The 71,029-nt window shown below is 52.5% G+C and overlaps 5 protein-coding genes across 5 annotated transcripts; all 5 read right to left on the bottom strand.

The window, feature by feature from the left end:
* Positions 1–21,640: 21,640 nt before the first annotated feature.
* LOC138653673 (histone H1C-like) lies at positions 21,641–22,299 on the bottom strand. Its single transcript, XM_069743278.1, has one exon. The coding sequence runs from the start codon at positions 22,297–22,299 to the stop codon at positions 21,664–21,666; it is 636 nt and encodes a 211-aa protein (XP_069599379.1). The 3' UTR covers positions 21,641–21,663.
* A 6,980-nt stretch (positions 22,300–29,279) lies between these two features.
* LOC138653718 (histone H2A type 1) lies at positions 29,280–29,711 on the bottom strand. Its single transcript, XM_069743334.1, has one exon. The coding sequence runs from the start codon at positions 29,670–29,672 to the stop codon at positions 29,280–29,282; it is 393 nt and encodes a 130-aa protein (XP_069599435.1). The 5' UTR covers positions 29,673–29,711.
* Positions 29,712–33,907: 4,196 nt separating this feature from the next.
* Positions 33,908–34,288, bottom strand: LOC138653696 (histone H2B 1.1-like). Its single transcript, XM_069743303.1, has one exon. The coding sequence runs from the start codon at positions 34,286–34,288 to the stop codon at positions 33,908–33,910; it is 381 nt and encodes a 126-aa protein (XP_069599404.1).
* A 5,445-nt stretch (positions 34,289–39,733) lies between these two features.
* Positions 39,734–40,151, bottom strand: LOC138653671 (histone H3). The gene has a single exon (XM_069743276.1). It carries the CDS (start codon positions 40,149–40,151, stop codon positions 39,741–39,743), a length of 411 nt encoding a protein of 136 aa, XP_069599377.1. The 3' UTR covers positions 39,734–39,740.
* Positions 40,152–61,399: 21,248 nt separating this feature from the next.
* Positions 61,400–62,104, bottom strand: LOC138653674 (histone H1C-like). The gene has a single exon (XM_069743280.1). The coding sequence runs from the start codon at positions 62,059–62,061 to the stop codon at positions 61,423–61,425; it is 639 nt and encodes a 212-aa protein (XP_069599381.1). The 5' UTR covers positions 62,062–62,104; the 3' UTR covers positions 61,400–61,422.
* Between the last annotated feature and the right edge of the window lie 8,925 nt (positions 62,105–71,029).

Raw genomic sequence — 71,029 nt, forward strand, 5'->3', positions numbered from 1 at the left:
GCGGGGAGAGGGTGGTGGCACTGATCATACAGCTCTGCGGGGAGGAGGTGATGGCTCTGATCCTACAGCTCTGCGGGGAGAATGTGGTGGCTCTGATCATACAGCTCTGCGGGGAGAAGGTGGTGGCACTGATCATACGGCTCTCCGGGGAGGAGGTGATTTCTCTGATCATACAGCTCTGCAGGGAGGAGGTGGTGGCTCTGATCATACAGCTCTGCGGGGAGGAGGTGGTGGCACTGATCATACAGCTCTGCGGGGGAGAAGGTGGTGGCACTGATCATACAGCTCTGCGGGGTGGAGGTGATTTCTCTGATCATACAGCTCTGCAGGGAGGAGTAGGTGGTGGCACTGATGATACAGCTCTGCGGGGAGGAGGTGGTGGCACTGATCATACAGCTCTGCGGGGTGGAGGTGATTTCTCTGATCATACAGCTCTGCAGGGAGGAGTAGGTGGTGGCACTGATGATACAGCTCTGCGGGGAGGAGGAGGTGGCACTGATCATACAGCTCTGCGGGGAGGAGGTGGTGGCACTGATCATACAGCTCTGCGGGGAGGAGGTGGTGGCACTGATCATACAGCTCTGCGGGGAGGAGGTGGTGGCACTGATCATACAGCTCTGCGGGGAGGAGGAGGTGGCACTGATCATACAGCTCTGCGGGGAGGAGGTGGTGGCACTGATCATACAGCTCTGCAGGAAGGAGGTGGTGGCACTGATCATACAGCTCTGCGGGGAGAAGGTGTTGGCACTGATCATACAGCTCTCCGGGGAGGAGGTGATTTCTCTGATCATACAGCTCTGCAGGGAGGAGGAGGTTATGGCTCTGATCATACAGGTCTGAGGGGAGTAGGTGGTGGCTCTGATCATACAGCTCTGCGGGGAGAGGGTGGTGGCACTGATCATACAGCTCTGCGGGGAGGAGGTGATGGCTCTGATCCTACAGCTCTGCGGGGAGAATGTGGTGGCTCTGATCATACAGCTCTGCGGGGAGAAGGTGGTGGCACTGATCATACGGCTCTCCGGGGAGGAGGTGATTTCTCTGATCATACAGCTCTGCAGGGAGGAGGTGGTGGCTCTGATCATACAGCTCTGCGGGGAGGAGGTGGTGGCTCTGATCATGCAGCTCTGCGGGGAGGAGGTGGTGGCACTGATCATACAGCTCTGCGGGGAGGAGGTGGTGGCACTGATCATACAGCTGTGCGGGGAGGAGGTGATTTCTCTGATCATACAGCTCTGCAGGGAGGAGGTGGTGGCTCTGATCATACAGCTCTGCGGGGAGGAGGTGGTGGCACTGATCATACAGCTCTGCGGGGGAGAAGGTGGTGGCACTGATCATACAGCTCTGCGGGGTGGAGGTGATTTCTCTGATCATACAGCTCTGCAGGGAGGAGTAGGTGGTGGCACTGATCATACAGCTCTGCAGGGAGGAGGTGGTGGCACTGATCATACAGCTCTGCGGGGAGAAGGTGTTGGCACTGATCATACAGCTCTCCGGGGAGGAGGTGATTTCTCTGATCATACAGCTCTGCGGGGAGGAGGTAACATAGTAACATAGTAACATAGTTAGTAAGGCCGAAAAAAAGACATTTGTCCATCCAGTTCAGCCTATATTCCATCATAATAAATACCCAGATCTACGTCCTTCTACAGAACCTAATAATTGTATGATACAATATTGTTCTGCTCCAGGAAGACATCCAGGCCTCTCTTGAACCCCTCGACTGAGTTCGCCATCACCACCTCCTCAGGCAAGCAATTCCAGATTCTCACTGCCCTAACAGTAAAGAATCCTCTTCTATGTTGGTGGAAAAACCTTCTCTCCTCCAGACGCAAAGAATGCCCCCTTGTGCCCGTCACCTTCCTTGGTATAAACAGATCCTCAGCGAGATATTTGTATTGTCCCCTTATATACTTATACATGGTTATTAGATCGCCCCTCAGTCGTCATTTTTTTTAAACTAAATAATCCTAATTTCGCTAATCTATCTGGGTATTGTAGTTCTCCCATCCCCTTTATTAATTTTGTTGCCCTCCTTTGTACTCTCTCTAGTTCCATTATATCCTTCCTGAGCACCGGTGCCCAAAACTGGACACAGTACTCCACGTGCGGTCTAACTAGGTGGTGGTGGCACTGATTATACAGCTCTGCGGGGAGGAAGTGGTGGCTCTGATCATACAGCTCTGCGGGGAGGAGGTGGTGGCTCTGATCATACAGCTCTGCGGGGAGGAGGTGGTGGTACTGATCATACAGCTGTGCGGGGAGGAGGTGATTTCTCTGATCATACAGCTCTGATCATACTGATCATACAGCTCTGCGGGGAGGAGGTGGTGGCACTGATTATACAGCTCTGCGGGGAGAGGGTGGTGGCACTGATCATACAGCTCTGCGGGGAGGAGGTGGTGGCACTGATTATACAGCTCTGCGGGGAGAGGGTGGTGGCTCTGATCATACAGCTCTGCGGGGAGGAGGTGGTGGCTCTGATCATACAGCTCTGCGGGGTGGAGGTGATTTCTCTGATCATACAGCTCTGCGGGGTGGAGGTGGTGGCACTGATTATACAGCTCTGCGGGGAGGAAGTGGTGGCTCTGATCATACAGCTCTGCGGGGGAGAAGGTGGTGGCACTGATCATACAGCTCTGCGGGGTGGAGGTGATTTCTCTGATCATACAGCTCTGCAGGGAGGAGTAGGTGGTGGCATTGATGATACAGCTCTGCGGGGAGGAGGTGGTGGCACTGATCATACAGCTCTGCGGGGTGGAGGTGATTTCTCTGATCATACAGCTCTGCAGGGAGGAGTAGGTGGTGGCACTGATGATACAGCTCTGCGGGGAGGAGGTTGTGGCACTGATCATACAGCTCTGCGGGGAGGAGGTGGTGGCTCTGATCATACAGCTCTGCGGGGAGGAGGTGGTGGCTCTGATCATGCAGCTCTGCGGGGAGGAGTTGGTGGCACTGATCATACAGCTGTGCGGGGAGGAGGTGGTGGCACTGATCATACAGCTCTGCGGGGAGGAGGTGGTGGCTCTGATCATACAGCTCTGCGGGGAGGAGGTGGTGGTACTGATCATACAGCTGTGCGGGGAGGAGGTGATTTCTCTGATCATACAGCTCTGCAGGGAAGAGGTGGTGGCTCTGATCATACAGCTCTGCGGGGAGGAGGAGGTGGCACTGATCATCCAGCTCTGCGGGGAGGAGGTGGTGGCACTGATCATACAGCTCTGCGGGGAGGAGGTGGTGGCACTGATCATACAGCTCTGCGGGGAGGAGGTGGTGGCACTGATCATACAGCTCTGCGGGGAGGAGGAGGTGGCACTGATCATACAGCTCTGCGGGGAGGAGGTGGTGGCACTGATCATACAGCTCTGCGGGGAGGAGGTGATTTCTCTGATCATACAGCTCTGCAGGGAGGAGGTGGTGGTACTGATCATACAGCTGTGCGGGGAGGAGGTGATTTCTCTGATCATACAGCTCTGCAGGGAGAAGGTGGTGGCACTGATCATACAGCTCTGCGGGGAGGAGGTGGTGGCACTGATCATACAGCTCTGCGGGGAGGAGGTGGTGGCACTGATCATACAGCTCTGCGGGGAGGAGGTGGTGGCACTGATCATACAGCTCTGCGGGGAGGAGGGGATTTCTCTGATCATACAGCTCTGCAGGGAGGAGGTCGTGGCTCTGATCATACATCTCTGCGGGGAGGAGGTGGTGGCACTGATTATACAGCTCTGCGGGGAGAGGGTGGTGGCTCTGATCATACAGCTCTGCGGGGAGGAGGTGGTGGCTCTGATCATACAGCTCTGCGGGGTGGAGGTGATTTCTCTGATCATACAGCTCTGCAGGGAGGAGTAGGTGGTGGCACTGATGATACAGCTCTGCGGGGAGGAGGTGGTGGCACTGATCATACAGCTCTGCGGGGTGGAGGTGATTTCTCTGATCATACAGCTCTGCAGGGAGGAGTAGGTGGTGGCACTGATGATACAGCTCTGCGGGGAGGAGGTGGTGGCACTGATCATACAGCTCTGCGGGGAGGAGGTGGTGGCTCTGATCATACAGCTCTGCGGGGGAGAAGGTGGTGGCACTGATCATACAGCTCTGCGGGGTGGAGGTGATTTCTCTGATCATACAGCTCTGCAGAGAGGAGTAGGTGGTGGCACTGATGATACAGCTCTGCGGGGAGGAGGTGGTGGCACTGATCATACAGCTCTGCGGGGTGGAGGTGATTTCTCTGATCATACAGCTCTGCAGGGAGGAGTAGGTGGTGGCACTGATGATACAGCTCTGCGGGGAGGAGGTGGTGGCACTGATCATACAGCTCTGCGGGGAGGAGGTGGTGGCTCTGATCATACAGCTCTGCGGGGAGGAGGTGGTGGCTCTGATCATGCAGCTCTGCGGGGAGGAGGTGGTGGCACTGATCATACAGCTCTGCGGGGAGGAGGTGGTGGCTCTGATCATACAGCTCTGCGGGGAGGAGGTGGTGGTACTGATCATACAGCTGTGCGGGGAGGAGGTGATTTCTCTGATCATACAGCTCTGCAGGGAGGAGGTGGTGGCTCTGATCATACAGCTCTGCGGGGAGGAGGAGGTGGCACTGATCATACAGCTCTGCGGGGAGGAGGTGGTGGCACTGATCATACAGCTCTGCGGGGAGGAGGTGGTGGCACTGATCATACAGCTCTGCGGGGAGGAGGTGGTGGCACTGATCATACAGCTCTGCGGGGAGGAGGAGGTTGCACTGATCATACAGCTCTGCGGGGAGGAGGTGGTGGCACTGATCATACAGCTCTGCGGGGAGGAGGTGGTGGCACTGATCATACAGCTCTGCGGGGAGGAGGTGGTGGCACTGATCATACAGCTCTGCGGGGAGGAGGTGGTGGCACTGATCATACAGCTCTGCGGGGAGGAGGAGGTGGCACTGATCATACAGCTCTGCGGGGAGGAGGTGGTGGCACTGATCATACAGCTCTGCGGGGAGGAGGTGGTGGCACTGATCATACAGCTCTGCGGGGAGGAGGTGGTGGCACTGATCATACAGCTCTGCGGGGAGGAGGTGGTGGCACTGATCGTACAGCTCTGCGGGGAGGAGGTGGTGGCACTGATCATACAGCTCTGCAGGGAGGAGGTGGTGGCACTGATCATACAGCTCTGCGGGGAGAAGGTGTTGGCACTGATCATACAGCTCTCCGGGGAGGAGGTGATTTCTCTGATCATACAGCTCTGCAGGGAGGAGGAGGTTATGGCTCTGATCATACAGGTCTGAGGGGAGTAGGTGGTGGCTCTGATCATACAGCTCTGCGGGGAGAGGGTGGTGGCACTGATCATACAGCTCTGCGGGGAGGAGGTGATGGCTCTGATCCTACAGCTCTGCGGGGAGAATGTGGTGGCTCTGATCATACAGCTCTGCGGGGAGAAGGTGGTGGCACTGATAATACGGCTCTCCGGGGAGGAGGTGATTTCTCTGATCATACAGCTCTGCAGGGAGGAGGTGGTGGCTCTGATCATACAGCTCTGCGGGGAGGAGGTGGTGGCTCTGATCATGCAGCTCTGCGGGGAGGAGGTGGTGGCACTGATCATACAGCTGTGCGGGGAGGAGGTGGTGGCACTGATCATACAGCTCTGCGGGGAGGAGGTGGTGGCACTGATCATACAGCTGTGCGGGGAGGAGGTGATTTCTCTGATCATACAGCTCTGCAGGGAGGAGGTGGTGGCTCTGATCATACAGCTCTGCGGGGAGGAGGTGGTGGCACTGATCATACAGCTCTGCGGGGGAGAAGGTGGTGGCACTGATCATACAGCTCTGCAGGGAGGAGGTGGTGGCACTGATCATACAGCTCTGCGGGGAGAAGGTGTTGGCACTGATCATACAGCTCTCCGGGGAGGAGGTGATTTCTCTGATCATACAGCTCTGCAGGGAGGAGGAGGTTATGGCTCTGATCATACAGGTCTGAGGGGAGTAGGTGGTGGCTCTGATCATACAGCTCTGCGGGGAGAGGGTGGTGGCACTGATCATACAGCTCTGCGGGGAGGAGGTGATGGCTCTCATCCTACAGCTCTGCGAGGAGAATGTGGTGGCTCTGATCATACAGCTCTGCGGGGAGAAGGTGGTGGCACTGATCATACGGCTCTCCGGGGAGGAGGTGATTTCTCTGATCATACAGCTCTGCAGGGAGGAGGTGGTGGCTCTGATCATACAGCTCTGCGGAGAGGAGGTGGTGGCTCTGATCATGCAGCTCTGCGGGGAGGAGGTGGTGGCACTGATCATACAGCTCTGCGGGGAGGAGGTGGTGGCACTGATCATACAGCTCTGCGGGGAGGAGGTGGTGGCACTTATCGTACAGCTCTGCGGGGAGGAGGTGGTGGCACTGATCATACAGCTCTGCAGGGAGGAGGTGGTGGCACTGATCATACAGCTCTGCGGGGAGAAGGTGTTGGCACTGATCATACAGCTCTCCGGGGAGGAGGTGATTTCTCTGATCATACAGCTCTGCAGGGAGGAGGAGGTTATGGCTCTGATCATACAGGTCTGAGGGGAGTAGGTGGTGGCTCTGATCATACAGCTCTGCGGGGAGAGGGTGGTGGCACTGATCATACAGCTCTGCGGGGAGGAGGTGATGGCTCTGATCCTACAGCTCTGCGGGGAGAATGTGGTGGCTCTGATCATACAGCTCTGCGGGGAGAAGGTGGTGGCACTGATCATACGGCTCTCCGGGGAGGAGGTGATTTCTCTGATCATACAGCTCTGCAGGGAGGAGGTAACATAGTAACATAGTAACATAGTTAGTAAGGCCGAAAAAAGACATTTGTCCATCCAGTTCAGCCTATATTCCATCATAATAAATACCCAGATCTACGTCCTTCTACAGAACCTAATAATTGTATGATACAATATTGTTCTGCTCCAGGAAGACATCCAGGCCTCTCTTGAACCCCTCGACTGAGTTCGCCATCACCACCTCCTCAGGGAAGCAATTCCAGATTCTCACTGCCCTAACAGTAAAGAATCCTCTTCTATGTTGGTGGAAAAACCTTCTCTCCTCCAGACGCAAAGAATGCCCCCTTGTGCCCGTCACCTTCCTTGGTATAAACAGATCCTCAGCGAGATATTTGTATTGTCCCCTTATATACTTATACATGGTTATTAGATCGCCCCTCAGTCGTCTTTTTTCTAGACTAAATAATCCTAATTTCGCTAATCTATCTGGGTATTGTAGTTCTCCCATCCCCTTTATTAATTTTGTTGCCCTCCTTTGTACTCTCTCTAGTTCCATTATATCCTTCCTGAGCACCGGTGCCCAAAACTGGACACAGTACTCCATGTGCGGTCTAACTAGGGATTTGTAAAGAGGCAGTATAATGCTCTCATCATGTATATCCAGACCTCTTTTAATGCACCCCATGATCCTGTTTGCCTTGGCAGCTGCTGCCTGGCACTGGCTGCTCCAGGTAAGTTTATCATTAACTAGGATCCCCAAGTCCTTCTCCCTGTCAGATTTACCCAGTGGTTTCCCGTTCAGTGTGTAATGGTGATATTGATTCCCTCTTCCCATGTGTATAACCTTACATTTATCATTGTTAAACCTCATCTGCCACCTTTCAGCCCACGTTTCCAACTTATCCAGATCCATCTGTAGCAGAATACTATCTTCTCTTGTATTAACTGCTTTACATAGTTTTGTATCATCTGCAAATATCGATATTTTACTGTGTAAACCTTTTACCAGATCATTAATGAATATGTTGAAGAGAACAGGTCCCAATACTGACCCCTGCGGTACCCCACTGGTCACAGCGACCCAGTTAGAGACTATACCATTTATAACCACCCTCTGCTTTCTATCACTAAGCCACCAGAGGTGGTGGCTCTGATCATACAGCTCTGCGGGGAGGAGGTGGTGGCTCTGATCATGCAGCTCTGCGGGGAGGAGGTGGTGGCACTGATCATACAGCTGAGCGGGGAGGAGGTGGTGGCACTGATCATACAGCTCTGCGGGGAGGAGGTGGTGGCACTGATCATACAGCTGTGCGGGGAGGAGGTGATTTCTCTGATCATACAGCTCTGCAGGGAGGAGGTGGTGGCTCTGATCATACAGCTCTGCGGGGAGGAGGTGGTGGCACTGATCATACAGCTCTGCGGGGGAGAAGGTGGTGGCACTGATCATACAGCTCTGCGGGGTGAAGGTGATTTCTCTGATCAGACAGCTCTGCAGGGAGGAGTAGGTGGTGGCACTGATGATACAGCTCTGCGGGGAGGAGGTGGTGGCACTGATCATACAGCTCTGCGGGGAGGAGGAGGTGGCACTGATCATACAGCTCTGCGGGGAGGAGGAGGTGGCACTGATCATACAGCTCTGCGGGGAGGAGGTGGTGGCACTGATCATACAGCTCTGCAGGGAGGAGGTGGTGGCACTGATCATACAGCTCTGCGGGGAGAAGGTGTTGGCACTGATCATACAGCTCTCCGGGGAGGAGGTGATTTCTCTGATCATACAGCTCTGCAGGGAGGAGGAGGTTATGGCTCTGATCATACAGGTCTGAGGGGAGTAGGTGGTGGCTCTAATCCTACAGCTCTGCGAGGAGAATGTGGTGGCTCTGATCATACAGCTCTGCGGGGAGAAGGTGGTGGCACTGATCATACGGCTCTCCGGGGAGGAGGTGATTTCTCTGATCATACAGCTCTGCAGGGAGGAGGTGGTGGCTCTTATCATACAGCTCTGCGGAGAGGAGGTGGTGGCTCTGATCATGCAGCTCTGCGGGGAGGAGGTGGTGGCACTGATCATACAGCTGTGCGGGGAGGAGGTGGTGGCACTGATCATACAGCTCTGCGGGGAGGAGGTGGTGGTACTGATCATACAGCTGTGCGGGGAGGAGGTGATTTCTCTGATCATACAGCTCTGCAGGGAGGAGGTGGTGGCTCTGATCATACAGCTCTGCGGGGAGGTTGAGGTGGCACTGATCATACAGCTCTGCGGGGAGGAGGTGATGGCACTGATCATACAGCTCTGCGGGGAGGAGGTGGTGGCACTGATCATACAGCTCTGCGGGGAGGAGGTGGTGGCACTGATCATGCAGCTCTGCGGGGAGGAGGAGGTGGCACTGATCATACAGCTCTGCGGGGAGGAGGTGGTGGCACTGATCATACAGCTCTGCGGGGAGGAGGTGGTGGCACTGATCATACAGCTCTGCGGGGAGGAGGTGGTGGCACTGATCATACAGCTCTGCGGGGAGGAGGTGGTGGCACTGATCATACAGCTCTGCGGGGAGGAGGTGATTTCTCTGATCATACAGCTCTGCAGGGAGGAGGTGGTGGCTCTGATCATACAGCTCTGCGGGGAGGAGGTGGTGGCTCTGATCATAGAGCTCTGCGGGGAGGAGGTGGTGGTACTGATCATACAGCTGTGCGGGGAGGAGGTGATTTCTCTGATCATACAGCTCTGCAGGGAGGAGGTGGTGGCTCTGATCATACAGCTCTGCGGGGAGGAGGTGGTGGCTCTGATCATACAGCTCTGCGGGGAGGAGGAGGTGGCACTGATCATACAGCTCTGCGGGGAGGAGGTGGTGGCACTGATCATACAGCTCTGCGGGGAGGAGGTGGTGGCACTGATCATACAGCTCTGCGGGGAGGAGGTGGTGGCACTGATCATACAGCTCTGCGGGGAGGAGGAGGTGGCTCTGATCATACAGCTCTGCGGGGAGGAGGTGGTGGCTCTGATCATACAGCTCTGCGGGGAGGAGGTGGTGGCTCTGATCATACAGCTCTGCGGGGAGGAGGTGGTGGTACTGATCATACAGCTGTGCGGGGAGGATGTGATTTCTCTGATCATACAGCTCTGCAGGGAGGAGGTGGTGGCTCTGATCATACAGCTCTTCGGGGAGGAGGAGGTGGCACTGATCATACAGCTCTGCGGGGAGGAGGTGGTGGCACTGATCATACAGCTCTGCGGGGAGGAGGTGGTGGCACTGATCATACAGCTCTGCGGGGAGGAGGTGGTGGCACTGATCATACAGCTCTGCGGGGAGGAGGAGGTGGCACTGATCATACAGCTCTGCGGGGAGGAGGTAACATAGTAACATAGTAACATAGTTAGTAAGGCCGAAAAAAGACATTTGTCCATCCAGTTCAGCCTATATTCCATCATAATAAATACCCAGATCTACGTCCTTCTACAGAACCTAATAATTGTATGATACAATATTGTTCTGCTCCAGGAAGACATCCAGGCCTCTCTTGAACCCCTCGACTGAGTTCGCCATCACCACCTCCTCAGGCAAGCAATTCCAGATTCTCACTGCCCTAACAGTAAAGAATCCTCTTCTATGTTGGTGGAAAAACCTTCTCTCCTCCAGACGCAAAGAATGCCCCCTTGTGCCCGTCACCTTCCTTGGTATAAACAGATCCTCAGCGAGATATTTGTATTGTCCCCTTATATACTTATACATGGTTATTAGATCGCCCCTCAGTCGTCTTTTTTCTAGACTAAATAATCCTAATTTCGCTAATCTATCTGGGTATTGTAGTTCTCCCATCCCCTTTATTAATTTTGTTGCCCTCCTTTGTACTCTCTCTAGTTCCATTATATCCTTCCTGAGCACCGGTGCCCAAAACTGGACACAGTACTCCATGTGCGGTCTAACTAGGGATTTGTACAGAGGCAGTATAATGCTCTCATCATGTGTATCCAGACCTCTTTTAATGCACCCCATGATCCTGTTTGCCTTGGCAGCTGCTGCCTGGCACTGGCTGCTCCAGGTAAGTTTATCATTAACTAGGATCCCCAAGTCCTTCTCCCTGTCAGATTTACCCAGTGGTTTCCCGTTCAGTGTGTAATGGTGATATTGATTCCCTCTTCCCATGTGTATAACCTTACATTTATCATTGTTAAACCTCATCTGCCACCTTTCAGCCCAAGTTTCCAACTTATCCAGATCCATCTGTAGCAGAATACTATCTTCTCTTGTATTAACTGCTTTACATAGTTTTGTATCATCTGCAAATATCGATATTTTACTGTGTAAACCTTCTACCAGATCATTAATGAATATGTTGAAGAGAACAGGTCCCAATACTGACCCCTGCGGTACCCCACTGGTCACAGCGACCCAGTTAGAGACTATACCATTTATAACCACCCTCTGCTTTCTATCACTAAGCCAGTTACTAACCCATTTACACACATTTTCCCCCAGACCAAGCATTCTCATTTTGGTGGCACTGATCATACAGCTGATTCTGATTCTGATCATACTGATCATTCTCAGGTGGTGGCACTGATCATAAAGCTCTGCGGGGAGGAGGTGGTGGCACTGATCATACAGCTCTGCGGGGAGGAGGTGGTGGCACTGATCATACAGCTCTGCGGGGAGGAGGTGGTGGCACTGATCGTACAGCTCTGCGGGGAGGAGGTGGTGGCACTGATCCTACAGCTCTGCGGGGAGAATGTGGTGGCTCTGATCATACAGCTCTGCGGGGAGAAGGTGGTGGCACTGATCATACGGCTCTCCGGAGAGGAGGTGATTTCTCTGATCATACAGCTCTGCAGGGAGGAGGTGGTGGCTCTGATCATACAGCTCTGCGGGGAGGAGGTGGTGGCTCTGATCATGCAGCTCTGCGGGGAGGAGGTGGTGGCACTGATCATACAGCTGTGCGGGGAGGAGGTGGTGGCACTGATCATACAGCTGTGCGGGGAGGAGGTGGTGGCACTGATCATACAGCTGTGCGGGGAGGAGCTGGTGGCACTGATCATACAGCTCTGCGGGGAGGAGGTGGTGGTACTGATCATACAGCTGTGCGGGGAGGAGGTGATTTCTCTGATCATACAGCTCTGCAGGGAGGAGGTGGTGGTACTTATCATACAGCTGTGCGGGGAGGAGGTGATTTCTCTGATCATACAGCTCTGCAGGGAGGAGGTGGTGGCACTGATCATACAGCTCTGCGGGGAGGAGATGGTGGCACTGATCATACAGCTCTGCGGGGAGGAGGTGGTGGCACTGATCATACAGCTCTGCGGGGAGGAGGTGGTGGCACTGATCATACAGCTCTGCGGGGAGGAGGTGATTTCTCTGATCATACAGCTCTGCAGGGAGGAGGTGGTGGCTCTGATCATACAGCTCTGCGGGGAGGAGGTGGTGGCTCTGATCATACAGCTCTGCGGGGAGGAGGTGGTGGTACTGATCATACAGCTCTGCGGGGAGGAGGTGGTGGCACTGATCATACAGCTCTGCGGGGAGGAGGTGGTGGCACTGATCATACAGCTCTGCGGGGAGGAGGTGGTGGCACTGATCATACAGCTCTGCGGGGAGGAGGTGGTGGCACTGATCATACAGCTCTGCGGGGAGGAGGTGGTGGCACTGATCATACAGCTCTGCGGGGAGGAGGAGGTGGCTCTGATCATACAGCTCTGCGGGGAGGAGGAGGTGGCACTGATCATACAGCTCTGCGGGGAGGAGGTGGTGGCACTGATCATACAGCTCTGCGGGGAGGAGGTGGTGGCACTGATCATACAGCTCTGCGGGGAGGAGGTGGTGGCACTGATTATACAGCTCTGCGGGGAGAGGGTGGTGGCTCTGATCATACAGCTCTGCGGGGAGGAGGTGGTGGCTCTGATCATACAGCTCTGCGGGGTGGAGGTGATTTCTCTGATCATACAGCTCTGCGGGGTGGAGGTGGTGGCACTGATTATACAGCTCTGCGGGGAGGAAGTGGTGGCTCTGATCATACAGCTCTGCGGGGGAGAAGGTGGTGGCACTGATCATACAGCTCTGCGGGGTGGAGGTGATTTCTCTGATCATACAGCTCTGCAGGGAGGAGTAGGTGGTGGCACTGATGATACAGCTCTGCGGGGAGGAGGTGGTGGCACTGATCATACAGCTCTGCGGGGTGGAGGTGATTTCTCTGATCATACAGCTCTGCGGGGAGGAGGAGGTGGCACTGATCATACAGCTCTGCGGGGAGGAGGTGGTGGCACTGATCATACAGCTCTGCGGGGAAGAGGTGGTGGCTCTGATCATACAGCTCTGCGGGGAGGAGGTGGTGGTACTGATCATACAGCTGTGCGGGGAGGAGGTGATTTCTCTGATCATACAGCTCTGCAGGGAGGAGGTGGTGGCTCTGATCATACAGCTCTGCGGGGAGGAGGTGGTGGCTCTGATCATACAGCTCTGCGGGGAGGAGGAGGTGGCACTGATCATACAGCTCTGCGGGGAGGAGGTGGTGGCACTGATCATACAGCTCTGCGGGGAGGAGGTGGTGGCACTGATCATACAGCTCTGCGGGGAGGAGGTAACATAGTAACATAGTAACATAGTTAGTAAGGCCAAAAAAAGACATTTGTCCATCCAGTTCAGCCTATATTCCATCATAATAAATACCCAGATCTACGTCCTTCTACAGAACCTAATAATTGTATGATACAATATTGTTCTGCTCCAGGAAGACATCCAGGCCTCTCTTGAACCCCTCGACTGTGTTCGCCATCACCACCTCCTCAGGCAAGCAATTCCAGATTCTCACTGCCCTAACAGTAAAGAATCCTCTTCTATGTTGGTGGAAAAACCTTCTCTCCTCCAGACGCAAATAATGCCCCCTTGTGCCCGTCACCTTCCTTGGTATAAACAGATCCTCAGCGAGATATTTGTATTGTCCCCTTATATACTTATACATGGTTATTAGATCACCCCTCAGTCGTCTTTTTTCTAGACTAAATAATCCTAATTTCGCTAATCTATCTGGGTATTGTAGTTCTCCCATCCCCTTTATTAATTTTGTTGCCCTCCTTTGTACTCTCTCTAGTTCCATTATATCCTTCCTGAGCACCGGTGCCCAAAACTGGACACAGTACTCCATGTGCGGTCTAACTAGGGATTTGTACAGAGGCAGTATAATGCTCTCATCATGTGTATCCAGACCTCTTTTAATGCACCCCATGATCCTGTTTGCCTTGGCAGCTGCTGCCTGGCACTGGCTGCTCCAGGTAAGTTTATCATTAACTAGGATCCCCAAGTCCTTCTCCCTGTCAGATTTACCCAGTGGTTTCCCGTTCAGTGTGTAATGGTGATATTGATTCCCTCTTCCCATGTGTATAACCTTACATTTATCATTGTTAAACCTCATCTGCCACCTTTCAGCCCAAGTTTCCAACTTATCCAGATCCATCTGTAGCAGAATACTATCTTCTCTTGTATTAACTGCTTTACATAGTTTTGTATCATCTGCAAATATCGATATTTTACTGTGTAAACCTTCTACCAGATCATTAATGAATATGTTGAAGAGAACAGGTCCCAATACTGACCCCTGCGGTACCCCACTGGTCACAGCGACCCAGTTAGAGACTATACCATTTATAACCACCCTCTGCTTTCTATCACTAAGCCAGTTACTAACCCATTTACACACATTTTCCCCCAGACCAAGCATTCTCATTTTGTGTACCAACCTCTTGTGCGGCACGGTATCAAACGCTTTGGAAAAATCGAGATATACCACGTCCAATGACTCACCGTGGTCCAGTCTATAGCTTACCTCTTCATAAAAACTGATTAGATTGGTTTGACAGGAGCGAGTTCTCATAAACCCATGCTGATATGGAGTTAAACAGTTATTCTCATTGAGATAATCCAGAATAACATCCCTCAGAAACCCTTCAAATATTTTACCAACAATAGAGGTTAGACTTACTGGCCTATAATTTCCAGGTTCACTTTTAGAGCCCTTTTTGAATATTGGCACCACATTTGCTATGCGCCAGTCCTGCGGAACAGACCCTGTCGCTATAGAGTCACTAAAAATAAGAAATAATGGTTTATCTATTACATTACTTAGTTCTCTTAGTACTCGTGGGTGTATGCCATCCGGACCTGGAGATTTATCTATTTTAATCTTATTTAGCCGGTTTCGCACCTCTTCTTGGGTTAGATTGGTGACTCTTAATATAGGGTTTTCATTGTTTCTTGGGATTTCACCTAGCATTTCATTTTCCACCGTGAATACCGTGGAGAAGAAGGTGTTTAATATGTTAGCTTTTTCCTCGTCATCTACAACCATTCTTTCCTCACTATTTTTTAAGGGGCCTACATTTTCAGTTTTTATTCTTTTACTATTGATATAGTTGAAGAACAGTTTGGGATTAGTTTTACTCTCCTTAGCAATGTGCTTCTCTGTTTCCTTTTTGGCAGCTTTAATTAGTTTTTTAGATAAAGTATTTTTCTCCCTATAGTTTTGTAGAGCTTCAATGGTGCCATCCTGCTTTAGTAGTGCAAATGCTTTCTTTTTACTGTTAATTGCCTGTCTTACTTCTTTGTTTAGCCACATTGGGTTTTTCCTATTTCTAGTCCTTTTATTCCCACAAGGTATAAACCGCTTACACTGCCTATTTAGGATGTTCTTAAACATTTCCCATTTATTATCTGTATTCTCATTTCTGAGGATATTGTCCCAGTCTACCAGATTAAGGGCATCTCTAAGCTGTTCAAACTTTGCCTTCCTAAAGTTCAGTGTTTTTGTGACTCCCTGACAAGTCCCCCTAGTGAAAGACAGGTGAAACTGCACAATATTGTGGTCGCTATTTCCTAAATGCCCAACCACCTGCAGATTTGTTATTCTGTCAGGTCTATTAGATAGTATTAGGTCTAAAAGTGCTGCTCCTCTGGTTGGATTCTGCACCAATTTTGAAAGATAATTTTTCTTGGTTATTAGCAGAAACCTGTTGCCTTTATGGGTTTCACAGGTTTCTGTTTCCCAGTTAATATCTGGGTAGTTAAAGTCCCCCATAACCAGGACCTCATTATGGGTTGCAGCTTCATCTATTTGCTTTAGAAGTAGACTTTCCATGGTTTCTGTTATATTTGGGGGTTTGTAACAGACCCCAATGAGAATTTTGTTACCATTTTTCCCTCCATGAATTTCGACCCATATGGACTCGACATCCTCATTCCCTTCGCTAATATCCTCCCTTAAAGTGGACTTTAGACAAGACTTTACATAGAGACAAACCCCTCCTCCTCTCCGATTTTTACGATCCTTTCTAAACAGACTGTAACCCTGTAAGTTAACTGCCCAGTCATAGCTTTCATCTAACCATGTCTCGGTTATTCCCACTATGTCAAAGTTACCTGTAGATATTTCTGCTTCTAGTTCTTCCATCTTGTTTGTCAGGCTTCTGGCGTTTGCGAGCATGCAGTTTAGAGGATTTTGTTTTGTTCCAATCTCCTCACTGTGGATTGTTTTAGAAATGTTCTTACCTCCCTTCTGAGTATGTTTTCCTGGGTCGTCTTTGTTCGAGTCTAATGTTTTTCTTCCCGTCCCCTCTTCTGGTGGTGGCACTGATCATACAGCTCTGCGGGGAGGAGGAGGTGGCTCTGATCATACAGCTCTGCGGGGAGGAGGAGGTGGCACTGATCATACAGCTCTGCGGGGAGGAGGTGGTGGCACTGATCATACAGCTCTGCGGGGAGGAGGTGGTGGCACTGATCATACAGCTCTGCGGGGAGGAGGTGGTGGCACTGATTATACAGCTCTGCGGGGAGAGGGTGGTGGCTCTGATCATACAGCTCTGCGGGGAGGAGGTGGTGGCTCTGATCATACAGCTCTGCGGGGTGGAGGTGGTGGCACTGATTATACAGCTCTGCGGGGAGGAAGTGGTGGCTCTGATCATACAGCTCTGCGGGGGAGAAGGTGGTGGCACTGATCATACAGCTCTGCGGGGTGGAGGTGATTTCTCTGATCATACAGCTCTGCAGGGAGGAGTAGGTGGTGGCACTGATGATACAGCTCTGCGGGGAGGAGGTGGTGGCACTGATCATACAGCTCTGCGGGGTGGAGGTGATTTCTCTGATCATACAACTCTGCGGGGAGGAGGAGGTGGCACTGATCATACAGCTCTGCGGGGAGGAGGTGTTGGCACTGATCATACAGCTCTGCGGGGAGGAGGTGGTGGCACTGTTCATACAGCTCTGCGGGGAGGAGGTGGTGGCACTGATTATACAGCTCTGCGGGGAGAGGGTGGTGGCTCTGATCATACAGCTCTGCGGGGAGGAGGTGGTGGCTCTGATCATACAGCTCTGCGGGGTGGAGGTGATTTCTCTGATCATACAGCTCTGCGGGGTGGAGGTGGTGGCACTGATTATACAGCTCTGCGGGGAGGAAGTGGTGGCTCTGATCATACAGCTCTGCGGGGGAGAAGGTGGTGGCACTGATCATACAGCTCTGCGGGGTGGAGGTGATTTCTCTGATCATACAGCTCTGCAGGGAGGAGTAGGTGGTGGCACTGATGATACAGCTCTGCGGGGAGGAGGTGGTGGCACTGATCATACAGCTCTGCGGGGAGGAGGTGGTGGCTCTGATCATACAGCTCTGCGGGGAGGAGGTGGTGGCTCTGATCATGCAGCTCTGCGGGGAGGAGGTGGTGGCACTGATCATACAGCTCTGCGGGGAGGAGGTGGTGGCACTGATCATACAGCTCTGCGGGGAGGAGGAGGTGGCACTGATCATACAGCTCTGCGGGGAGGAGGTGGTGGCACTGATCATACAGCTCTGCGGGGAGGAGGTGGTGGCACTGATCATACAGCTCTGCGGGGAGGAGGAGGTGGCACTGATCATACAGCTCTGCGGGGAGGAAGTGGTGGCACTGATCATACAGCTCTGCGGGGAGGAGGTGGTGGCACTGATCATACAGCTCTGCGGGGAGAAGGTGTTGGCACTGATCATACAGCTCTCCGGGGAGGAGGTGATTTCTCTGATCATACAGCTCTGCAGGGAGGAGGAGGTTATGGCTCTGATCATACAGGTCTGAGGGGAGTCGGTGGTGGCTCTGATCATACAGCTCTGCGGGGAGGAGGTGGTGGCTCTGATCATACAGCTCTGCGGGGAGGAGGTGGTGGTACCGATCATACAGCTGTGCGGGGAGGAGGTGATTTCTCTGATCATACAGCTCTGCAGGGAGGAGGTGGTGTCTCTGATCATACAGCTCTGCGGGGAGGAGGTGGTGGCTCTGATCATACAGCTCTGCGGGGAGGAGGAGGTGGCACTGATCATACAGCTCTGCGGGGAGGAGGTGGTGGCACTGATCATACAGCTCTGCGGGGAGGAGGTGGTGGCACTGATCATACAGCTCTGCGGGGAGGAGGAGGTGGCTCTGATCATACAGCTCTGCGGGGAGGAGGAGGTGGCACTGATCATACAGCTCTGCGGGGAGGAGGTGGTGGCACTGATCATACAGCTCTGCGGGGAGGAGGTGGTGGCACTGATCATACAGCTCTGCGGGGAGGAGGTGGTGGCACTGATTATACAGCTCTGCGGGGAGGAGGTGGTGGCTCTGATCATACAGCTCTGCGGGGAGGAGGAGGTGGCACTGATCATACAGCTCTGCGGGGAGGAGGTGGTGGCACTGATCATACAGCTCTGCGGGGAGGAGGTGGTGGCACTGATCATACAGCTCTGCGGGGAGGAGGAGGTGGCTCTGATCATACAGCTCTGCGGGGAGGAGGAGGTGGCACTGATCATACAGCTCTGCGGGGAGGAGGTGGTGGCACTGATCATACAGCTCTGCGGGGAGGAGGTGGTGGCACTGATCATACAGCTCTGCGGGGAGGAGGTGGTGGCACTGATTATACAGCTCTGCGGGGAGAGGGTGGTGGCTCTGATCATACAGCTCTGCGGGGAGGAGGTGGTGGCTCTGATCATACAGCTCTGCGGGGTGGAGGTGATTTCTCTGATCATACAGCTCTGCGGGGTGGAGGTGGTGGCACTGATTATACAGCTCTGCGGGGAGGAATTGGTGGCTCTGATCATACAGCTCTGCGGGGGAGAAGGTGGTGGCACTGATCATACAGCTCTGCGGGGTGGAGGTGATTTCTCTGATCATACAGCTCTGCGGGGAGGAGGTGGTGGTACTGATCATACAGCTGTGCGGGGAGGAGGTGATTTCTCTGATCATACAGCTCTGCAGGGAAGAGGTGGTGGCTCTGATCATACAGCTCTGCGGGGAGGAGGAGGTGGCACTGATCATACAGCTCTGCGGGGAGGAGGTGGTGGCACTGATCATACAGCTCTGCGGGGAGGAGGTGGTGGCACTGATCATACAGCTCTGCGGGGAGGAGGTGGTGGCACTGATCATACAGCTCTGCGGGGAGGAGGTGGTGGCACTGATCATACAGCTCTGCGGGGAGGAGGTGATTTCTCTGATCATACAGCTCTGCAGGGAGGAGGTGGTGGTACTGATCATACAGCTCTGCGGGGAGGAGGTGGTGGCACTGATCATACAGCTCTGCGGGGAGGAGGTGGTGGCACTGATCATACAGCTCTGCGGGGAGGAGGAGGTGGCTCTGATCATACAGCTCTGCGGGGAGGAGGAGGTGGCACTGATCATACAGCTCTGCGGGGAGGAGGTGGTGGCACTGATCATACAGCTCTGCGGGGAGGAGGTGGTGGCACTGATCATACAGCTCTGCGGGGAGGAGGTGGTGGCACTGATTATACAGCTCTGCGGGGAGAGGGTGGTGGCTCTGATCATACAGCTCTGCGGGGAGGAGGTGGTGGCTCTGATCATACAGCTCTGCGGGGTGGAGGTGATTTCTCTGATCATACAGCTCTGCGGGGTGGAGGTGGTGGCACTGATTATACAGCTCTGCGGGGAGGAAGTGGTGGCTCTGATCATACAGCTCTGCGGGGGAGAAGGTGGTGGCACTGATCATACAGCTCTGCGGGGTGGAGGTGATTTCTCTGATCATACAGCTCTGCAGGGAGGAGAAGGTGGTGGCACTGATGATACAGCTCTGCGGGGAGGAGGTGGTGGCACTGATCATACAGCTCTGCGGGGTGGAGGTGATTTCTCTGATCATACAGCTCTGCAGGGAGGAGTAGGTGGTGGCACTGATGATACAGCTCTGCGGGGAGGAGGTGGTGGCACTGATCATACAGCTCTGCGGGGAGGAGGTGGTGGCTCTGATCATACAGCTCTGCGGGGAGGAGGTGGTGGCTCTGATCATGCAGCTCTGCGGGGAGGAGTTGGTGGCACTGATCATACAGCTGTGCGGGGAGGAGGTGGTGGCACTGATCATACAGCTCTGCGGGGAGGAGGTGGTGGCTCTGATCATACAGCTCTGCGGGGAGGAGGTGGTGGTACTGATCATACAGCTGTGCGGGGAGGAGGTGATTTCTCTGATCATACAGCTCTGCAGGGAAGAGGTGGTGGCTCTGATCATACAGCTCTGCGGGGAGGAGGAGGTGGCACTGATCATACAGCTCTGCGGGGAGGAGGTGGTGGCACTGATCATACAGCTCTGCGGGGAGGAGGTGGTGGCACTGATCATACAGCTCTGCGGGGAGGAGGTGGTGGCACTGATCATACAGCTCTGCGGGGAGGAGGTGGTGGCACTGATCATACAGCTCTGCGGGGAGGAGGTGATTTCTCTGATCATACAGCTCTGCAGGGAGGAGGTGGTGGTACTGATCATACAGCTCTGCGGGGAGGAGGTGGTGGCACTGATCATACAGCTCTGCGGGGAGGAGGTGGTGGCACTGATCATACAGCTCTGCGGGGAGGAGGAGGTGGCTCTGATCATACAGCTCTGCGGGGAGGAGGAGGTGGCACTGATCATACAGCTCTGCGGGGAGGAGGTGGTGGCACTGATCATACAGCTCTGCGGGGAGGAGGTGGTGGCACTGATCATACAGCTCTGCGGGGAGGAGGTGGTGGCACTGATTATACAGCTCTGCGGGGAGAGGGTGGTGGCTCTGATCATACAGCTCTGCGGGGAGGAGGTGGTGGCTCTGATCATACAGCTCTGCGGGGTGGAGGTGATTTCTCTGATCATACAGCTCTGCGGGGTGGAGGTGGTGGCACTGATTATACAGCTCTGCGGGGAGGAAGTGGTGGCTCTGATCATACAGCTCTGCGGGGGAGAAGGTGGTGGCACTGATCATACAGCTCTGCGGGGTGGAGGTGATTTCTCTGATCATACAGCTCTGCAGGGAGGAGGTGGTGGTACTGATCATACAGCTGTGCGGGGAGGAGGTGATTTCTCTGATCATACAGCTCTGCAGGGAGGAGGTGGTGGCACTGATCATACAGCTCTGCGGGGAGGAGGTGGTGGCACTGATCATACAGCTCTGCGGGGAGGAGGTGGTGGCACTGATCATACAGCTCTGCGGGGAGGAGGTGGTGGCACTGATCATACAGCTCTGCGGGGAGGAGGTGATTTCTCTGATCATACAGCTCTGCAGGGAGGAGGTGGTGGCTCTGATCATACAGCTCTGCGGGGAGGAGGAGGTGGCACTGATCATACAGCTCTGCGGGGAGGAGATGGTGGCTCTGATCATACAGCTCTGCGGGGAGGAGGTGGTGGCTCTGATCATACAGCTCTGCGGGGAGGAGGAGGTGGCACTGATCATACAGCTCTGCGGGAAGGAGGTGGTGGCACTGATGATACAGCTCTGCGGGGAGGAAGTGGTGGCACTGATCATACAGCTCTGCGGGGAGGAGGTGGTGGCACTGATCATACAGCTCTGCGGGGAGGAGGTGGTGGCACTGATCATACAGCTCTGCGGGGAGGAGGTGGTGGCACTGATCATACAGCTCTGCGGGGAGGAGGTGGTGGCACTGATCATACAGCTCTGCGGGGAGGAGGTGGTGGCTCTTATAAGAGCCTTTGTGGTAACAGAACAGGGGCTGCAGCTTATTTCTTAGCCGCGGGCTTCTTGGCTTTCGCAGCCTTCTTAGCCGGACTCTTGGCGGGTTTGGCCGCCTTCTTAGCCGGACTCTTCGTCACCTTCTTGGGCTTGGGAGCGGCTTTCGGCTTCTTGGGGCTCTTGGCCGCTTTCTTGGCCGCTGCGGGCTTCTTGGCCGTTTTCGGGCTCTTCTTGGCCGCAGTCGGAGCCTTCTTGGGCTTCTTCGGAGATTTGGCGGCTTTCTTGGCAGCAGCGGGTTTCTTAGGTTTGGCCGCAGCTGCTGGCTTCGTCTTGGCCACTTTGTCCTTCGTCTCCTGCTTCTTGTTCAGCTTGAAGGACCCGGAGGCGCCGCTGCCTTTCACCTGGAGGAGGGCGCCCTTGGTGACCAGAGCCTTGACGGCCAGCTTCAGGCGGCTGTTGTTCTTCTCTACATCGTATCCTCCAGCAGACAGAGCCTTCTTCAGGGCGGCCAGAGACACCCCGCTGCGCTCCTTGGAGGCGGACACGGCTTTCACGATCAGCTCGGAGACGCTGGGGCCGGAGGGTTTATTGCTCTTCTTGGCGGCAGATTTCTTCGGCTGCTTCTTGGATTTGGCGGCCGGTTCTGCGGGAGGGGGAGCGGCGGCTGGCGCGGTCTCTGCCATCATATGCTGCTGACGCAAAATGAAAATATTTCCTGATAGGAAGGAAAACACTGAGGCCGGAGCTGGAGGCGCCTGTTATATGTACAGGCTTACTGCGCACTGATTGGCTGCTGAGCAGCACCGTCCTGAGCTTCTATTGGCTGACACTGGACACAGGCCCCGCCCCCTCCCAGCTGAGTCCGAGTGAAGCTCCGCTCTCCCCTTGTGCTTCCCTGCCCGGGATAAAAGCCCTTTACCGGCTAACACCGGACAGCAGAGCGCGATTCCTCCGTCGCCTCCCCTTCTCCAACATCTCCACCGGCCATTTGTAGCCGTCACTAGCAGAGATGCCGGGAAAGAGCGGAGAGGAAATCCCGGGATCATCGCCGCCGTCCTCCCGATCTGCACATCACTGTGTATCCGGGGAGATAAATCTGCTGCGGGAGCTCGTTCCTCCTATTCCCGGCTCCTGTCACCATCACAGGGATCTTTACTCCTATGTCTATCGCACAGGAAGCTGATTGTACGATGTGGGGACGAGCTGGAGCTGCTGACAACCCAGAAGGGTAACACAGGCGACGGCCTCCGCTGACTGCCACCTCCCTGACCTGTGGTGTCACTGTACCCCGTATGTGCAGAGGATTGGGGGGACACGTGTTCCACACCAGTAGATGATCCACATCGGTGGCTGATTGCAATCACCTGCCTGATATCGTGTCTTACCCAGTGTGAAGCTGTGACCGCTGCGGCATGTCATGGTGCGAAGAGCTCTGATGAGGCGACAGCTGCACACTGCGACTCCCCAACCAAACACATAAACATCTCCGGGGAGAAAACTGAAATATTAATGGATTTATGTGACCCCCACTATTGTGTAAAAGGGGAATATTGGGAGAAAAGCGGAGACACAAAATCCAGCGTCTACACAGAGAACACAGCTGTACATAGTATATATAGTGCACAACATCACATCTGCACAGCCCAGATCAGCAGTGTAATAAGTGTCACTGATACTAGAGGAGAGGGTACAGTATATACAGCAGAGTGTACAGTATATACAGCAGAGTACACAGTATATAGAGCAGAGTGTACAGTATATACAGCAGTGTGCACAGTATATAGAGCCAGTGTGTACAGTACATACAGCAGTGTGTACAGTATATAGAGCAGTGTGTAAAGTATATACAGCAGTGTGTACAATTTATAGACCAGAGTGTACAGTATATAGAGCAGTCTCCCCTCTCTTCTTCTTTCTCTCTCTCTCCCTCTTTCTTAATCTCTATTTCTCTCTCCTCTCTTTCATTATTTCCTTCTCTCATTTCTCTCTTCGCTCTCCTCTCTTTCTCTCTTCTTTTTTCTCTAAATCTTTCTCTCACTCTTACTCTTTCTTCCTTTCTATTTCTCTCTCTCCCTCTCTTTCCCTTGCTTTCTCTTTTTCTTACTTTATATCTATCTCTCTCCTTCTCTCTTTCTTTATCTCTCTTCTCTCTACTTCTCTATCTCTCTCTTTATGTCTTTTTGTCTCTCTCTCTCTCTTTCTCCCTTTCTTTCTCTCTATCTCCTTCTTTCTCATTCTCTCTCTTTCACTTTATCTCTCTCTTTCTCTCTCTCAGGGAGAGATTATCAATCCTTCATGTCAGCAGTGCACCTCTCCAAAATGAGGCAGATGTACTAGATTTTCTAGGCACCGCCATCTGCACGTGGGGTGCTGCTGTAATCCCTGTCATCATCCTCGTTTTTCCTCTCCACGTTTCCATATCCAGCCAAGTGATCGCTGGGCCCAGTATTCTCATCAGCATTGCCGATACTTCGAGCTGTAGCAAAGGAGAAGGCACAAGTGATGATAACCCGCCTCTATGTGCCCTCAAGTGTCTCCGCTGTGGTGCGGGATGATATGCTATGGAAGGTTAATAATCAATAATTGTGTCCATCCTACAGGCTCTGGTGCCCCATGGAATGAAAGGTTTCCCCAGGAGGGCGGTGGTAAAGATGTTTAATGACTTGCTAAGGAATGGTCGCATGCAAAAACTCCAAGACTCGGACACCGTGCTGTCCCAGATTTTGGAGATGACGTGCAGTGACTTGGATTGGGAGGTGAAGGTGAACGCAGTGGACCTGGCACATTCCTATATGTCCCAAACATTGGAGATGGGACCGTCCCTAACGTGCCCTTACACTATAGGGCTGCCATCTAGCAGAAGCTCAGGTTCCATCTCCGACGCTCTGGTTACATGTGAATGAGTCGGGCTTTTTCCGGCCTTATTGACTTGTCTGTGTGACTGTGACCGGCCAGTGGCATTAAAGTTTTGTGAAATCCTTCTTGCTGTGAAGCCCAAACTGTGTAATGGGGACACTGATCCCTCCGAACAGCATGGAAGAGACTGGCTGGAGCACACGATAAAAGAGAAGCAAATGGCAGGCGGGGACGGTGCTGGGGCCGGCAGGGTCGCCCACCAGATTGGGCCACTGGTGTCATACAGAAGATGGATTTGGATAACATAAAATGTCCCCTTCCGAAAAACAGCGATCATGTACACGAAACTCCCCGGTCACTGCTGCAGGACGTCAAAGCAACCTTATGGGGGGAAGAAATGCACGATGCAGATTGCTACTGATGCGGAAGTTTATGGTACTTTTCTGCTGCAGATTTCACTGCGGAAATGCCTTTTGTGCTGTAATTTGTAGTGGATCCAACCTGTGTTTTTCTTTTTTTACTACAGTGCCCTACTGGGACCCAGAAGCCCTTCTGGCCATCCAACTGCTACTCAGGCGCCAATTTCTAAGAAAGATTTATCTCCTCTCTTTCTTTCTCTTTTCTTTCTCTAAATCTTTCTCTCACTCTTACCCTTTTCCCCTTTCTATTTCTCTCTCACCCTCTCTTTCTCTTGCTTTCTCTTTCTCTTTTTTCTCACTTTATCTCTATCTTTCTCTCTCCTTGTCTCTTTCTTCATCTCTATTTCTTCTCTCTCTACTTATCTCCCTCTTTATTTCTCTTTGTCTTTATCTCTCTTTCTTTCTCCTTTGCTTTCTCTCTCTCTCTCCTTCTTTCTCATTCTCTCTCGTTCACTCTCTCTCTCTTTGTCTTTATCTCTCTCTCTCCTTCTCTCTCCCAGGGAGAGATGATCAATCCTTCATGTCAGCAGTGCACCTCTCCAAAATGAGGCAGATGTACTAGATTTTCCAGGCACCGCCATCTGTACGTGCGGTGCTGCTGTAATCCCTGTCATCATCCTCGTTTTTCGTCTCCACGTTTCCATATCCAGCCAAGTGATCGCTGGGCCCAGTATTCTCATCAGCATTGCCGATACTTCGAGCTATAGCTAAGGAGAAGGCACAAGTGATGATAACCCGCCTCTATGTGCCCTCAAGTGTCTCCGCTGTGGTGCGGGATGATGTGCTATGGAAGGTTAATAATCAATAATTGTGTCCTTCCTACAGGCTCTGGTGCTCCATGTAATGAAAGGTTTCCCCAGGAGGGCGGTGGTAAAGATGTTTACTAACTTGCTAAGGAATGGTCGCATGCAAAAACTCCAAGACTCGGACACCGTGCTGTCCCAGATTTTGGAGATGACGTGCAATGACTTGGATTGGGAGGTGAAGGTGAACGCATTGGACCTGGCACATTCCTATATGTCCCACACATTGGAGATGGGACCGTCCCTAACGTGCCCTTACACTATAGGGCTGCCATCTAGCAGAAGCTCAGGTTCCATCTCCGACGCTCTGGTTACATGTGAATGAGTCGGGCTTTTTCCGGCCTTATTGACTTGTCTGTGTGACTGTGACCGGTCAGTGGCATCAAAGGCGTGTGAAATCCTTCTCGCTGTGAAGCACAAACTGTGCAATGGGGACACTGATCCCTCCGAAGAGTATGGAAGAGACTGGCTGGAGCACACGATAAAAGAGAAGCAAATGGCAGGCGGGGACGGTGCTGGGGACCGGCAGGGTCGCCCACCAGAATGGGCCACTGGGGTCATAAAGAAGATGGATTTGGATAACATAAAATGTTCCCTGCCGAAATACAGCGATTATGTACACGAGACTCCCCTGTCACTGCTGCAGGACGTCAAAGCCACCTTATGGGGGGAAGAAATGCACGATGCAGATTGCTACTGATGCGGAAGTTTAAGGGACTTTTCTGCTGCAGATCTCATTGCGGAAATGCCTTTTGTGCTGTGATTTGTAGTGGATCCAACCTGTTTTTTTCCTACAGTGTCCTACTGGGACCCAGAAGCCCTCCTGGCCATCCGACAGCTACTCAGGCCCCAATTTCGAAGAAGCACGTCCTGGTTATAAGAAAGCAAATGCCTTTGGCACTATAGAGGGTGATGTAGTAGGGATTATTTTTCTATTTTGGTTTGCTTCCAGTACAGTTTTCACATTAAATCAGAACAATTAAAGAAAACAAACAAAAAAAAAAAACACGGCACATTAACGTAATTTTGAATTAAAGCATAACATTTTATATAAACAATGCATAAAAATGTGTCTTTCTGGGTTGTGATTGGTACATGAGGTAATGGCATAAATTAACATTCAATCACCTGATGATGATATGATGAAAAATCTCTCCTAATTTCACTTGCTGCTTTCAACCGTGTATTGGGATTAACTGTGGGGGCATCATACATTGTGGAGAGTATGATCCACTCTGATCTGGCATGGTCATGACAATAGTCGGGATACCTGCCGCTACAGGGAAGGAAATTGTATATAATAAAGAAGCTGGAAAAATAATTGCAGAAACTGTACAATGGGCGGGAAATTCAAACTTCCCAACAGTTCTGTGTTCAGCCAATCAGCAGAGGAAGGGAGGAGCTAATGATTCTGTAAGCCCCGCCCCGGATAGCGTCATCTCTCCAGTTCTCTCTCTGGTCCATTCTTCCTCCATATAAAGGAGCAGTCCCTGAGGCTCAGGAATCAGTTTTTGCTCATTGACTGAAGAAAATGTCTGGTCGCGGCAAAGGAGGAAAAGGTCTCGGGAAGGGCGGCGCCAAGCGGCACAGGAAGGTGCTCCGTGATAACATCCAGGGCATCACCAAGCCTGCCATCCGCCGTCTAGCTCGCAGAGGAGGCGTCAAGCGCATCTCCGGCCTCATCTATGAGGAGACTCGCGGTGTCCTGAAAGTCTTCCTGGAGAACGTGATCCGTGACGCCGTCACCTACACCGAGCACGCCAAGAGGAAGACCGTCACCGCCATGGACGTGGTGTACGCGCTCAAGCGCCAGGGCCGCACTCTCTACGGCTTCGGAGGTTAATTGTGTTCTCTTCTGTCCTCACAACCCAAAGGCTCTTTTCAGAGCCACCCACATCTTCTAAGTGAGGGCTGCACCTGACTGCTAGGATCTGATTTCTCTGCTTTGGTGATGTCGCTGTAATGTTAGAACACTCATCGGTGCCAACGTTACGCTCCGAATACTGAATAGTCCCAAGGATATCCTGACGTGGAAAGATTAAACGGCTTACCCGAAGCAGATCCCTCTACAGCTCTAATCAGGGGGGTGTTCAGGGCGGTTTCCAAATGTAGGTTAATATTCTGTCTAGACATTTAATATCCTGTTCTTATTGGGCGCTGATTAGTAGATTTATGGGGGATATATATCCGCACTGGGCCGCAGTGATAATTTCCTGATCAGATCCGTGTACAGGGAATGTGGCTGTAGGAGGCAGCTGGATAGATGGACGCCCTGTGTGTCATCACATAGGGTACGGCGACTCCTATATGATGACCACGTCCTGGACACTAATGTTTCGGGTGGATGGCGCCTCTGAAGACTATTATAACCTCCTCAGAATAATGATGGGCTGTTTGAGGTCTGATAGCCACGGCTGCGCGTTTTGAGGTCCTGTCATGTATTTATATATATCCGGTGTGTGCAGTGTATGGGGGGACACAGGTGTTGGTTCTGTTCCCTACAGCTCCTGTCCTGTATATGTATATACAAAGCGTATACATTGTGTGCAGTGTATGGGGGACACAGCGCTGCCGGGGCCTGGGGTGAAGGTGCCGCATCTGTGGATACTCTGGTAAAGAAAAGATCAGCTGGAAAACGGCACGTAAGGAGTTAAACGGGAGAGGAAAGACGGGCAACAAAATTAATAAAGGGGATGGGAGAACTACAATACCCAGATAGATTAGCGAAATTAGGATTATTTAGTCTAGAAAAAAGACGACTGAGGGGCGATCTAATAACCATGTATAAGTATATAAGGGGACAATACAAATATCTCGCTGAGGATCTGTTTATACCAAGGAAGGTGACGGGCACAAGGGGGCATTCTTTGCGTCTGGAGGAGAGAAGGTTTTTCCACCAACATAGAAGAGGATTCTTTACTGTTAGGGCAGTGAGAATCTGGAATTGCTTGCCTGAGGAGGTGGTGATGGCGAACTCAGTCGAGGGGTTCAAGAGAGGCCTGGATGTCTTCCTGGAGCAGAACAATATTGTATCATACAATTAGGTTCTGTAGAGGGACGTAGATCTGGGGATTTGTTGTGATGGAGTGTGGGCTGAACTGGATGGACAGATGTCTTTTTTCGGCCTTACTAACTATGTTACTATGTACATCACTGAAGGCTGAGCGTTACCAAGGTTTCTCGCTCATTGTCTGATCACAGAATCCGTTGGGGAATTTGAATTCCCCGCTCATAATCTCCGGAGGATTGTTACAGGTCACTGATAGCGACAACCATCCCCCACCCCCTTACTGCGGGACCTGCTAACTACATGTAGACCTCACCGCGGAGTATCAGACACTAAGGAGGGGACATTTCCTGCGAGCTTGGCAGACGACACTCCACCTGAGGGTCTGAGACTTCATGTGGGATTGACCCATTCATCTCCTGTTATTCTGTGGATATGTGCACCAACAATGGCGGCAATGGTGTATGAACTATCAGCCTCATGCGAGGACCCCCGAGATAGGCGGCGCCGGCTCTTGTGGTGACGGTGTGGGTGGCTCTTAGAAGAGCCTTTGGTTTTGTAGAGATTGGCGGCAGCGCTCACTTGCTCTTGCTCGCCTTGCTGCTCTCGGTCTTCTTGGGCAGCAGCACGGCCTGGATGTTGGGCAGGACGCCCCCCTGGGCAATGGTCACCCCACCCAGCAGCCTGTTCAGCTCCTCGTCATTGCGCACCGCCAGCTGCAGGTGACGGGGGATGATGCGGGTCTTCTTGTTGTCCCGGGCAGCATTGCCGGCCAATTCCAGGATCTCAGCGGTCAGATACTCCAGCACAGCGGCCAGATAGACCGGAGCGCCGGCGCCGACTCTCTCAGCGTAGTTGCCCTTGCGGAGAAGCCTGTGCACACGGCCGACTGGGAACTGCAGTCCTGCCCGGGATGAGCGGGTCTTGGCCTTAGCACGGACCTTTCCTCCTTGTTTGCCGCGTCCAGACATGATGCCGATAACTAATGACGGAAAATCGTGTAGAGAAGAGTCTGTGCTGTGTCGCCTTATATAGTCCGTTGCTCCGCCCTCCTCTCCTGTCGTTGGACGGATCTGAAGATGAAAATGGAGAAGAGTATTGGAGATCCACCAATGAGCTACAGAGGGCAGAGCTTATTATTGCTCCTTGCTCAAATGAGTTTCTCACCCAATAGAAAACGTTCGCTTTGGACAGAATAGATAAGGGGTGAAAACAGATATCTGTCCTGGAGCAGAAGGAAATGCAGAAATATTCTGTTGACTTGTTGTTTGCACTTGTTGGACTTGTGTCTTCTATCAGCCATATATTGCACTGACAGTCTGGCGGGTGAGGGGTTAATTCCTGTCAGGAGGAGGCTCCTCACTCACCCGCTTATTATCCTGTGCAGATCCCCTGTGGTGTCCGCGCTTATACTATCACAGCCTGACTGAGACAAGTCTCCTATGTTCTGCCCGGAGCCTGATGTGACGCTGCCGGGTCTCGGGTGGGGGAAGTCGCCGCTTCTGTAAAGCGAGTGTGTAGTGGGGGTCAGCACACACGGACACTGAGGAGTTAAATGGAGGCGGATATTCCTGTATCTGGGATTGGTCGGCGCCTGCGGATGTCTCTCGCTCATTGGCTGATTACAGATCCGTTGCTGGTTTTGAATTCCCCGCTCAGTTTCTGCTCTTTGTCCGTCGGGTTTATTACCGGCCCCTCTGCTGGAGCGGCGATCGCTGAAAATACCGGGTCCTGTCATCCCAGCTGTCTGCCCCCAAACACCTCCGTGTCCTTGACCTGAGTGCACACCATTATCCTTGTTCATGTGATTTTTTGCTTGGTGTAGCACCGGTTTACCAGATGACGTCTGACATCTTCGCATACGACGACGCAACCAGTTCCAGCATCTTATCGCAAGTTTCAAACTCAAGTGAATTCTTGAAAACCCCTCCCCATGAGTTGAGGACGAGGGACTACGAGAAGGAGCGACGAAAATTAATCTCATATGATTTACACTGCATAACTTTGGCAGAACATCATAAACAGGGCAAGATCCCGAGAGGTCTTAGGTGCAACCTGCGCCCAACACTTTTTTCTGAAGATCCCGATTACTGTGACAAATACAAGAGAATACTAAATAAATGTTCTTTAGACATCATTATTCTGACCATTGAATTTCTACAAAAGGCTATTACGGAAACAAAGGACAGTATTAGAGCAATTGAAACACAACTATCTTCTACATTGGCATCCACAGACTCTTACTTTTCGCTGCTCCGGACAGTATTCCCTTCATCGCCTCTGGTTGCCTTGTAAATATTGTACATATTATATTTTATATTTTGGTGTATGTTTATTATTTTGTCTTTTTTGTTCTTATTCGTTTTCTATTACATATAATGTTATGTCACATACAGTTACTTATACTGTTTATTTGCTTTCCTAGTAACCCCATGAATAAGACCCGGGAGGGTCGAAACGTCGGGTTTCTATCTACGAATTATCACAGTGGCAATTGTTGACTTGTTTTCGTGAATAAATCTGGCATATACCTTTTGCATCATACCAGTTTCGAGTGTGCGGTATTTTTTCTTCTACTATTAACTTGACCACACGGTCTGTTTTACCAGCACCTCCGTGTCCTTGACCTGAGTGCACACCATTATCCTTGTTCATGCCCCCAAACACGGGCGGGGATCGGTCGCCATTATTACTCTGGGGAGGTTATAATAACCTTCATAGGCGCCATCCATCCGAAACATTAGTGTCCGGGACGTGGTCATCACATAGGAGTCTCCGTACCCGGTACACAGGGCGTCCATCTATCCAGCTGCCTCAGACAGCCACATTCCCTGTGAATATTCGCTGCCCTATTCACCCCACACGGATCTGATCAGGAGAATATTACTGTACAGCCCATTTCCCTGTAAATCCGTGTTCTATTTATTTTATATATCAATAAGAAGAAACCGCATTTGTGCTGTGATGGGAGTCACCAGTACTTGGGGCATCTTACAGTCAGACTTGTGATCGGATCTCTCTGCACTGCAGTGGTTTTATCTCACGTCATATTAACCCTATGAGATCTATGGCATTCGTTTTACATTATTACATCTAGTGCTAGAGGATCCTATCCTGCAATTGTATTGGGATATTTCTCCCATGATTCGTTGTTCCCCTCCACATTCTCGGAACTTCTACATGTGGGCAAAACAGAATTCATTGTCTTTCCCACATCACACGCAACCCCCCAACGAACCTATCCATTACAGGAAACGGCTGCCCACTCTCCTCAGTCCAAGTTCGCTGCCTCGGGGTAATCCTTGACACTCATCTCTCCTTCAAACCTCATATCCAAGCCCTTTCCACTTCCTGCCGCCTTCAACTCAAAATATTTCAAGGATCTGTAGATTTCTAAACCAAGAATCTGCAAAAACCCTAGTCTATGCCCTCATCATCTCCCGCCTGGACTACTGTAACCTCCTGCTCTGTGGCCTCCCCTCTAACACTCTCGCACCCCTCCTATCTATTCTAAACTCTCCTGCCCGACTAACCAACCTGTCCCCCGCTATTCCCCGGCCTCTCCCCATCCCTTCACTGGCTCCCCATTACCCAGAGACTCCAGTACAAAAGCCTAACCATGACATACAAAGCCATCCACAAAATGTCTCCTTTATACATCTGTGACCTCCTCTCCCGGTACTTTCCTGCAACCTCCGATCCTCACAAGATCTCCTTCTCTACTCCCCTCTTATCTCCTCTTCCCACAATCGCATACAAGATTTCTCTTGCGCATCACCCCTACTCTGGAACCCTCTACCACAACACATCAGACTCTCACCTACCATGGAAACCTTCAAAAAGAGCCTAAAGACCCACCTCTTCCGACAAGCCTACAACCTGCAGTAACCACCACTGATCGACCAGCTCTACCTTCACCTACTGTATCCTCATCCATCCATTGTAGATTGCGAACCCTCGTGGGCAGGGTCCTCTCTCCTCCTGTACCAGTTATGACTTGTATTGTTCAAGATCATTGTACCTGTTATTATGTATACCCCTCCTCACATGTAAAGCGCCATGGAATAAATGGCGCTATAATAATAAATAATAATATTGCCCGAGAGCCGCCAGTCCTGACACTAGATGAAGCGGGGGAGGAAAAGTGATAGAACAGAAGGACGATCAGTAACTGAGCAGGGATCCTGTGACGGCCGATAATGTAACTGCCTGACCTGTGAGATCCTGACACCACAGGGTAATGTTCTAAGCAGGGACACTCCGCAATCTTCTACACATGATCCTACATTTCCCATCACAGACCTCCTGCCTGCAGCCGTAGGACTGATCTGTAATGGGGAGACATGGTGGGATCTGCTGGGAAGGGCAGAATTTGTCTTCCCTGAAATGTCTCTTGTAGGATATGTCCCTGACCAGTATATCGTCTCCATAATACGGATTGTGACGGGAAAGGGACGATCTGATCGTCTCCAGGTCAGACACACGGGAACATCACAGCATGTGGAGAACACGAATCATTCTCTATATCCATGAGAGGAAACCGGAGCGGATACAGCGCCGCTAACCTGGAAATCTGCAGATTCCTGTGTGGGATGTAAGAGACCAATGATCGCTCAACACAAGCAGATTTCCCGATATCGGCCCTGGGACCAGGTGTTATATGAAGACAAAAGACGGAAAAAAGCGGGAACCGTAAACGTGTTACCATTGGAAACATTAGCTCCTCCCTCTGCTGATTGGCTGAACACAGGACGGTTGGGGGTTTGAATTTCCCGCCGCTTCTAAATGTAATGACGTCACTTACACTGTAAAAAGAATCCAGATTAGGCTCTAGATCAACTCCACCACAAATGGCTCCTGTTACCTGAGAAACGAGAGTAATGAACTAATAAACGAGACCCCAGAATGCCGAGATCTGTGCAGCAAGGAGTTAAATAAGAAGTCCCTGAATACACATCAACTCGCTGAGCAATGCCCAGATAATTCCTGAGATTTTCTCACCATCTCCCTCGTCACCAGGCGCAGAGCCCAGGGCGGAGCGAGCAGACACCTCGGGGAGACGGGAGAGGACACCGGAGCAGTGTGGGTGGCTCTTATAGTGAGGCTGTGGGTGGCTCTTATAGTGAGGGTGTAGGTGGCTCTTATAGTGAGGGTGTGGGTGGCTCTTAGAAGAGCCTTTGGGGTGAGGAGCGGAGCACGGAGCCGATCACTTGGCGCTGGTGTACTTGGTGACGGCCTTGGTGCCCTCGGACACGGCGTGCTTGGCCAGCTCTCCGGGCAGCAGCAGGCGCACGGCGGTCTGGATCTCCCGGGAGGTGATGGTGGAGCGCTTGTTGTAGTGAGCCAGGCGGGAGGCTTCCCCTGCGATGCGCTCGAAGATGTCGTTGACGAAGGAGTTCATGATGCCCATGGCCTTGGAGGAGATGCCGGTGTCGGGGTGGACCTGCTTCAGCACCTTGTACACGTAGATGGCGTAGCTCTCCTTCCTGCTCTTCCTCCGCTTCTTGCCGTCCTTCTTCTGAGTCTTAGTCACGGCTTTCTTGGAGCCCTTCTTGGGCGCAGGCGCAGACTTGGCGGGATCAGGCATGATAACAACAAACCGGTCTCAGCACAAGTGAGAAGAATAATGATCCTGCGCCTCCAAGAGCGGCGGAATTTATAGCCCGGCCATGCAGATGAGCACTGCTGTCAGACCGCCGTTCTATTGGGTGATGAAGTCATGTGACCAACGAGAACGTTAGACGCTCCGCCCACTGCAGCTGATTGGTGGTTTCCCAAATCATTGCTTCATCTTTGCAGCGGGGATGCTGTATAGCGCTGTAAAACCCTGTATAATGCTCTATACATCTAAATAGTGCTGTGAAGCTCCATATACCGCAGTGCACCCTCATATAGCGCTGTATGTGTTCATGTTCTATTTACCCTTCATAGTGCTGTTATTCATCTGAATAGTGCAGAGTACCCCCATATACTGCAACCTACTGACAAATGACTGTGCCACATTATGCAGGCAGTTACAGTACAGCGCCCGACATGTTACACTCCGTATAGTGCAGTAATATCTCCAGATGGTGCTGGAAACCCCAGCTAGTCAGCTGTGCCAGGACTGCAAACCCTGTGAATTCAGTGAGATGTTTCGGTAGTAGCCGCACCCAGTTTTCTAGGAAGAGCCGGCTTCCCTCAGGAGCTGTGTCCCCTGTATAAACTGCACTTATCCCTCCTGTGTGTGATCTCAGTAACATGAAGCCGGATCAGTCACTTCAGCCACGAATCTCTGCTCTGTGGTGACCGCAGTACAGTGGAGCACGGATCGTGTATAGTGACCTCTATATACCGCCTGGTGCAGTGTGAACCATCAGTGTGATCAGCGGTGCGGCTCTTAGGAGGAGGATGTGGGGGCTCTTAGAAGAGCCTTTGAGTGTGTGGACAGATGTGGAGGAGCGGAGTTTACAGTCCTGGCACAGCAGACTAGCCGCTTCCTGGATCTACGAGGAAACGGCCATTATCTGTCCCAATCACTGCACAAAGTCCTCCTTCAATAAGGGCTAATTTCCAGCTATCTGCAGATTATTCCGAGGCTGAGTTCTGCGAGCGACACTCAATTTGCACTGACAGTCTGGCGGGTGAGGGGTTAATCCCTGTCAGTGTTTCTCCTCCGCTCCATCTGCACAGGAGGCGGCTCCTCACTCACCCGCGTATTATCCTGTGCAGATCCCCTGTGGTGTCCGCGCTGATCCTATCACAGCCTGACTGAGACAAGTCTCCTATGTTCTGCCCGGAGCCTGATGTGACGCTGCCGGGTTTCGGGTGGGGGAAGTCGCCGCTTCTATAAAGCGAGTGAGTAGTGGGGGTCAGCACACACGGACACTAAGGAGTTAATGGGGGCGGATGTTCCTGTATCTGGGATTGGTCGGCGCCTGTGGATGTCTCTCGCTCATTGGCTGATTACAGATCCGTTGCTGGTTTTGAATTTCCCGCTCAATCGCTTTTCTTTGTCCGTCGGATTATTACCGGCCCCTCTGCTGGAGCGGCGATCGCTGTGTATACCGGTGGGAGCAGCTCTACCCCGCTGATAATACCGGGTCCTGTCCTCCCAACTGTCTGCCCCCAAACACGGGGATCAGTCGCCATTATTATTCTGAGGAGGTTATAATAGTCTTCAGAGGCGACATCCATCCGACACATTAGTGTCCAGGACTTGGTCATCACACAGGAGCCTCCGTACCCGGTACACAGGGCGTCCATCTATCCAGCTGCCTCTTACAGCCACATTCCCTGTACACGGATCTGATCAGGAAATTATCACTGCGGCCCAGTGCGGATATATATCCCCCATGAATCCATGTTATCTTTGTAGGTCAATGAGAAGAAACCGCATCACCCGAAGTCCGCGGTGAAAGACGGGGGAGCAGACACGGCCCCAGTATGTCAGGACCCGGGAGCATACAACTAGCACGTCCGAGGCTGAGGCCGGTACTACAGGCAGCCGCACAGGGGATATTTTGCCCTGCAGAGACGCTGAGCCGGATACTAATCAATCAGCGCCCAATAAGAACAGGATCTTAAATGTCTAGACAGAATATTAACCTACATTTGGAAACCGCCCGGAACCCCCCTGATTAGAGCTGTAGAGAGATCTGCTTCCAATAAGCCTTTCCACGTCAGGATATCCTTCGGAAACTGAATGTGTGGGAATATGGTTAAAGAGACCCTACTCCCAGATCATACACACACGGAATCCGTCGGGTACAAAACAGGATTAGCAAATAGGTCTCACAACCAAAAGCAGCGACAGAACCATCCGCCCAAAAACGGCATCAGAGGACGTTACCGAACTGCGGATCAGGGTCAGAATTACCATTCCCCACAATTATTTGGCCGATGGTAGTTTTCGACTATTCAGTATTCGGAGCGTAAATTCGGCACCGATGAGTGTTCTACTAACATTACAGCGACATCACCACAGCAGAGAAATGAGATCCTAGCAGTCAGGTGCAGCCTCTCACTTAGAAGATGTGGGTGGCTCTGAAAAGAGCCTTTGGGTTGTGAAGACAGAAGAGAACACAATTAACCTCCGAAGCCGTAGAGAGTGCGGCCCTGGCGCTTGAGCGCGTACACCACGTCCATGGCGGTGACGGTCTTCCTCTTGGCGTGCTCGGTGTAGGTGACGGCGTCACGGATCACGTTCTCCAGGAAGACTTTCAGGACACCGCGAGTCTCCTCATAGATGAGGCCGGAGATGCGCTTGACGCCTCCTCTGCGAGCTAGACGGCGGATGGCAGGCTTGGTGATGCCCTGGATGTTATCACGGAGCACCTTCCTGTGCCGTTTGGCGCCGCCCTTCCCGAGACCTTTTCCTCCTTTGCCGCGACCAGACATTTTCTGCAGTTAATGAGCAAATACTGATTCCTGAGCCTCAGGGACTGCACCTTTATATGGAGGGAGAATGGACCAGAGAGAGAACTGCAGAGATGACGCACTTCCGGGACGGGGCTTACAGACTCTACATTAGCTCCTCCCTTTCTCTGCTGATTGGCTAAATACTAAACTGTAGGGAAGTTTGATTTTCCCGCTCATTGCTCAGTTTCTGCAATTATCTTTCCAGCTTCTATTATGTGTAATTTCCTTCCCTTATGATTGAGGGTATCCTAAATATTGTCATTACTGTTCCAGATCATGGTGGATCATATCTTCCACAACAGATGATGCCCCCAGTTACCCTCCACACAGTATGATGCCTCCTACACAGTAAGATACCCACACAGCAGGATGTCCCCACAGTTACTGTGTGGGGGTATAATACCCCCAGTAACTCCCCAAACAGTATGATGCCCTAAGTCCCCCCCCACACACACACACACACACTTTGATGCACCCACAGTTATCCCCTATACAATGTAACATAGTAACATAGTTAGTAAGGCCGAAAAAATACATTTGTCCTTCCAGTTCAGCCTATATTCCATCATAATAAATCCCCAGATCTACGTCCTTCTACAGAACCTAATAATTGTATGATACAATATTGTTCTGCTCCAGGAATACATCCAGGCCTCTCTTGAACCCCTCGACTGAGTTCGCCATCACCACCTCCTCAGGCAAGCAATTCCAGATTCTCACTGCCCTAACAGTAAAGAATCCTCTTCTATGTTGGTGGAAAAACCTTCTCTCTTCCAGACGCAAAGAATGCCCCCTTGTGCCCGTCACCTTCCTTGGTATAAACAGATCCTCAGCGAGATATTTGTATTGTCCCCTTATATACTTATACATGGTTATTAGATCGCCCCGTCTTTTTTCTAGACTAAATAATCCTAATTTCGCTAACCTATCTGGGTATTGTAGTTCTCCCATTCCCTTTATTAATTTTGTTGGCCTCCTTTGTACTCTCTCTAGTTCCATTATATCCTTCCTGTGGATGTGATACCCCCAGAGCGTCCCAACCTCAGCGTAATGCAATGATAGACATTTGTTCATTTTCTGATGAAGAACTTCCATAAATGGAGATTTGGAAGGACGAAAGAAGCAAGTGAAATTAGAAGAGATTTCCCATCATTTAATCACCAGATGATGGTACTTCATTTATGCCGTTACATCATGTACCAATTACAACCCAGAAAGACATTTTTATGCATTTTTTTTTTATATAAAATATCATGCTTTAATGCAAAATTACAGGAACCTGCTCATAATTGTAAAGTACAAATTAGTTTGTTGGTGTTTTTTTTAATTCATTGCTTTAATGTAAAAACTGTACAGGCAGCAAGAGGGTTAAACACCAGTGTAACTGAAAAATAATCCTTACTACATCGCCCTCTATAGTGCCAGAGGCATTTACCTTATACATTCGAGTATAATCTGAGATTTGCAGCCATTTTTTTTAGGCTGAAAGTGCCCCTCTCGTCTTATACTGGAGTCATTGTACCAGGGGGTCGGCGGCTGGCACATCATACTCACCTCATACTGGCGCGGTCTCTGCTTCTCAGATAGTCTCTGGCGCCTGCATCTCTTCCTGTAATGAGTGGTACCACGTGACCACTAAACAAAGTAATGAATACATACGTGGCTCCACTCCCACAGGCGTGGAGCGCATATTCATTACTTTAATGAGCGGTACCATGACGAACACAGGAACAAGTTGCCGGCACCAGAGACCATCGGAGAAGCAGGGACTTGCAGAGACGCTGCCAGGAGGGTGAGTATGACGGGGGAGGGTGAGCCATGCATATTCACCTGTTCCGACGCGTATCCGGGGGAGATTGCTAGTAGAAATTTTGCAATTAGCTCCTAGCTCCTCCCTTTCGTCTGATTGGTTGAGCACAGAACGGTTGGAGATTTTGAATTTTCCACTTATTGTGCTCTTCTTTTCCCGCTTCTCTATTCTTCTCATCTCAGCGTCGCTTAGATCTGTTGGTTATTTTGATTTTTACTTCCATTGTAGTTTCGGTTGTTATTTTCCAGCTTGTTATAAAGTAGAATAAAAAATACATTTTAAGGACACTGATCTACAGATAACTCATCTGATCCCCGGCAGTCACTCATCATTACACGTGGTGCCCGACTGGTGGCCATTACCGGTCACTGCAGAGCAGGGAGCTGTATGTAACCAGACCCCCGGCGACACCAGCCACAGATAAGATGAGAAAACTCAAATATATGATAATTACAACCTAAAGCCGCAAGACTGCAGAGGCGGCACTAGGACCCCATTTACGTCTGCGCTGTACAGAAACCGCGCCTCCACCACCAAAGACCCGGGCTGTGCACAGCGCACACTTTACCCTGTCCTTATAAAACGTCAGTCATGTAATTGATGTCGCACTTTTGGACTTGGTGAGAATAAAGGATGCGCGGAGCGGTAACTGGAATATCGCTGATCACCTACAATATCGGACACAGCAGCCGGCTATTACCTTTCCTGACCGCGCTCCGTATATGGAGAATACGCGCAGAAGAGAGACCGTTCAGGACTCGGCTCATTTGTGGGAGGATTTGGTAGCTCTGAAAAGAGCCTTTGTGTTGTGGTCGCAGCCGGGGCAGATCTAAGCTCTCTCCCCACGGATCCGGCGGGCCAGCTGGATGTCTTTGGGCATGATGGTGACCCTCTTGGCGTGGATGGCGCACAGGTTGGTGTCCTCGAACAACCCCACCAGATAAGCCTCGCTGGCCTCCTGCAGGGCCATGACGGCCGAACTCTGGAAACGCAGATCGGTCTTGAAGTCCTGGGCGATCTCCCTCACCAGGCGCTGGAAGGGAAGCTTACGGATCAGCAGCTCGGTGGATTTCTGATAGCGGCGGATCTCACGGAGAGCGACTGTTCCTGGCCGGTAACGATGCGGCTTCTTCACTCCACCAGTGGCGGGAGCGCTCTTCCTGGCGGCCTTTGTGGCCAGCTGCTTGCGGGGAGCTTTCCCTCCGGTGGATTTACGAGCGGTCTGCTTTGTTCTTGCCATGGCTCCGTACAGACGTGGCGGGCACAGATGTGATGAGAGGAGCGGCGGGAGCAGGGTATTTATGCTCCGGTGCGCGTCCTCATTGGTCTCCGGGAAACACGCCCCCTGCGCTCCACTGGTTCTTTCATGAAAAAAAGAGGCCAATAAGGGTTGATATGTTTGACCAGTCATTGTTATTATTCCCGCCCAGTAACCCCGCCCCCTGAAGTCCCCGCCTCTTTCGTGATGCGTCTGTCCTCAGATCACTCATTTGCCGCTGCTGGAGCAGCTGATGTATCTGCGTTGAAATGTCCCCGTGTATAGCGCTGTACAGTGCAGCTCCCACATTATCGTCAGATCACACAAACCCCCCATCCTGAGACTGCGCCCAGCATCAGTTATATTAAAAACATTACAAGTAGGAAAACCGATCATACAGCTCTGCGGGGAGGAGGTGGTGGCACTGATGATACAGCTCTGCGGGGAGGAGGTGGTGGCACTGATCATACAGCTCTGCGGGGAGGAGGAGGTGGCACTGATCATACAGCTCTGCGGGGAGGAGGTGGTGGCACTGATCATACAGCTCTGCGGGGAGGAGGTGGTGGCACTGATCATACAGCTCTGCGGGGAGGAGGTGGTGGCACTGATCATACAGCTCTGCGGGGAGGAGGTGGTGGCACTGATCATACAGCTCTGCAGGGAGGAGGTGGTGGCACTGATCATACAGCTCTGCGGGGAGAAGGTGTTGGCACTGATCATACAGCTCTGCGGGGAGAAGGTGTTGGCACTGATCATACAGCTCTCCGGGGAGGAGGTGATTTCTCTGATCATACAGCTCTGCAGGGAGGATGAGGTTATGGCTCTGATCATACAGGTCTGAGGGGAGTAGGTGGTGGCTCTGATCATACAGCTCTGCGGGGAGAGGGTGGTGGCACTGATCATACAGCTCTGCGGGGAGGAGGTGATGGCTCTGATCCTACAGCTCTGCGGGGAGAATGTGGTGGCTCTGATCATACAGCTCTGCGGGGAGAAGGTGGTGGCACTGATCATACGGCTCTCCGGGGAGGAGGTGATTTCTCTGATCATACAGCTCTGCAGGGAGGAGGTGGTGGCTCTGATCATACAGCTCTGCGGGGAGGAGGTGGTGGCTCTGATCATACAGCTCTGCGGGGAGGAGGTGGTGGTACTGATCATACAGCTGTGCGGGGAGGAGGTGATTTCTCTGATCATACAGCTCTGCAGGGAGGAGGTGGTGGCACTGATCATACAGCTCTGCGGGGAGGAGGTGGTGGCACTGATCATACAGCTCTGCGGGGAGGAGGTGGTGGCACTGATCATACAGCTCTGCGGGGAGGAGGAGGTGGCTCTGATCATACAGCTCTGCGGGGAGGAGGAGGTGGCACTGATCATACAGCTCTGCGGGGAGGAGGTGGTGGCACTGATCATACAGCTCTGCGGGGAGGAGGTGGTGGCACTGATCATACAGCTCTGCGGGGAGGAGGTGGTGGCACTGATTATACAGCTCTGCGGGGAGAGGGTGGTGGCTCTGATCATACAGCTCTGCGGGGAGGAGGTGGTGGCTCTGATCATACAGCTCTGCGGGGTGGAGGTGATTTCTCTGATCATACAGCTCTGCGGGGTGGAGGTGGTGGCACTGATTATACAGCTCTGCGGGGAGGAAGTGGTGGCTCTGATCATACAGCTCTGCGGGGGAGAAGGTGGTGGCACTGATCATACAGCTCTGCGGGGTGGAGGTGATTTCTCTGATCATACAGCTCTGCAGGGAGGAGTAGGTGGTGGCACTGATGATACAGCTCTGCGGGGAGGAGGTGGTGGCACTGATCATACAGCTCTGCGGGGTGGAGGTGATTTCTCTGATCATACAGCTCTGCGGGGAGGAGGAGATGGCACTGATCATACAGCTCTGCGGGGAGGAGGTGGTGGCACTGAACATACAGCTCTGCGGGGAGGAGGTGGTGGCTCTGATCATACTGCTCTGCGGGGAGGAGGTGGTGGTACTGATCATACAGCTGTGCGGGGAGGAGGTGATTTCTCTGATCATACAGCTCTGCAGGGAGGAGGTGGTGGCTCTGATCATACAGCTCTGCGGGGAGGAGGTGGTGGCTCTGATCATACAGCTCTGCGGGGAGGAGGAGGTGGCACTGATCATACAGCTCTGCGGGGAGGAGGTGGTGGCACTGATCATACAGCTCTGCGGGGAGGAGGTGGTGGCACTGATCATACAGCTCTGCGGGGAGGAGGTGGTGGCACTGATCATACAGCTCTGCGGGGAGGAGGAGGTGGCTCTGATCATACAGCTCTGCGGGGAGGAGGAGGTGGCACTGATCATACAGCTCTGCGGGGAGGAGGTGGTGGCACTGATCATACAGCTCTGCGGGGGAGAAGGTGGTGGCACTGATCATACAGCTCTGCGGGGTGGAGGTGATTTCTCTGATCATACAGCTCTGCAGGGAGGAGTAGGTGGTGGCACTGATGATACAGCTCTGCGGGGAGGAGGTGGTGGCACTGATCATACAGCTCTGCGGGGTGGAGGTGATTTCTCTGATCATACAGCTCTGCGGGGAGAAGGAGGTGGCACTGATCATACAGCTCTGCGGGGAGGAGGTGGTGGCACTGATCATACAGCTCTGCGGGGAGGAGGAGGTGGCTCTGATCATACAGCTCTGCGGGGAGGAGGAGGTGGCACTGATCATACAGCTCTGCGGGGAGGAGGTGGTGGCACTGATCATACAGCTCTGCGGGGAGGAGGTGGTGGCACTGATCATACAGCTCTGCGGGGAGGAGGTGGTGGCACTGATTATACAGCTCTGCGGGGAGAGGGTGGTGGCTCTGATCATACAGCTCTGCGGGGAGGAGGTGGTGGCTCTGATCATACAGCTCTGCGGGGTGGAGGTGATTTCTCTGATCATACAGCTCTGCGGGGTGGAGGTGGTGGCACTGATTATACAGCTCTGCGGGGAGGAAGTGGTGGCTCTGATCATACAGCTCTGCGGGGGAGAAGGTGGTGGCACTGATCATACAGCTCTGCGGGGTGGAGGTGATTTCTCTGATCATACAGCTCTGCAGGGAGGAGTAGGTGGTGGCACTGATGATACAGCTCTGCGGGGAGGAGGTGGTGGCACTGATCATACAGCTCTGCGGGGTGGAGGTGATTTCTCTGATCATACAGCTCTGCGGGGAGGAGGAGGTGGCACTGATCATACAGCTCTGCGGGGAGGAGGTGGTGGCACTGATCATACAGCTCTGCGGGGAGGAGGTGGTGGCTCTGATCATACTGCTCTGCGGGGAGGAGGTGGTGGTACTGATCATACAGCTGTGCGGGGAGGAGGTGATTTCTCTGATCATACAGCTCTGCAGGGAGGAGGTGGTGGCTCTGATCATACAGCTCTGCGGGGAGGAGGTGGTGGCTCTGATCATACAGCTCTGCGGGGAGGAGGAGATGGCACTGATCATACAGCTCTGCGGGGAGGAGGTGGTGGCACTGAACATACAGCTCTGCGGGGAGGAGGTGGTGGCTCTGATCATACTGCTCTGCGGGGAGGAGGTGGTGGTACTGATCATACAGCTGTGCGGGGAGGAGGTGATTTCTCTGATCATACAGCTCTGCAGGGAGGAGGTGGTGGCTCTGATCATACAGCTCTGCGGGGAGGAGGTGGTGGCTCTGATCATACAGCTCTGCGGGGAGGAGGAGGTGGCACTGATCATACAGCTCTGCGGGGAGGAGGTGGTGGCACTGATCATACAGCTCTGCGGGGAGGAGGTGGTGGCACTGATCATACAGCTCTGCGGGGAGGAGGTGGTGGCACTGATCATACAGCTCTGCGGGGAGGAGGAGGTGGCTCTGATCATACAGCTCTGCGGGGAGGAGGAGGTGGCACTGATCATACAGCTCTGCGGGGAGGAGGTGGTGGCACTGATCATACAGCTCTGCGGGGGAGAAGGTGGTGGCACTGATCATACAGCTCTGCGGGGTGGAGGTGATTTCTCTGATCATACAGCTCTGCAGGGAGGAGTAGGTGGTGGCACTGATGATACAGCTCTGCGGGGAGGAGGTGGTGGCACTGATCATACAGCTCTGCGGGGTGGAGGTGATTTCTCTGATCATACAGCTCTGCGGGGAGAAGGAGGTGGCACTGATCATACAGCTCTGCGGGGAGGAGGTGGTGGCACTGATCATACAGCTCTGCGGGGAGGAGGAGGTGGCTCTGATCATACAGCTCTGCGGGGAGGAGGAGGTGGCACTGATCATACAGCTCTGCGGGGAGGAGGTGGTGGCACTGATCATACAGCTCTGCGGGGAGGAGGTGGTGGCACTGATCATACAGCTCTGCGGGGAGGAGGTGGTGGCACTGATTATACAGCTCTGCGGGGAGAGGGTGGTGGCTCTGATCATACAGCTCTGCGGGGAGGAGGTGGTGGCTCTGATCATACAGCTCTGCGGGGTGGAGGTGATTTCTCTGATCATACAGCTCTGCGGGGTGGAGGTGGTGGCACTGATTATACAGCTCTGCGGGGAGGAAGTGGTGGCTCTGATCATACAGCTCTGCGGGGGAGAAGGTGGTGGCACTGATCATACAGCTCTGCGGGGTGGAGGTGATTTCTCTGATCATACAGCTCTGCAGGGAGGAGTAGGTGGTGGCACTGATGATACAGCTCTGCGGGGAGGAGGTGGTGGCACTGATCATACAGCTCTGCGGGGTGGAGGTGATTTCTCTGATCATACAGCTCTGCGGGGAGGAGGAGGTGGCACTGATCATACAGCTCTGCGGGGAGGAGGTGGTGGCACTGATCATACAGCTCTGCGGGGAGGAGGTGGTGGCTCTGATCATACTGCTCTGCGGGGAGGAGGTGGTGGTACTGATCATACAGCTGTGCGGGGAGGAGGTGATTTCTCTGATCATACAGCTCTGCAGGGAGGAGGTGGTGGCTCTGATCATACAGCTCTGCGGGGAGGAGGTGGTGGCTCTGATCATACAGCTCTGCGGGGAGGAGGAGGTGGCACTGATCATACAGCTCTGCGGGGAGGAGGTGGTGGCACTGATCATACAGCTCTGCGGGGAGGAGGTGGTGGCACTGATCATACAGCTCTGCGGGGAGGAGGTGGTGGCACTGATCATACAGCTCTGCGGGGAGGAGGAGGTGGCTCTGATCATACAGCTCTGCGGGGAGGAGGAGGTGGCACTGATCATACAGCTCTGCGGGGAGGAGGTGGTGGCACTGATCATACAGCTCTGCGGGGGAGAAGGTGGTGGCACTGATCATACAGCTCTGCGGGGTGGAGGTGATTTCTCTGATCATACAGCTCTGCAGGGAGGAGTAGGTGGTGGCACTGATGATACAGCTCTGCGGGGAGGAGGTGGTGGCACTGATCATACAGCTCTGCGGGTGGAGGTGATTTCTCTGATCATACAGCTCTGCGGGGAGAAGGAGGTGGCACTGATCATACAGCTCTGCGGGGAGGAGGTGGTGGCACTGATCATACAGCTCTGCGGGGAGGAGGTGGTGGCACTGATCATACAGCTCTGCGGGGAGGAGGTGGTGGCACTGATTATACAGCTCTGCGGGGAGAGGGTGGTGGCTCTGATCATACAGCTCTGCGGGGAGGAGGTGGTGGCTCTGATCATACAGCTCTGCGGGGTGGAGGTGATTTCTCTGATCATACAGCTCTGCGGGGTGGAGGTGGTGGCACTGATTATACAGCTCTGCGGGGAGGAAGTGGTGGCTCTGATCATACAGCTCTGCGGGGGAGAAGGTGGTGGCACTGATCATACAGCTCTGCGGGGTGGAGGTGATTTCTCTGATCATACAGCTCTGCAGTGAGGAGTAGGTGGTGGCACTGATGATACAGCTCTGCGGGGAGGAGGTGGTGGCACTGATCATACAGCTCTGCGGGGTGGAGGTGATTTCTCTGATCATACAGCTCTGCAGGGAGGAGTAGGTGGTGGCACTGATGATACAGCTCTGCGGGGAGGAGGTGGTGGCACTGATCATACAGCTCTGCGGGGAGGAGGTGGTGGCTCTGATCATACAGCTCTGCGGGGAGGAGGTGGTGGCTCTGATCATGCAGCTCTGCGGGGAGGAGGTGGTGGCACTGATCATACAGCTGTGCGGGGAGGAGGTGGTGGCACTGATCATACAGCTCTGCGGGGAGGAGGTGGTGGCTCTGATCATACAGCTCTGCGGGGAGGAGGTGGTGGTACTGATCATACAGCTGTGCGGGGAGGAGGTGATTTCTCTGATCATACAGCTCTGCAGGGAGGAGGTGGTGGCTCTGATCATACAGCTCTGCGGGGAGGAGGAGGTGGCACTGATCATACAGCTCTGCGGGGAGGAGGTGGTGGCACTGATCATACAGCTCTGCGGGGAGGAGGTGGTGGCACTGATCATACAGCTCTGCGGGGAGGAGGTGGTGGCACTGATCATACAGCTCTGCGGGGAGGAGGAGGTGGCACTGATCATACAGCTCTGCGGGGAGGAGGTGGTGGCACTGATCATACAGCTCTGCGGGGAGGAGGTGGTGGCACTGATCATACAGCTCTGCGGGGAGGAGGTGGTGGCACTGATCGTACAGCTCTGCGGGGAGGAGGTGGTGGCACTGATCATACAGCTCTGCAGGGAGGAGGTGGTGGCACTGATCATACAGCTCTGCGGGGAGAAGGTGTTGGCACTGATCATACAGCTCTCCGGGGAGGAGGTGATTTCTCTGATCATACAGCTCTGCAGGGAGGAGGAGGTTATGGCTCTGATCATACAGGTCTGAGGGGAGTAGGTGGTGGCTCTGATCATACAGCTCTGCGGGGAGAGGGTGGTGGCACTGATCATACAGCTCTGCGGGGAGGAGGTGATGGCTCTGATCCTACAGCTCTGCGGGGAGAATGTGGTGGTTCTGATCATACAGCTCTGCGGGGAGAAGGTGGTGGCACTGATCATACAGCTCTCCGGGGAGGAGGTGATTTCTCTGATCATACAGCTCTGCAGGGAGGAGGTGGTGGCTCTGATCATACAGCTCTGTGGGGAGGAGGTGGTGGCTCTGATCATGCAGCTCTGCGGGGAGGAGGTGGTGTCACTGATCATACAGCTGTGCGGGGAGGAGGTGGTGGCACTGACCATACAGCTCTGCGGGGACGAGGTGGTGGCACTGATCATACAGCTGTGCGGGGAGGAGGTGATTTCTCTGATCATACAGCTCTGCAGGGAGGAGGTGGTGGCTCTGATCATACAGCTCTGCGGGGAGGAGGTGGTGGCACTGATCATACAGCTCTGCGGGGTGGAGGTGATTTCTCTGATCAGACAGCTCTGCAGGGAGGAGTAGGTGGTGGCACTGATGATACAGCTCTGCGGGGAGGAGGTGGTGGCACTGATCATACAGCTCTGCGGGGTGGAGGTGATTTCTCTGATCAGACAGCTCTGCAGGGAGGAGTAGGTGGTGGCACTGATGATACAGCTCTGCGGGGAGGAGGTGGTGGCACTGATCATACAGCTCTGCGGGGAGGAGGAGGTGGCACTGATCATACAGCTCTGCGGGGAGGAGGTGGTGGCACTGATCATACAGCTCTGCGGGGAGGAGGTGGTGGCACTGATCATACAGCTCTGCGGGGAGGAAGTGGTGGCACTGATCATACAGCTCTGCGGGGAGGAGGTGGTGGCACTGATCGTACAGCTCTGCGTGGAGGAGGTGGTGGCACTGATCATACAACTCTGCAGGGAGGAGGTGATGGCACTGATCATACAGCTCTGCGGGGAGAAGGTGTTGGCACTGATCATACAGCTCTCCGGGGAGGAGGTGATTTCTCTGATCATACAGCTCTGCAGGGAGGAGGAGGTTATGGCTCTGATCATACAGGTCTGAGGGGAGTAGGTGGTGGCTCTGATCATACAGCTCTGCGGGGAGAGGGTGGTGGCACTGATCATACAGCTCTGCGGGGAGGAGGTGATGGCTCTAATCCTACAGCTCTGCGAGGAGAATGTGGTGGCTCTGATCATACAGCTCTGCGGGGAGTAGGTGGTGGCACTGATCATACGGCTCTCCGGGGAGGAGGTGATTTCTCTGATCATACAGCTCTGCAGGGAGGAGGTGGTGGCTCTGATCATACAGCTCTGCGGAGAGGAGGTGGTGGCTCTGATCATGCAGCTCTGCGGGGAGGAGGTGGTGGCACTGATCATACAGCTGTGCGGGGAGGAGGTGGTGGCACTGATCATACAGCTCTGCGGGGAGGAGGTGGTGGTACTGATCATACAGCTGTGCGGGGAGGAGGTGATTTCTCTGATCATACAGCTCTGCAGGGAGGAGGTGGTGGCTCTGATCATACAGCTCTGCGGGGAGGTTGAGGTGGCACTGATCATACAGCTCTGCGGGGAGGAGGTGATGGCACTGATCATACAGCTCTGCGGGGAGGAGGTGGTGGCACTGATCATACAGCTCTGCGGGGAGGAGGTGGTGGCACTGATCATGCAGCTCTGCGGGGAGGAGGAGGTGGCACTGATCATACAGCTCTGCGGGGAGGAGGTGGTGGCACTGATCATACAGCTCTGCGGGGAGGAGGTGGTGGCACTGATCATACAGCTCTGCGGGGAGGAGGTGGTGGCACTGATCATACAGCTCTGCGGGGAGGAGGTGGTGGCACTGATCATACAGCTCTGCGGGGAGGAGGTGATTTCTCTGATCATACAGCTCTGCAGGGAGGAGGTGGTGGCTCTGATCATACAGCTCTGCGGGGAGGAGGTGGTGGCTCTGATCATACAGCTCTGCGGGGAGGAGGTGGTGGTACTGATCATACAGCTGTGCGGGGAGGAGGTGATTTCTCTGATCATACAGCTCTGCAGGGAGGAGGTGGTGGCTCTGATCATACAGCTCTGCGGGGAGGAGGTGGTGGCTCTGATCATACAGCTCTGCGGGGAGGAGGAGGTGGCACTGATCATACAGCTCTGCGGGGAGGAGGTGGTGGCACTGATCATACAGCTCTGCGGGGAGGAGGTGGTGGCACTGATCATACAGCTCTGCGGGGAGGAGGTGGTGGCACTGATCATACAGCTCTGCGGGGAGGAGGAGGTGGCTCTGATCATACAGCTCTGCGGGGAGGAGGTGGTGGCTCTGATCATACAGCTCTGCGGGGAGGAGGTGGTGGCTCTGATCATACAGCTCTGCGGGGAGGAGGTGGTGGTACTGATCATACAGCTGTGCGGGGAGGATGTGATTTCTCTGATCATACAGCTCTGCAGGGAGGAGGTGGTGGCTCTGATCATACAGCTCTGCGGGGAGGAGGAGGTGGCACTGATCATACAGCTCTGCGGGGAGGAGGTGGTGGCACTGATCATACAGCTCTGCGGGGAGGAGGTGGTGGCACTGATCATACAGCTCTGCGGGGAGGAGGTGGTGGCACTGATCATACAGCTCTGCGGGGAGGAGGAGGTGGCACTGATCATACAGCTCTGCGGGGAGGAGGTGGTGGCACTGATCATACAGCTCTTCGGGGAGGAGGTGGTGGCACTGATCATACAGCTCTGCGGGGAGAAGGTGTTGGCACTGATCATACAGCTCTCCGGGGAGGAGGTGATTTCTCTGATCATACAGCTCTGCAGGGAGGAGGAGGTTATGGCTCTGATCATACAGGTCTGAGGGGAGTAGGTGGTGGCTCTGATCATACAGCTCTGCGGGGAGAGGGTGGTGGGACTGATCATACAGCTCTGCGGGGAGGAGCTGATGGCTCTGATCCTACAGCTCTGCGGGGAGAATGTGGTGGCTCTGATCATACAGCTCTGCGGGGAGAAGGTGGTGGCACTGATCATACGGCTCTCCGGGGAGGAGGTGATTTCTCTGATCATACAGCTCTGCAGGGAGGAGGTGGTGGCTCTGATCATACAGCTCTGCGGGGAGGAGGTGGTGGCTCTGATCATGCAGCTCTGCGGGGAGGAGGTGGTGGCACTGATCATACAGCTGTGCGGGGAGGAGGTGGTGGCACTGATCATACAGCTCTGCGGGGAGGAGGTGGTGGTACTGATCATACAGCTGTGCGGGGAGGAGGTGATTTCTCTGATCATACAGCTCTGCAGGGAGGAGGTGGTGGCTCTGATCATACAGCTCTGCGGGGAGGAGGAGGTGGCACTGATCATATAGCTCTGCGGGGAGGAGGTGGTGGCACTGATCATACAGCTCTGCGGGGGAGAAGGTGGTGGCACTGATCATACAGCTCTGCGGGGTGGAGGTGATTTCTCTGATCATACAGCTCTGCAGGGAGGAGTAGGTGGTGGCACTGATGATACAGCTCTGCGGGGAGGAGGTGGTGGCACTGATCATACAGCTCTGCGGGGAGGAGGTGGTGGCTCTGATCATACAGCTCTGCGGGGAGGAGGTGGTGGCTCTGATCATGCAGCTCTGCGGGGAGGAGGTGGTGGCACTGATCATACAGCTCTGCGGGGAGGAGGTGGTGGCTCTGATCATACAGCTCTGCGGGGAGGAGGTGGTGGTACTGATCATACAGCTGTGCGGGGAGGAGGTGATTTCTCTGATCATACAGCTCTGCAGGGAGGAGGTGGTGGCTCTGATCATACAGCTCTGCAGGGAGGAGGAGGTGGCACTGATCATACAGCTCTGCGGGGAGGAGGTGGTGGCACTGATCATACAGCTCTGCGGGGAGGAGGTGGTGTCACTGATCATACAGCTCTGCGGGGAGGAGGTGGTGGCACTGATCATACAGCTCTGCGGGGAGGAGGAGGTGGCACTGATCATACAGCTCTGCGGGGAGGAGGTGGTGGCACTGATCATACAGCTCTGCGGGGAGGAGGTGGTGGCACTGACCATACAGCTCTGCGGGGAGGAGGTGGTGGCACTGATCATACAGCTCTGCGGGGAGGAGGTGGTGGCACTGATCATACAGCTCTGCGGGGAGGAGGTGGTGGCACTGATCGTACAGCTCTGCGGGGAGGAGGTGGTGGCACTGATTCTACAGCTCTGCAGGGAGGAGGTGGTGGCACTGATCCTACAGCTCTGCGGGGAGAATGTGGTGGCTCTGATCATACAGCTCTGCGGGGAGAAGGTGGTGGCACTGATCATACGGCTCTCCGGAGAGGAGGTGATTTCTCTGATCATACAGCTCTGCAGGGAGGAGGTGGTGGCTCTGATCATACAGCTCTGCGGGGAGGAGGTTGTGGCTCTGATCATGCAGCTCTGCGGGGAGGAGGTGGTGGCACTGATCATACAGCTGTGCGGGGAGGAGGTGGTGGCACTGATCATACAGCTGTGCGGGGAGGAGGTGGTGGCACTGATCATACAGCTGTGCGGGGAGGAGGTGGTGGCACTGATCATACAGCTCTGCGGGGAGGAGGTGGTGGTGCTGGTCATACAGCTGTGCGGGGAGGAGGTGATTTCTCTGATCATACAGCTCTGCAGGGAGGAGGTGGTGGTACTTATCATACAGCTGTGCGGGGAGGAGGTGATTTCTCTGATCATACAGCTCTGCAGGGAGGAGGTGGTGGCACTGATCATACAGCTCTGCGGGGAGGAGATGGTGGCACTGATCATACAGCTCTGCGGGGAGGAGGTGGTGGCACTGATCATACAGCTCTGCGGGGAGGAGGTGGTGGCACTGATCATACAGCTCTGCGGGGAGGAGGTGATTTCTCTGATCATACAGCTCTGCAGGGAGGAGGTGGTGGCTCTGATCATACAGCTCTGCGGGGAGGAGGTGGTGGCTCTGATCATACAGCTCTGCGGGGAGGAGGTGGTGGTACTGATCATACAGCTGTGCGGGGAGGAGGTGATTTCTCTGATCATACAGCTCTGCAGGGAGGAGGTGGTGGCTCTGATCATACAGCTCTGCGGGGAGGAGGTGGTGGCTCTGATCATACAGCTCTGCGGGGAGGAGGAGGTGGCACTGATCATACAGCTCTGCGGGGAGGAGGTGGTGGCACTGATCATACAGCTCTGCGGGGAGGAGGTGGTGGCACTGATCATACAGCTCTGCGGGGAGGAGGTGGTGGCACTGATCATACAGCTCTGCGGGGAGGAGGAGGTGGCTCTGATCATACAGCTCTGCGGGGAGGAGGAGGTGGCACTGATCATACAGCTCTGCGGGGAGGAGGTGGTGGCACTGATCATACAGCTCTGCGGGGAGGAGGTGGTGGCACTGATCATACAGCTCTGCGTGGAGGAGGTGGTGGCACTGATTATACAGCTCTGCGGGGAGAGGGTGGTGGCTCTGATCATACAGCTCTGCGGGGAGGAGGTGGTGGCTCTGATCATACAGCTCTGCGGGGTGGAGGTGATTTCTCTGATCATACAGCTCTGCGGGGTGGAGGTGGTGGCACTGAATATACAGCTCTGCGGGGAGGAAGTGGTGGCTCTGATCATACAGCTCTGCGGGGGAGAAGGTGGTGGCACTGATCATACAGCTCTGCGGGGTGGAGGTGATTTCTCTGATCATACAGCTCTGCAGGGAGGAGTAGGTGGTGGCACTGATGATACAGCTCTGCGGGGAGGAGGTGGTGGCACTGATCATACAGCTCTGCGGGGTGGAGGTGATTTCTCTGATCATACAGCTCTGCGGGGAGGAGGAGGTGGCACTGATCATACAGCTCTGCGGGGAGGAGGTGGTGGCACTGATCATACAGCTCTGCGGGGAGGAGGTGGTGGCTCTGATCATACAGCTCTGCGGGGAGGAGGTGGTGGTACTGATCATACAGCTGTGCGGGGAGGAGGTGATTTCTCTGATCATACAGCTCTGCAGGGAGGAGGTGGTGGCTCTGATCATACAGCTCTGCGGGGAGGAGGTGGTGGCTCTGTTCATACAGCTCTGCGGGGAGGAGGAGGTGGCACTGATCATACAGCTCTGCGGGGAGGAGGTGGTGGCACTGATCATACAGCTCTGCGGGGAGGAGGTGGTGGCACTGATCATACAGCTCTGCGGGGAGGAGGTAACATAGTAACATAGTAACATAGTTAGTAAGGCCAAAAAAAGACATTTGTCCATCCAGTTCAGCCTATATTCCATCATAATAAATACCCAGATCTACGTCCTTCTACAGAACCTAATAATTGTATGATACAATATTGTTCTGCTCCAGGAAGACATCCAGGCCTCTCTTGAACCCCTCGACTGTGTTCGCCATCACCACCTCCTCAGGCAAGCAATTCCAGATTCTCACTGCCCTAACAGTAAAGAATCCTCTTCTATGTTGGTGGAAAAACCTTCTCTCCTCCAGACGCAAATAATGCCCCCTTGTGCCCCTCACCTTCCTTGGTATAAACAGATCCTCAGCGAGATATTTGTATTGTCCCCTTATATACTTATACATGGTTATTAGATCACCCCTCAGTCGTCTTTTTTCTAGACTAAATAATCCTAATTTCGCTAATCTATCTGGGTATTGTAGTTCTCCCATCCCCTTTATTAATTTTGTTGCCCTCCTTTGTACTCTCTCTAGTTCCATTATATCCTTCCTGAGCACCGGTGCCCAAAACTGGACACAGTACTCCATGTGCGGTCTAACTAGGGATTTGTACAGAGGCAGTATAATGCTCTCATCATGTGTATCCAGACCTCTTTTAATGCACCCCATGATCCTGTTTGCCTTGGCAGCTGCTGCCTGGCACTGGCTGCTCCAGGTAAGTTTATCATTAACTAGGATCCCCAAGTCCTTCTCCCTGTCAGATTTACCCAGTGATTTCCCGTTCAGTGTGTAATGGTGATATTGATTCCCTCTTCCCATGTGTATAACCTTACATTTATCATTGTTAAACCTCATCTGCCACCTTTCAGCCCAAGTTTCCAACTTATCCAGATCCATCTGTAGCAGAATACTATCTTCTCTTGTATTAACTGCTTTACATAGTTTTGTATCATCTGCAAATATCGATATTTTACTGTGTAAACCTTCTACCAGATCATTAATGAATATGTTGAAGAGAACAGGTCCCAATACTGACCCCTGCGGTACCCCACTGGTCACAGCGACCCAGTTAGAGACTATACCATTTATAACCACCCTCTGCTTTCTATCACTAAGCCAGTTACTAACCCATTTACACACATTTTCCCCCAGACCAAGCATTCTCATTTTGTGTACCAACCTCTTGTGCGGCACGGTATCAAACGCTTTGGAAAAATCGAGATATACCACGTCCAATGACTCACCGTGGTCCAGTCTATAGCTTACCTCTTCATAAAAACTGATTAGATTGGTTTGACAGGAGCGAGTTCTCATAAACCCATGCTGATATGGAGTTAAACAGTTATTCTCATTGAGATAATCCAGAATAACATCCCTCAGAAACCCTTCAAATATTTTACCAACAATAGAGGTTAGACTTACTGGCCTATAATTTCCAGGTTCACTTTTAGAGCCCTTTTTGAATATTGGCACCACATTTGCTATGCGCCAGTCCTGCGGAACAGACCCTGTCGCTATAGAGTCACTAAAAATAAGAAATAATGGTTTATCTATTACATTACTTAGTTCTCTTAGTACTCGTGGGTGTATGCCATCCGGACCTGGAGATTTATCTATTTTAATCTTATTTAGCCGGTTTCGCACCTCTTCTTGGGTTAGATTGGTGACTCTTAATATAGGGTTTTCATTGTTTCTTGGGATTTCACCTAGCATTTCATTTTCCACCGTGAATACCGTGGAGAAGAAGGTGTTTAATATGTTAGCTTTTTCCTCGTCATCTACAACCATTCTTTCCTCACTATTTTTTAAGGGGCCTACATTTTCAGTTTTTATTCTTTTACTATTGATATAGTTGAAGAACAGTTTGGGATTAGTTTTACTCTCCTTAGCAATGTGCTTCTCTGTTTCCTTTTTGGCAGCTTTAATTAGTTTTTTAGATAAAGTATTTTTCTCCCTATAGTTTTGTAGAGCTTCAATGGTGCCATCCTGCTTTAGTAGTGCAAATGCTTTCTTTTTACTGTTAATTGCCTGTCTTACTTCTTTGTTTAGCCACATTGGGTTTTTCCTATTTCTAGTCCTTTTATTCCCACAAGGTATAAACCGCTTACACTGCCTATTTAATGTGTTCTTAAACATTTCCCATTTATTATCTGTATTCTCATTTCTGAGGATATTGTCCCAGTCTACCAGATTAAGGGCATCTCTAAGCTGTTCAAACTTTGCCTTCCTAAAGTTCAGTGTTTTTGTGACTCCCTGACAAGTCCCCCTAGTGAAAGACAGGTGAAACTGCACAATATTGTGGTCGCTATTTCCTAAATGCCCAACCACCTGCAGATTTGTTATTCTGTCAGGTCTATTAGATAGTATTAGGTCTAAAAGTGCTGCTCCTCTGGTTGGATTCTGCACCAATTGTGAAAGATAATTTTTCTTGGTTATTAGCAGAAACCTGTTGCCTTTATGGGTTTCACAGGTTTCTGTTTCCCAGTTAATATCCGGGTAGTTAAAGTCCCCCATAACCAGGACCTCATTATGGGTTGCAGCTTCATCTATTTGCTTTAGAAGTAGACTTTCCATGGTTTCTGTTATATTTGGGGGTTTGTAACAGACCCCAATGAGAATTTTGTTACCATTTTTCCCTCCATGAATTTCGACCCATATGGACTCCACATCCTCATTCCCTTCGCTAATATCCTCCCTTAAAGTGGACTTTAGACAAGACTTTACATAGAGACAAACCCCTCCTCCTCTCCGATTTTTACGATCCTTTCTAAACAGACTGTAACCCTGTAAGTTAACTGCCCAGTCATAGCTTTCATCTAACCATGTCTCGGTTATTCCCACTATGTCAAAGTTACCTGTAGATATTTCTGCTTCTAGTTCTTCCATCTTGTTTGTCAGGCTTCTGGCGTTTGCGAGCATGCAGTTTAGAGGATTTTGTTTTGTTCAAATCTCCTCACTGTGGATTGTTTTAGAAATGTTCTTACCTCCCTTCTGAGTATGTTTTCCTGGGTCGTCTTTGTTCGAGTCTAATGTTTTTCTTCCCGTCCCCTCTTCTGGTGGTGGCACTGATCATACAGCTCTGCGGGGAGGAGGAGGTGGCTCTGATCATACAGCTCTGCGGGGAGGAGGAGGTGGCACTGATCATACAGCTCTGCGGGGAGGAGGTGGTGGCACTGATCATACAGCTCTGCGGGGAGGAGGTGGTGGCACTGATCATACAGCTCTGCGGGGAGGAGGTGGTGGCACTGATTATACAGCTCTGCGGGGAGAGGGTGGTGGCTCTGATCATACAGCTCTGCGGGGAGGAGGTGGTGGCTCTGATCATACAGCTCTGCGGGGTGGAGGTGGTGGCACTGATTATACAGCTCTGCGGGGAGGAAGTGGTGGCTCTGATCATACAGCTCTGCGGGGGAGAAGGTGGTGGCACTGATCATACAGCTCTGCGGGGTGGAGGTGATTTCTCTGATCATACAGCTCTGCAGGGAGGAGTAGGTGGTGGCACTGATGATACAGCTCTGCGGGGAGGAGGTGGTGGCACTGATCATACAGCTCTGCGGGGTGGAGGTGATTTCTCTGATCATACAACTCTGCGGGGAGGAGGAGGTGGCACTGATCATACAGCTCTGCGGGGAGGAGGTGTTGGCACTGATCATACAGCTCTGCGGGGAGGAGGTGGTGGCACTGTTCATACAGCTCTGCGGGGAGGAGGTGGTGGCACTGATTATACAGCTCTGCGGGGAGAGGGTGGTGGCTCTGATCATACAGCTCTGCGGGGAGGAGGTGGTGGCTCTGATCATACAGCTCTGCGGGGTGGAGGTGATTTCTCTGATCATACAGCTCTGCGGGGTGGAGGTGGTGGCACTGATTATACAGCTCTGCGGGGAGGAAGTGGTGGCTCTGATCATACAGCTCTGCGGGGGAGAAGGTGGTGGCACTGATCATACAGCTCTGCGGGGTGGAGGTGATTTCTCTGATCATACAGCTCTGCAGGGAGGAGTAGGTGGTGGCACTGATGATACAGCTCTGCGGGGAGGAGGTGGTGGCACTGATCATACAGCTCTGCGGGGAGGAGGTGGTGGCTCTGATCATACAGCTCTGCGGGGAGGAGGTGGTGGCTCTGATCATGCAGCTCTGCGGGGAGGAGGTGGTGGCACTGATCATACAGCTGTGCGGGGAGGAGGTGGTGGCACTGATCATACAGCTCTGCGGGGAGGAGGTGGTGGCTCTGATCATACAGCTCTGCGGAGAGGAGGTGGTGGTACTGATCATACAGCTGTGCGGGGAGGATGTGATTTCTCTGATCATACAGCTCTGCAGGGAGGAGGTGGTGGCTCTGATCATACAGCTCTGCGGGGAGGAGGAGGTGGCACTGATCATACAGCTCTGCGGGGAGGAGGTGGTGGCACTGATCATACAGCTCTGCGGGGAGGAGGTGGTGGCACTGATCATACAGCTCTGCGGGGAGGAGGTGGTGGCACTGATCATACAGCTCTGCGGGGAGGAGGAGGTGGCACTGATCATACAGCTCTGCGGGGAGGAGGTGGTGGCACTGATCATACAGCTCTGCGGGGAGGAGGTGGTGGCACTGATCATACAGCTCTGCGGGGAGGAGGAGGTGGCACTGATCATACAGCTCTGCGGGGAGGAAGTGGTGGCACTGATCATACAGCTCTGCGGGGAGGAGGTGGTGGCACTGATCATACAGCTCTGCGGGGAGAAGGTGTTGGCACTGATCATACAGCTCTCCGGGGAGGAGGTGATTTCTCTGATCATACAGCTCTGCAGGGAGGAGGAGGTTATGGCTCTGATCATACAGGTCTGAGGGGAGTCGGTGGTGGCTCTGATCATACAGCTCTGCGGGGAGGAGGTGGTGGCTCTGATCATACAGCTCTGCGGGGAGGAGGTGGTGGTACCGATCATACAGCTGTGCGGGGAGGAGGTGATTTCTCTGATCATACAGCTCTGCAGGGAGGAGGTGGTGTCTCTGATCATACAGCTCTGCGGGGAGGAGGTGGTGGCTCTGATCATACAGCTCTGCGGGGAGGAGGAGGTGGCACTGATCATACAGCTCTGCGGGGAGGAGGTGGTGGCACTGATCATACAGCTCTGCGGGGAGGAGGTGGTGGCACTGATCATACAGCTCTGCGGGGAGGAGGTGGTGGCACTGATCATACAGCTCTGCGGGGAGGAGGAGGTGGCTCTGATCATACAGCTCTGCGGGGAGGAGGAGGTGGCACTGATCATACAGCTCTGCGGGGAGGAGGTGGTGGCACTGATCATACAGCTCTGCGGGGAGGAGGTGGTGGCACTGATCATACAGCTCTGCGGGGAGGAGGTGGTGGCACTGATTATACAGCTCTGCGGGGAGAGGGTGGTGGCTCTGATCATACAGCTCTGCGGGGAGGAGGTGGTGGCTCTGATCATACAGCTCTGCGGGGTGGAGTTGATTTCTCTGATCATACAGCTCTGCGGGGTGGAGGTGGTGGCACTGATTATACAGCTCTGCGGGGAGGAAGTGGTGGCTCTGATCATACAGCTCTGCGGGGGAGAAGGTGGTGGCACTGATCATACAGCTCTGCGGGGTGGAGGTGATTTCTCTGATCATACAGCTCTGCAGGGAGGAGAAGGTGGTGGCACTGATGATACAGCTCTGCGGGGAGGAGGTGGTGGCACTGATCATACAGCTCTGCGGGGTGGAGGTGATTTCTCTGATCATACAGCTCTGCAGGGAGGAGTAGGTGGTGGCACTGATGATACAGCTCTGCGGGGAGGAGGTGGTGGCACTGATCATACAGCTCTGCGGGGAGGAGGTGGTGGCTCTGATCATACAGCTCTGCGGGGAGGAGGTGGTGGCTCTGATCATGCAGCTCTGCGGGGAGGAGTTGGTGGCACTGATCATACAGCTGTGCGGGGAGGAGGTGGTGGCACTGATCATACAGCTCTGCGGGGAGGAGGTGGTGGCTCTGATCATACAGCTCTGCGGGGAGGAGGTGGTGGTACTGATCATACAGCTGTGCGGGGAGGAGGTGATTTCTCTGATCATACAGCTCTGCAGGGAAGAGGTGGTGGCTCTGATCATACAGCTCTGCGGGGAGGAGGAGGTGGCATTGATCATACAGCTCTGCGGGGAGGAGGTGGTGGCACTGATCATACAGCTCTGCGGGGAGGAGGTGGTGGCACTGATCATACAGCTCTGCGTGGAGGAGGTGGTGGCACTGATCATACAGCTCTGCGGGGAGGAGGTGGTGGCACTGATCATACAGCTCTGCGGGGAGGAGGTGATTTCTCTGATCATACAGCTCTGCAGGGAGGAGGTGGTGGTACTGATCATACAGCTCTGCGGGGAGGAGGTGGTGGCACTGATCATACAGCTCTGCGGGGAGGAGGTGGTGGCACTGATCATACAGCTCTGCGGGGAGGAGGAGGTGGCTCTGATCATACAGCTCTGCGGGGAGGAGGAGGTGGCACTGATCATACAGCTCTGCGGGGAGGAGGTGGTGGCACTGATCATACAGCTCTGCGGGGAGGAGGTGGTGGCACTGATCATACAGCTCTGCGGGGAGGAGGTGGTGGCACTGATTATACAGCTCTGCGGGGAGAGGGTGGTGGCTCTGATCATACAGCTCTGCGGGGAGGAGGTGGTGGCTCTGATCATACAGCTCTGCGGGGTGGAGGTGATTTCTCTGATCATACAGCTCTGCGGGGTGGAGGTGGTGGCACTGATTATACAGCTCTGCGGGGAGGAAGTGGTGGCTCTGATCATACAGCTCTGCGGGGGAGAAGGTGGTGGCACTGATCATACAGCTCTGCGGGGTGGAGGTGATTTCTCTGATCATACAGCTCTGCAGGGAGGAGAAGGTGGTGGCACTGATCATACAGCTCTGCGGGGAGGAGGTGGTGGCACTGATCATACAGCTCTGCGGGGTGGAGGTGATTTCTCTGATCATACAGCTCTGCAGGGAGGAGTAGGTGGTGGCACTGATGATACAGCTCTGCGGGGAGGAGGTGGTGGCACTGATCATACAGCTCTGCGGGGAGGAGGTGGTGGCTCTGATCATACAGCTCTGCGGGGAGGAGGTGGTGGCTCTGATCATGCAGCTCTGCGGGGAGGAGTTGGTGGCACTGATCATACAGCTGTGCGGGGAGGAGGTGGTGGCACTGATCATACAGCTCTGCGGGGAGGAGGTGGTGGCTCTGATCATACAGCTCTGCGGGGAGGAGGTGGTGGTACTGATCATACAGCTGTGCGGGGAGGAGGTGATTTCTCTGATCATACAGCTCTGCAGGGAAGAGGTGGTGGCTCTGATCATACAGCTCTGCGGGGAGGAGGAGGTGGCACTGATCATACAGCTCTGCGGGGAGGAGGTGGTGGCACTGATCATACAGCTCTGCGGGGAGGAGGTGGTGGCACTGATCATACAGCTCTGCGGGGAGGAGGTGGTGGCACTGATCATACAGCTCTGCGGGGAGGAGGAGGTGGCACTGATCATACAGCTCTGCGGGGAGGAGGTGGTGGCACTGATCATACAGCTCTGCGGGGAGGAGGTGGTGGCACTGATCATACAGCTCTGCGGGGAGGAGGTGGTGGCACTGATCATACAGCTCTGCGGGGAGGAGGTGGTGGCACTGATCATACAGCTCTGCGGGGAGGAGGTGATTTCTCTGATCATACAGCTCTGCAGGGAGGAGGTGGTGGTACTGATCATACAGCTGTGCGGGGAGGAGGTGATTTCTCTGATCATACAGCTCTGCAGGGAGGAGGTGGTGGCACTGATCATACAGCTCTGCGGGGAGGAGGTGGTGGCACTGATCATACAGCTCTGCGGGGAGGAGGTGGTGGCACTGATCATACAGCTCTGCGGGGAGGAGGTGGTGGCACTGATCATACAGCTCTGCGGGGAGGAGGTGATTTCTCTGATCATACAGCTCTGCAGGGAGGAGGTGGTGGCTCTGATCATACATCTCTGCGGGGAGGAGGTGGTGGCTCTGATCATACAGCTCTGCGGGGAGGAGGAGGTGGCACTGATCATACAGCTCTGCGGGGAGGAGATGGTGGCTCTGATCATACAGCTCTGCGGGGAGGAGGTGGTGGCTCTGATCATACAGCTCTGCGGGGAGGAGGAGGTGGCACTGATCATACAGCTCTGCGGGAAGGAGGTGGTGGCACTGATGATACAGCTCTGCGGGGAGGAAGTGGTGGCACTGATCATACAGCTCTGCGGGGAGGAGGTGGTGGCACTGATCATACAGCTCTGCGGGGAGGAGGTGGTGGCACTGATCATACAGCTCTGCGGTGAGGAGGTGGTGGCACTGATCATACAGCTCTGCGGGGAGGAGGTGGTGGCTCTTATAAGAGCCTTTGTGGTAACAGAACAGGGGCTGCAGCTTATTTCTTAGCCGCGGGCTTCTTGGCTTTCGCAGCCTTCTTAGCCGGACTCTTGGCGGGTTTGGCCGCCTTCTTAGCCGGACTCTTCGTCACCTTCTTGGGCTTGGGAGCGGCTTTCGGCTTCTTGGGGCTCTTGGCCGCTTTCTTGGCCGCTGCGGGCTTCTTGGCCGTTTTCGGGCTCTTCTTGGCCGCAGTCGGAGCCTTCTTGGGCTTCTTCGGAGATTTGGCGGCTTTCTTGGCAGCAGCGGGTTTCTTAGGTTTGGCCGCAGCTGCTGGCTTCGTCTTGGCCACTTTGTCCTTCGTCTCCTGCTTCTTGTTCAGCTTGAAGGACCCGGAGGCGCCGCTGCCTTTCACCTGGAGGAGGGCGCCCTTGGTGACCAGAGCCTTGACGGCCAGCTTCAGGCGGCTGTTGTTCTTCTCTACATCGTATCCTCCAGCAGACAGAGCCTTCTTCAGGGCGGCCAGAGACACCCCGCTGCGCTCCTTGGAGGCGGACACGGCTTTCACGATCAGCTCGGAGACGCTGGGGCCGGAGGGTTTATTGCTCTTCTTGGCAGCAGATTTCTTCGGCTGCTTCTTGGATTTGGCGGCCGGTTCTGCGGGAGGGGGAGCGGCGGCTGGCGCGGTCTCTGCCATCATGTGCTGCTGACGCAAAATGAAAATATTTCCTGATAGGAAGGAAAACACTGAGGCCGGAGCTGGAGGCGCCTGTTATATGTACAGGCTTACTGCGCACTGATTGGCTGCTGAGCAGCACCGTCCTGAGCTTCTATTGGCTGACACTGGACACAGGCCCCGCCCCCTCCCAGCTGAGTCCGAGTGAAGCTCCGCTCTCCCCTTGTGCTTCCCTGCCCTGGATAAAAGCCCTTTACCGGCTAACACCGGACAGCAGAGCGCGATTCCTCCGTCGCCTCCCCTTCTCCAACATCTCCACCGGCCATTTGTAGCCGTCACTAGCAGAGATGCCGGGAAAGAGCGAAGAGGAAATCCCGGGATCATCGCCGCCGTCCTCCCGATCTGCACATCACTGTGTATCCGGGGAGATAAATCTGCTGCGGGAGCTCGTTCCTCCTATTCCCGGCTCCTGTCACCATCACAGGGATCTTTACTCCTATGTCTATCGCACAGGAAGCTGATTGTACGATGTAGGGACGAGCTGGAGCTGCTGACAACCCAGAAGGGTAACACAGGCGACGGCCTCCGCTGACTGCCACCTCCCTGACCTGTGGTGTCACTGTACCCCGTATGTGCAGAGGATTGGGGGGACACGTGTTCCACACCAGTAGATGATCCACATCGGTGGCTGATTGCAATCACCTGCCTGATATCGTGTCTTACCCAGTGTGAAGCTGTGACCGCTGCGGCATGTCATGGTGCGAAGAGCTCTGATGAGGCGACAGCTGCACACTGCGACTCCCCAACCAAACACATAAACATCTCCGGGGAGAAAACTGAAATATTAATGGATTTATGTGACCCCCACTATTGTGTAAAAGGGGAATATTGGGAGAAAAGCGGAGACACAAAATCCAGCGTCTACACAGAGAACACAGCTGTACATAGTATATATAGTGCACAACATCACATCTGCACAGCCCAGATCAGCAGTGTAATAAGTGTCACTGATACTAGAGGAGAGGGTACAGTATATACAGCAGAGTGTACAGTATATACAGCAGAGTACACAGTATATAGAGCAGAGTGTACAGTATATACAGCAGTGTGCACAGTATATAGAGCCAGTGTGTACAGTACATACAGCAGTGTGTACAGTATATAGAGCAGTGTGTAAAGTATATACAGCAGTGTGTACAATTTATAGACCAGAGTGTACAGTATATAGAGCAGTCTCCCCTCTCTTCTTCTTTCTCTCTCTCTCCCTCTTTCTTAATCTCTATTTCTCTCTCCTCTCTTTCATTATTTCCTTCTCTCCTTTCTCTCTTCGCTCTCCTCTCTTTCTCTCTTCTTTTTTCTCTAAATCTTTCTCTCACTCTTACTCTTTCTTCCTTTCTATTTCTCTCTCTCCCTCTCTTTCCCTTGCTTTCTCTTTTTCTTACTTTATATCTATCTCTCTCCTTCTCTCTTTCTTTATCTCTCTTCTCTCTACTTCTCTATCTCTCTCTTTATGTCTTTTTGTCTCTCTCTCTCTCTTTCTCCCTTTCTTTCTCTCTATCTCCTTCTTTCTCATTCTCTCTCTTTCACTTTATCTCTCTCTTTCTCTCTCTCAGGGAGAGATTATCAATCCTTCATGTCAGCAGTGCACCTCTCCAAAATGAGGCAGATGTACTAGATTTTCTAGGCACCGCCATCTGCACGTGGGGTGCTGCTGTAATCCCTGTCATCATCCTCGTTTTTCCTCTCCACGTTTCCATATCCAGCCAAGTGATCGCTGGGCCCAGTATTCTCATCAGCATTGCCGATACTTCGAGCTGTAGCAAAGGAGAAGGCACAAGTGATGATAACCCGCCTCTATGTGCCCTCAAGTGTCTCCGCTGTGGTGCGGGATGATATGCTATGGAAGGTTAATAATCAATAATTGTGTCCTTCCTACAGGCTCTGGTGCCCCATGGAATGAAAGGTTTCCCCAGGAGGGCGGTGGTAAAGATGTTTAATGACTTGCTAAGGAATGGTCGCATGCAAAAACTCCAAGACTCGGACACCGTGCTGTCCCAGATTTTGGAGATGACGTGCAGTGACTTGGATTGGGAGGTGAAGGTGAACGCAGTGGACCTGGCACATTCCTATATGTCCCAAACATTGGAGATGGGACCGTCCCTAACGTGCCCTTACACTATAGGGCTGCCATCTAGCAGAAGCTCAGGTTCCATCTCCGACGCTCTGGTTACATGTGAATGAGTCGGGCTTTTTCCGGCCTTATTGACTTGTCTGTGTGACTGTGACCGGCCAGTGGCATTAAAGTTTTGTGAAATCCTTCTTGCTGTGAAGCCCAAACTGTGTAATGGGGACACTGATCCCTCCGAACAGCATGGAAGAGACTGGCTGGAGCACACGATAAAAGAGAAGCAAATGGCAGGCGGGGACGGTGCTGGGGCCGGCAGGGTCGCCCACCAGATTGGGCCACTGGTGTCATACAGAAGATGGATTTGGATAACATAAAATGTCCCCTTCCGAAAAACAGCGATCATGTACACGAAACTCCCCGGTCACTGCTGCAGGACGTCAAAGCAACCTTATGGGGGGAAGAAATGCACGATGCAGATTGCTACTGATGCGGAAGTTTATGGTACTTTTCTGCTGCAGATTTCACTGCGGAAATGCCTTTTGTGCTGTAATTTGTAGTGGATCCAACCTGTGTTTTTCTTTTTTTACTACAGTGCCCTACTGGGACCCAGAAGCCCTTCTGGCCATCCAACTGCTACTCAGGCGCCAATTTCTAAGAAAGATTTATCTCCTCTCTTTCTTTCTCTTTTCTTTCTCTAAATCTTTCTCTCACTCTTACCCTTTTCCCCTTTCTATTTCTCTCTCACCCTCTCTTTCTCTTGCTTTCTCTTTCTCTTTTTTCTCACTTTATCTCTATCTTTCTCTCTCCTTGTCACTTTCTTCATCTCTATTTCTTCTCTCTCTACTTATCTCCCTCTTTATTTCTCTTTGTCTTTATCTCTCTTTCTTTCTCCTTTGCTTTCTCTCTCTCTCTCTCCTTCTTTCTCATTCTCTCTCGTTCACTCTCTCTCTCTTTGTCTTTATCTCTCTCTCTCCTTCTCTCTCCCAGGGAGAGATGATCAATCCTTCATGTCAGCAGTGCACCTCTCCAAAATGAGGCAGATGTACTAGATTTTCCAGGCACCGCCATCTGTACGTGCGGTGCTGCTGTAATCCCTGTCATCATCCTCGTTTTTCCTCTCCACGTTTCCATATCCAGCCAAGTGATCGCTGGGCCCAGTATTCTCATCAGCATTGCCGATACTTCGAGCTATAGCTAAGGAGAAGGCACAAGTGATGATAACCCGCCTCTATGTGCCCTCAAGTGTCTCCGCTGTGGTGCGGGATGATGTGCTATGGAAGGTTAATAATCAATAATTGTGTCCTTCCTACAGGCTCTGGTGCCCCATGTAATGAAAGGTTTCCCCAGGAGGGCGGTGGTAAAGATGTTTACTAACTTGCTAAGGAATGGTCGCATGCAAAAACTCCAAGACTCGGACACCGTGCTGTCCCAGATTTTGGAGATGACGTGCAATGACTTGGATTGGGAGGTGAAGGTGAACGCATTGGACCTGGCACATTCCTATATGTCCCACACATTGGAGATGGGACCGTCCCTAACGTGCCCTTACACTATAGGGCTGCCATCTAGCAGAAGCTCAGGTTCCATCTCCGACGCTCTGGTTACATGTGAATGAGTCGGGCTTTTTCCGGCCTTATTGACTTGTCTGTGTGACTGTGACCGGTCAGTGGCATCAAAGGCGTGTGAAATCCTTCTCGCTGTGAAGCCCAAACTGTGCAATGGGGACACTGATCCCTCCGAAGAGTATGGAAGAGACTGGCTGGAGCACACGATAAAAGAGAAGCAAATGGCAGGCGGGGACGGTGCTGGGGACCGGCAGGGTCGCCCACCAGAATGGGCCACTGGGGTCATAAAGAAGATGGATTTGGATAACATAAAATGTTCCCTGCCGAAATACAGCGATTATGTACACGAGACTCCCCTGTCACTGCTGCAGGACGTCAAAGCCACCTTATGGGGGGAAGAAATGCACGATGCAGATTGCTACTGATGCGGAAGTTTAAGGGACTTTTCTGCTGCAGATCTCATTGCGGAAATGCCTTTTGTGCTGTGATTTGTAGTGGATCCAACCTGTTTTTTTCCTACAGTGTCCTACTGGGACCCAGAAGCCCTCCTGGCCATCCGACAGCTACTCAGGCCCCAATTTCGAAGAAGCACGTCCTGGTTATAAGAAAGCAAATGCCTTTGGCACTATAGAGGGTGATGTAGTAGGGATTATTTTTCTATTTTGGTTTGCTTCCAGTACAGTTTTCACATTAAATCAGAACAATTAAAGAAAACAAACAAAAAAAAAAACACGGCACATTAACGTAATTTTGAATTAAAGCATAACATTTTATATAAACAATGCATAAAAATGTGTCTTTCTGGGTTGTGATTGGTACATGAGGTAATGGCATAAATTAACATTCAATCACCTGATGTTGATATGATGAAAAATCTCTCCTAATTTCACTTGCTGCTTTCAACCGTGTATTGGGATTAACTGTGGGGGCATCATACATTGTGGAGAGTATGATCCACTCTGATCTGGCATGGTCATGACAATAGTCGGGATACCTGCCGCTACAGGGAAGGAAATTGTATATAATAAAGAAGCTGGAAAAATAATTGCAGAAACTGTACAATGGGCGGGAAATTCAAACTTCCCAACAGTTCTGTGTTCAGCCAATCAGCAGAGGAAGGGAGGAGCTAATGATTCTGTAAGCCCCGCCCCGGATAGCGTCATCTCTCCAGTTCTCTCTCTGGTCCATTCTTCCTCCATATAAAGGAGCAGTCCCTGAGGCTCAGGAATCAGTTTTTGCTCATTGACTGAAGAAAATGTCTGGTCGCGGCAAAGGAGGAAAAGGTCTCGGGAAGGGCGGCGCCAAGCGGCACAGGAAGGTGCTCCGTGATAACATCCAGGGCATCACCAAGCCTGCCATCCGCCGTCTAGCTCGCAGAGGAGGCGTCAAGCGCATCTCCGGCCTCATCTATGAGGAGACTCGCGGTGTCCTGAAAGTCTTCCTGGAGAACGTGATCCGTGACGCCGTCACCTACACCGAGCACGCCAAGAGGAAGACCGTCACCGCCATGGACGTGGTGTACGCGCTCAAGCGCCAGGGCCGCACTCTCTACGGCTTCGGAGGTTAATTGTGTTCTCTTCTGTCCTCACAACCCAAAGGCTCTTTTCAGAGCCACCCACATCTTCTAAGTGAGGGCTGCACCTGACTGCTAGGATCTGATTTCTCTGCTTTGGTGATGTCGCTGTAATGTTAGAACACTCATCGGTGCCAACGTTACGCTCCGAATACTGAATAGTCCCAAGGATATCCTGACGTGGAAAGATTAAACGGCTTACCCGAAGCAGATCCCTCTACAGCTCTAATCAGGGGGGTGTTCAGGGCGGTTTCCAAATGTAGGTTAATATTCTGTCTAGACATTTAATATCCTGTTCTTATTGGGCGCTGATTAGTAGATTTATGGGGGATATATATCCGCACTGGGCCGCAGTGATAATTTCCTGATCAGATCCGTGTACAGGGAATGTGGCTGTAGGAGGCAGCTGGATAGATGGACGCCCTGTGTGTCATCACATAGGGTACGGCGACTCCTATGTGATGACCACGTCCTGGACACTAATGTTTCGGGTGGATGGCGCCTCTGAAGACTATTATAACCTCCTCAGAATAATGATGGGCTGTTTGAGGTCTGATAGCCACGGCTGCGCGTTTTGAGGTCCTGTCATGTATTTATATATATCCGGTGTGTGCAGTGTATGGGGGGACACAGGTGTACTCTCTCTAGTTCCATTATATCCTTCCTGAGCACCGGTGCCCAAAACTGGACACAGTACTCCATGTGCGGTCTAACTAGGGATTTGTACAGAGGCAGTATAATGCTCTCATCATGTGTATCCAGACCTCTTTTAATGCACCCCATGATCCTGTTTGCCTTGGCAGCTGCTGCCTGGCACTGGCTGCTCCAGGTAAGTTTATCATTAACTAGGATCCCCAAGTCCTTCTCCCTGTCAGATTTACCCAGTGGTTTCCCGTTCAGTGTGTAATGGTGATATTGATTCCCTCTTCCCATGTGTATAACCTTACATTTATCATTGTTAAACCTCATCTGCCACCTTTCAGCCCAAGTTTCCAACTTATCCAGATCCATCTGTAGCAGAATACTATCTTCTCTTGTATTAACTGCTTTACATAGTTTTGTATCATCTGCAAATATCGATATTTTACTGTGTAAACCTTCTACCAGATCATTAATGAATATGTTGAAGAGAACAGGTCCCAATACTGACCCCTGCGGTACCCCACTGGTCACAGCGACCCAGTTAGAGACTATACCATTTATAACCACCCTCTGCTTTCTATCACTAAGCCAGTTACTAACCCATTTACACACATTTTCCCCCAGACCAAGCATTCTCATTTTGTGTACCAACCTCTTGTGCGGCACGGTATCAAACGCTTTGGAAAAATCGAGATATACCACGTCCAATGACTCACCGTGGTCCAGTCTATAGCTTACCTCTTCATAAAAACTGATTAGATTGGTTTGACAGGAGCGAGTTCTCATAAACCCATGCTGATATGGAGTTAAACAGTTATTCTCATTGAGATAATCCAGAATAACATCCCTCAGAAACCCTTCAAATATTTTACCAACAATAGAGGTTAGACTTACTGGCCTATAATTTCCAGGTTCACTTTTAGAGCCCTTTTTGAATATTGGCACCACATTTGCTATGCGCCAGTCCTGCGGAACAGACCCTGTCGCTATAGAGTCACTAAAAATAAGAAATAATGGTTTATCTATTACATTACTTAGTTCTCTTAGTACTCGTGGGTGTATGCCATCCGGACCTGGAGATTTATCTATTTTAATCTTATTTAGCCGGTTTCGCACCTCTTCTTGGGTTAGATTGGTGACTCTTAATATAGGGTTTTCATTGTTTCTTGGGATTTCACCTAGCATTTAATTTTCCACCGTGAATACCGTGGAGAAGAAGGTGTTTAATATGTTAGCTTTTTCCTCGTCATCTACAACCATTCTTTCCTCACTATTTTTTAAGGGGCCTACATTTTCAGTTTTTATTCTTTTACTATTGATATAGTTGAAGAACAGTTTGGGATTAGTTTTACTCTCCTTAGCAATGTGCTTCTCTGTTTCCTTTTTGGCAGCTTTAATTAGTTTTTTAGATAAAGTATTTTTCTCCCTATAGTTTTGTAGAGCTTCAATGGTGCCATCCTGCTTTAGTAGTGCAAATGCTTTCTTTTTACTGTTAATTGCCTGTCTTACTTCTTTGTTTAGCCACATTGGGTTTTTCCTATTTCTAGTCCTTTTATTCCCACAAGGTATAAACCGCTTACACTGCCTATTTAGGATGTTCTTAAACATTTCCCATTTATTATCTGTATTCTCATTTCTGAGGATATTGTCCCAGTCTACCAGATTAAGGGCATCTCTAAGCTGTTCAAACTTTGCCTTCCTAAAGTTCAGTGTTTTTGTGACTCCCTGACAAGTCCCCCTAGTGAAAGACAGGTGAAACTGCACAATATTGTGGTCGCTATTTCCTAAATGCCCAACCACCTGCAGATTTGTTATTCTGTCAGGTCTATTAGATAGTATTAGGTCTAAAAGTGCTGCTCCTCTGGTTGGATTCTGCACCAATTGTGAAAGATAATTTTTCTTGGTTATTAGCAGAAACCTGTTGCCTTTATGGGTTTCACAGGTTTCTGTTTCCCAGTTAATATCCGGGTAGTTAAAGTCCCCCATAACCAGGACCTCATTATGGGTTGCAGCTTCATCTATTTGCTTTAGAAGTAGACTTTCCATGGTTTCTGTTATATTTGGGGGTTTGTAACAGACCCCAATGAGAATTTTGTTACCATTTTTCCCTCCATGAATTTCGACCCATATGGACTCGACATCCTCATTCCCTTCGCTAATATCCTCCCTTAAAGTGGACTTTAGACAAGACTTTACATAGAGACAAACCCCTCCTCCTCTCCGATTTTTACGATCCTTTCTAAACAGACTGTAACCCTGTAAGTTAACTGCCCAGTCATAGCTTTCATCTAACCATGTCTCGGTTATTCCCACTATGTCAAAGTTACCTGTAGATATTTCTGCTTCTAGTTCTTCCATCTTGTTTGTCAGGCTTCTGGCGTTTGCGAGCATGCAGTTTAGAGGATTTTGTTTTGTTCCAATCTCCTCACTGTGGATTGTTTTAGAAATGTTCTTACCTCCCTTCTGAGTATGTTTTCCTGGGTCGTCTTTGTTCGAGTCTAATGTTTTTCTTCCCGTCCCCTCTTCTGGTGGTGGCACTGATCATACAGCTCTGCGGGGAGGAGGAGGTGGCTCTGATCATACAGCTCTGCGGGGAGGAGGAGGTGGCACTGATCATACAGCTCTGCGGGGAGGAGGTGGTGGCACTGATCATACAGCTCTGCGGGGAGGAGGTGGTGGCACTGATCATACAGCTCTGCGGGGAGGAGGTGGTGGCACTGATTATACAGCTCTGCGGGGAGAGGGTGGTGGCTCTGATCATACAGCTCTGCGGGGAGGAGGTGGTGGCTCTGATCATACAGCTCTGCGGGGTGGAGGTGGTGGCACTGATTATACAGCTCTGCGGGGAGGAAGTGGTGGCTCTGATCATACAGCTCTGCGGGGGAGAAGGTGGTGGCACTGATCATACAGCTCTGCGGGGTGGAGGTGATTTCTCTGATCATACAGCTCTGCAGGGAGGAGTAGGTGGTGGCACTGATGATACAGCTCTGCGGGGAGGAGGTGGTGGCACTGATCATACAGCTCTGCGGGGTGGAGGTGATTTCTCTGATCATACAACTCTGCGGGGAGGAGGAGGTGGCACTG

Source organism: Ranitomeya imitator, unplaced genomic scaffold, assembly GCF_032444005.1.
Source record: "Ranitomeya imitator isolate aRanImi1 unplaced genomic scaffold, aRanImi1.pri SCAFFOLD_325, whole genome shotgun sequence".
NCBI lineage: Eukaryota > Metazoa > Chordata > Amphibia > Anura > Dendrobatidae > Ranitomeya > Ranitomeya imitator.

Excerpts from the sequence above, each read along its gene's own strand:
- LOC138653671 (XM_069743276.1), bottom strand. The coding sequence starts at position 40,151 with ATGGCAAGAACAAAGCAGACCGCTCGTAAATCCACCGGAGGGAAAGCT.
- LOC138653718 (XM_069743334.1), bottom strand. The coding sequence starts at position 29,672 with ATGTCTGGACGCGGCAAACAAGGAGGAAAGGTCCGTGCTAAGGCCAAG.
- LOC138653674 (XM_069743280.1), bottom strand. The coding sequence starts at position 62,061 with ATGATGGCAGAGACCGCGCCAGCCGCCGCTCCCCCTCCCGCAGAACCG.
- LOC138653696 (XM_069743303.1), bottom strand. The coding sequence starts at position 34,288 with ATGCCTGATCCCGCCAAGTCTGCGCCTGCGCCCAAGAAGGGCTCCAAG.
- LOC138653673 (XM_069743278.1), bottom strand. The coding sequence starts at position 22,299 with ATGGCAGAGACCGCGCCAGCCGCCGCTCCCCCTCCCGCAGAACCGGCC.